Here is a 60,506-nt window from a genome sequence, read left to right on the forward strand (position 1 = left end):
CAGTAGGTTAAAGTAAAATGTCACTTTAATATTGTTTGATCAACGTCGTTTATGAAACACAAAGAATAAGACCCATATCACTCTACTTGTAGATTTATCTTATCCAATAAATGATACGTATTGTTTCTGTGTTGGTAGGTAAAAGGTTGAAATCACAGTAAATGATGTTTGGGATACAGTGACTGTACAATTATTTGAGAATTTCTTCATCTTGTACCTGAAACTTCACATCTTAGTTGAAATGGATTAAAATATGAATCATATTGTTTTGGGGTCTGAATGTCAAAAACCAATGACTCTCATAGTCTTAAAAAAAAACACCTTCATGCAGTCCAGCAAATGTTGCCGACAAAGTGGCGCTCAGAGGGCATAACGAGCATCACTTGTTTATATTGTGTTGTTGATCAGTATATTACACGTATAAGGATGATCTGAATAACAACTTGTCGGAGGGAAAATGATTGACCGCTAACCTAGGAGTATGAAACTTAATAGACAGACCTTTTTAGCTCATCCATTGCGTTATAAATGCTATGGTGGGCTTAAACTGGTACCCTCGCATTGGCATAGCCAAACAGCTTGGTTAAAACAGGGTTACAATAACCCTGAATAGTCAAAGAATTTGTAAGGTTTCAATATGGAAGCGGATTGGGTGACACTTTATATAACCTTATGAATGCCCGGTCACAAAGGGGCAACAATAAATAGAATTCACATGCTAGAATTAAAACAGTTAAAAATCTACGGCAACATTAACGATTTCGTCAAACTTTCTGTGAAAAGTGCAACATTTAAATGTTCTGTTCACATTTTAGTGTAAATTGTTTTAGTATATACAAATAACATCCATCTTCGATCTCTGGTTTTATCAACCGTTTGATACACTTTGTTCAATAGAGTACATTGCTTGTGATATGCCAGGAAACACACCTGTTTACACTCCGGATCTTGGGCACATTTGTTCAAACAGTCATATTTGCTTCCAATAAATCCTAAATAGTCTCTTCTCCAGCCAAGGATGTTCGCCTTGCCGCCTGAAAATGTATCTGAAACAAGCAAAATTCGAAAATTGACATCACCCAACCGAACAACCAAACAGTTCAAGACTTTGATGTTAGCTAACATCTGCAAAAGAATGTATTTAAAAGCAGGGATTGTGGGTATGATTAGGTTACTATATATGTTTTTATGATTGTAAGATTCTGTTATGAGCCCACAAAAGTTTCATACTGAAAACAAAATTGTTTCATAAAGGTGTATTCAGCAAAAACATAGGTACCGCTTAAGAAGGACAAACTAGGAATTGCATAACTAAATAACTATATTTCTGGTGCAATTGATACAATACAAGCGGAATTAAGCAAATATCACTGCACCATTGTTATACACACCGGGACCCTCTTATCGCATTACTATTACGATTACTATTTTGACCCTCTAGTCAACGGCCGAATGCTGCGATCACACTTTCGAATCTCTAAACACACTGGGACCATATAATTAACGATTGTATTGTACGGTCACTGTTTCGAACAGTTATACACACAGGGACCCTCTAATCAACGATCGTATGGTACGATCACACTTTCGAATGGCTAAACACATTGGAACCATAAAATCAACGATCGCATGGTACGATCACACTTTCGAATGGCAAAACACACTGGAACCAAAAAATCAACGATCGCATGGTACGATCACACTTTCGAAGCGCTAAACACCCTGGAACCATAAAATCAACGATCGTATGGTGCGATCACACTGTCGAATGGCTTAACACATTGGGACCATATTATCAACGATCGTATGGTACGATCACGCTTTCGAATAGTTATACACATCTGATCAACGATCGAGTGGTACTTCCACGCTTTTGAATAATTATATAGACTGGAACCCTCCAATTACTGATCGTACGGTACGATCACGCTTTCGAATAGTTATACACATCTGATCAACGATCGAGTGGTACTTCCACGCTTTTGAATAACTATATAGACTGGAACCCTCCAATTACTGATCGTACGGCACGATCGCTCTTTCGAATTGGATAATGGAGCAATATTTTTTATTGTTTTTTTTTTTGGAAATAAATCGTTTCCCTCGTCATATAAGGCAAAGTTAGTTTCAATTTGCAATAAGCGATTTATATTAGAGACTTTAACGTCTTGATTCTTCGACATTTTGCGATATGTTTTATTAAAAGATGTAAGTTTATTTATTTGGAATATATTCTTAAATTTAAGTTGTTTTGTATTCCTATCTCTTGGTTAAATGGTGTTTTATTGTTTACGTTTAATCCTGAACAGGATTGTTTTTCACAGACGACGTCGCATTTATTCAAGTGCAATCACTATTCAGACAAAACTTACACGTGCATTCCGCACAATGTTTTATACATATTTTGTCTATAAGTTGTATATCAATGGCCCTTGAAGATCGACAGACGGGAACTGATAGCTTTTACGCTATCGATTTAACGGGACCATTCATATGATTTTGGAAAATAACTCATAACATAATGTAGTTTAAGAATATCAATGATTCATTCAAAATAAACATGCACGTTCTCGTAGTGAAATTTCTATTGGTAAATATGTGCAGCCATGTGCTTTTTATTTAAGCTGATTTATCGAAAGTCAGTAAAGTCTTTGCAGTTGAAAATCACCTTCACAACTGGAACCACATTTCTGAAATGTTCAATGTTCTCTTAAGCATATAAATAAAAAAAGAGAACTTATATTGGTCGTGTTTGTTAAATCTAAACCAAACTTAATTTTATTTTAAAATGCTTACAGTTGTAAATCTAAAAAGTTAAGAGATTGTTCTGGGCAATATAAAATACAGGCACACGCAAAATGTCCAAACACTGACTAAGATATTGTTTAGTGGCGTAATGTTCAGTCAAAATCACAGATAATTGCAGCGTTTCTTACACGATGTTTATCGTTTGTTTTTTTTCAAATGTATTATCACATCATACCATATTTTACCATATAACAACGAAGCCGTTATCAACGTTGTTAACATGAACACAATTCTGAATAATTGGTCAAAAATATTAAACACAATCAGCTGACTTATAAACCTAATCGGAGCCATAACACCGCGTTCATGCCGGTGCTAAAAGGCATTGACAATATTGGTTATAACATACTGATTATTTTCTTTATATATTGCACTGTACAAAAGCCAACTTCAGACTGAAAACCTAGCCTTTACAAGCATTTAATTTATCTTAGTTGCCTTCTGCTGTTTATCAGATCTCCGATCTGAGTGTCCAGCTGTGAAGTTAAAGAGGTTTTGTGATAGAAATGGACACTACATCTTGTCTTTGAGTTGTTGTTGTTGGTTGCAAATGACAATCATATTATTATTATTTATTGCAATGCCTTTGAATAATAATAAGAGTAATATATACATATCTTTATTGCTTCACAATTTGGATACAACAAAACTGACCATGCATGCGCATTTAAAATATGGATTTAAATATATATGTTATATAACTATTTAAAACCTTATAGGGGAATGGCCCCTACGGTGACACCAGTGCAATAAACAGGAGATACAAAGCAGGGTATCATCATGCCAAACATTCCTTAGACTAGGCCTTTAAGGCAATTTTAGTCATTAAGTGTGTGATTGTACACGGAAAGCTCGCAATGTTATGATTAAACAATTAAATAAGTAGTGGCATAGCCATATACTTTGACGAAAGTTTATAGACGTCACGCTCAAGGTTATGTCTCCATCTTTTTGGTGGGGAGAATAAATAGATAAGGGCCTGATGATTTTGCTTTTCAAACAAGAAAAAAGAACTTTGAGAATCAAGTATCCATACGATCGGTTTTTGACTTTTGTCCGGTTAAGCATATGCAATGAAAGGCGAATTGTTGCATTAAAACTAGCTTGACAATGTTCGCGTACGTGCTTTTTCTATCATATAAGTGTAATGCATGCTGTCTGTCTTCGGAAATAATGATATTACGAACAGGAAAGATGTTTTTGTAGTCATCCTTTCCAATTGTTTAAGTAAACTGTAAGTGTATATGGGTCATTTTTATAGGAGGGCTTAAAACAAGGTCAAAATTGGATAACAAGTTAAGCAAAGAGCCTCATCGACTGGATAAAGAATGATGCTTGTATCGTCAATCTCATTCCAATCGTGTTTAAATGTGTAATATACACCTCTTGCATCATCTTCAATTTGTACGGATTCCGGTTTCCACTTGTCATAAGTTAATGATAGTGCTTTGACACCAAGTCGAATTTTGAAGATCTGAAATGTTACGTTTATTTTAATGTTTTCGTGGATTCTTTGCTTATACAAGTGATTTGAAAGTGTTGATAATTACGAAAAGTACAGCTTTGGCCTTTTTGTAACTGGTAAAGTTGTGTTATATATTATTTCGCTCTGAAAGAATATTTCTCATTTTCTTTAAACTCATCAAAAATGAGAAAAAACAACAAAACAAAACATATCAACAACGGTAACTTAACTATTTTTTGATTGAAGAAGACGTACCTCTCCAACGTCAACAAACTGGCCCTTCGTAAGATCCTCATCACCAGGCTCAAACCCTCCATGTAAGATGATTTTGCCGATGTTCCCGTTAGAACCGTACATGTACAATTTCAACCCCCCATCTGTGCCTGCAAACTTCCACCAACTGACGTCAGCAGTTTTAACAGTTATACGGTAATTTGCTTCTGCAATGGAGATTATCATCACAATAATAAGTAAGAGATGCAAAACTTCTGAAAAACTAAAGATAGACGATAAAAAGTAATGAAGATATTTATCATGAAACAGGCTCTGTGGGACCCATTATAGATCTGAACAAAATAATGTGTAACATTTTCATTTTATTAAGACTAATAATTTACTGAATAATTTTATCAAACATATTGACAAATGTGTTTTACATACAACATATAATTTTTTATAAAATTTGGTGAAAATTACATTAGTAATAACGTAAAACGAGATACCTTTCAAACAGTTGATTTGCTCTGACCAGTGACAATTTCACAAGTAATCTGTCCCATAAAACTGGGTATATTTCCAGCGGAACAGCTTTCACGAGTGACAGTGAATGTTGCGCCGTTTTGGTAAAATACATCATCAACTTTATCAATCGGAGTCCGACATCTCACTGAAAATAGAATATGTTATGTGAACATTTAGTATTCTAAATTCCATTTCACTATAAAAATGTGAATTTGTAGACACACATGTATCTTACGGATAGCTGTTTCCATTGCGAGAAATGTGAACAAATTTTATCAAATAAAGTTTATTTTCAGATTTTATGGAGCATTCCACATGCATTGATATGTTCCATACAATTCAAAATATGATCAATAACACTTTTACAGTTTGACCAGGTTTTTGTCACATACACAATGGAGTTTGATCACTGAAGTTCTCATACAATAATAGAAAATTGACTTATAACTCCATATCAAAGCGTTTTGGGATTTTATGAGAAAAAATTATCTTATTTTATGCGCAGTATAGCGACTTGCGAACAAAGAAGGTCAAAGTGAAAGTGTAAACATGGATCTAAGGAAATGAATGCATCTTTGTTCCCCGGAGAGAGCATACTTGAACAATTAAGGGGTTTAATGATTATTTATCTGTTTCATATCCTTAAAATGGTCTTATTCCGATTCGTGTTTTAGCCCAAACATGAATAAAATAATACATCAGGATGACCCTTCGCAAGAAAGATTTTTAAACTTAACTCTTTAAATCATCAAATGAGTATTTATTAATGCTCTTTAATGAATCAGTTTAAAAAAAAAACTCGTGTAACAGATTTCATATTAAATCACCACTCTCATATTATTCTCTGGATAAAAAATGTCCAGGCTCAGGGTTCCATCAATGAAATCGACGGACAACTTTAGATTGAATCATTTAGAAAAGCTTTGACAACCAAAAATCCATTTAAGATATAACCGCCAAATTCCAATTAAGTAACAATTACAATCGCCAATTTTCCATATATGCATTCTTTCTTTACATAAAGTGAGTGATTTAAAAGCACACGAATGCGCAATGATAAATATAACAGCATTTGCGGGGTATTTTCCGCTGAACGCGAAGAAAGTTTGCATTCTTTTTCGGTATTCCAAACAATAAGTAAGCCCCGTAATGCATACGGCCTGCCGTCTTAAATGCATAGAAAACCAAAAATAAACAGTAACTATTATGTATTGATTCAATTGTTAATAACCATTTAGCTGTAGGCTTTTATTTCTTATACCATTCTTCATCTACATGCTCAGCTTATCCAATGTTTGCCTTAACACCTAGTTCTAATACAGAGTTATCACAAACATGTGTTCATGACAACATTTACATCAACGATTTACAATAAGGCCGTTAACTGTATTTATTTCAACAACTGTTAAATTAGTCATTATTGTGGATGGAAAAAAACTGCATTTTTTTAAGAATACATTCGAAACAAACATTGCATGCTTGAGTTTGTTCCATACGTCATCTCTTTTGAATAAGAAGTCTAAAATGATCACATTTACTCATACAATAGTAACTATATGTTTACAGGCACAACGTTAAATTCACTTTCCAGGAAACGAACAACGTCACAATAATACACAGACATATATACATCAAAATATAAAGCCACTTAACTTTGTTGAACCTAGATGAAAATGATAGGTTTAACATGATGCTGATTAACGCATCAGGACTTGCCTGTTTCGCAATGACTGCCAGAGAATCCGCCCGTACAGCTACACCTGTATGGGGAGGTGCATGTCCCACCGTTTTGACATCCACCGTCACAGAGAGCTGGAACATATACTTAATGTCATCAATGATACTATGTGTCTTTAGGGAAAACGTTCAATGGTCTTAACAGGAGACAAATAACGTCACAATATTACACAGACAGATCAGATATACATCAAAAGATAATCCCCTTTAATTTGTTAAACTATGATAAAAATAAAAGATAAAATCAATGGGCCAAACAGGTGCAGCTGTCCGAAAGGGTTCTCTGCTAGTCGTTGCGAAACAGGTAAGTCCTTATTCGATGATAGGCCTAGGCCTTATCATCGAATAACGACTTACCTGTTTCGCAACGACTACCAGAGAACCCTACATACACACATAACACTTATATTGAATGATCACGAACTTCGAAACATTTACAACAACGTTTGACATCCACCGTCACAAAGAGCTGAAACATATACGTCACGTCACCAACAAACATGAGAAGGAAAAGGTGACGTTTACATTTTTCGAGGCTTAGTGCCTCATTGGCAGACATTCATAGCTATTTTTACATAGTCTATTTTTTTCTTTAAATTAAATTTTAAATATTATTATAAGTTTCGTATGCAATAAATTTTTTTGGTTAAAATTGCTTTTGTTGAGAACATGAATACCTCAACTCAATTTCGCAGACGACGCCACATATCATTCATACAATTTGGAAACTAAAATATTGTAAATGTTCGAAAATATACAAAATTGATTTAAGAAAAAAAGATGCTCATAATTTATTATATTATTAAATATTCTCATATCCGAATGCTAGTACTTTTTTATCAATTGAGTTATATAAACGCTCTCCAATGGGCATTGAGTTATACGATATAGGCATCCGCAGCGTATTTTCCGTTGATCATGAAGAGAGATAGCAATTCATTTTGGTGTTCTAAACAATAGGCCATCACATGGCTGCGCCAGGCCTGTCGTCTGAAATGTCTTGAAGACCAAAAAACCCACAAAGTATAACGTATTGCTACATTTTTAATATCCATCTAGCTGCTGTGAAAAAAGTTAAATTTAGCCTTTCTCTTTGTGCTCCGTAAATACAATGCTTGCTTATTTCTAAAACTGAGTTATCACGAAAATCAAAATGAGATACATATACTCAACGATTTACCATAAGGCCATTTATTGTATTCATTTTATCAATTCACCGTCACAAAGAGCTGAAACATATAGGTGACGTCATCAACGATACTATATGTATAGCAACAAAACGTTCAGTGCACTTTATAGGAGACGAACAACTTCACAGCATAACACAGACAGATAAGTTATACATCAAAGATAATCAACTTTAATTTGTTTAACTATGATATTTATAAAAAAATCAATTAGGCCTGTTAACGCATGAGGACATGCCTGATTCGCAACGACTGCCAGATAATCCATCCTGACAGGTACAATTGTTAGGGGAGGTACATGTTCCATCGTTTTTACATCCACCGTCACATAGAGCTGAAAATGTATGTGACTTCGTCATCGAAATTGAACTTGAGAAGAAAAAATTGACGTTGACATTTTACTAGGTCTCGTGCATGATAAGCGGGGAGATATATCTGTTTTACTTAATTTCAAAACGAAATGTTTAAAATAAATTTTAAACATTGTTAAAGGTTTGTTTTGGTATCACTTGTTAAATACAACGAAAAAATTAGTTAATATGTTTCTTGTCTCGAAGAACGGCAATACGAATAAAAGGAAATTACGAAGCTTAAATCAAACCAAATCATATCAACCATCGTACACAATTGGCAATGTATCATTTATTAAATTTAATGACAACCTAAAAAAAGATACAATCTTTGACAAAATTCATCACAATCAAAATGTATTTTAAGCCTTTGAAAAATGCTAAGTAACTAAGTTTTACATAATTTAGTAGTTTCCCCCACCCACCAGTTCAGTGTATTGAAGTTGAGGGCGAAAGTAGAAAAACGTCATTGACATTCGCACAAACCTATTCAATTATATACAAGATGTTCCTAACATGTCTTACCCACCTACCAATCTACTTTGCATGTAATACATTGCCTCTTACTCGAAAATGAATGCGGAAATACAACCGGAAGTCCCCGCCATCTTGCTGATGCCACTATTAATGCTAAATAACCTATCATTGGTTTCAATAACCTTTCTCTGACCAATGAATAACGTCATACTAAAATCATATTCTTACTCAATTTCAAGTTTATTTTCGTCCCTCTTATCGGGGAGGTCGGAAATAATATAAATAAATGGCAAAAATGTGCTTTATTTTTCGTTTAACCATAAACTACAGTCGCCGGTTTTGTAATCCAAAAAATAATAAGGAGAGGCCCAAGCCCAAAAAAAGTTTGTTTCAATGCATACACGTTGATCATTAAAAATATATGTATTTTTTACAATTGTACAAGTAAAAAACACTGTCTGTCAAAAACAAATTATCTGTATGGGATTAGTTTAAGGCTCATGCTTCTGTTATGCCCCTTTTTACTGCCTATAGATATAAAACAATAAGTATGAAAACAATAATGAAATATCATAACTCATAAAACATTAAATGGATTAAATGTTTAGAAGACCAAAGACAACCTCTAAAAATATAAACTAGTATTGATCTATTAGTAAGTTATTTTGCCGTTTTATAGTTGATAATTACTAAGCTATCACTAATAGCGAAAAGTGATTCATGACAACATTATATCACGTTGACCATAAAGCCCCCAACTGCATTTTATATAACAGTTATTAAATAAGTCATCAGATTTAAATAGAAATCAAACGGATTGTTTAAGTTCCATTGCGAAACTTAACTTTGCATGCTTAAGATTAGTATATATGCCGCCACTGTCCTTTTTCAAAATGTCTTAGAAATATAACATTCAATAATAAAATGGAAACTATTTTACTAGAGACACAACGTTCTATGACAATCACAAAAGATGAACAATGCAACAATATATATTTAAAAAGCCAAAAAAAGTTGTTTAACTAAACAATAAATGACCCATTTTACGCGCGAGGACCTACCTGTTTGGCAACGATTGCCAGAGAATCCATCCGGACAGCTACACTTGTTTGGTGAGGTACATGTTCCACCGTTTTGACATCCATCAGGACAAAGAGCTGGAATATACATCTAAAGCTATGATTTCCTGCTTACGAGGCACGATACATTGTTAAATGTAAACGCTTCTTTTCCTTTCATTGGTTCAACTGAGAACTTTTAATTTAATAATTATAAAAATTGTATAATTTTGTTTTTCATTTTTATCTCTTGATAAACATATGTTTTTTTGTTTTGACCATGAATGCATTAACACAACTCATTTTCGTAGACGACGTCAAATATAAAGAAATATACGAACTAAAAGCATTAGATATGCATTGTAAATGTTTGGAAACATACAAAAGCAGTTGAAAATCAAAACATGTTCATTAGTTATGGTGAAAACGTTCTCATACCCGAATAAAAGTAAACAGGCAATGACCTGATAATAGACGTTTTTAAATTGCCAATCTCTGCATTACTTACGTGTTTCACACTGCTGTCCAGTTGAGAATGAAGAACATTTACACGTCTCATCTCGAATACATGTTCCTCCGTTCTGACACTCACACTTTGCTTGAAACAGAGAGGTGCAAATGTCAAAGAGCCGCTTTGTTAAAAACCCATGAAAAACAACAATCTTCTGGTTTTTTAAATATTATTTATAGTTCTGATATTTGTTTTTTGTATGAATCATGGACCAATTCTTCTAGCAATGTATCTTTAAATGGCTTTGTCTCTCATAACTTTTATCGAAAATTTCAACATAGAAATGCACGTAGATGTAGTGGAGGAATCGTATTGTTTTATAAAGAACACCTGAAAGATGGAATTGAAATAGTAAAAAATCATCATGATACTATTATATTGTTAAGGCTAGACCATACTTTTTTTTTAAAACTGAGGAAGATATTTATTTGTGTGGAGTCTATTTATGGGGTGAAGAATCGCCAGCATACAATAATTTTAATAACGTTGATCTATTTGATACGCTTGAGAATGATATATATATATGTATAGCAATTTAGGCTGTGTAACAATATGTGGCGATTTAAACAGTAGAATTGGCAAAAACATGATTTTATCATACATGATGATGTTAATTTTTCGTTCAACGATACTGATTATGAACCTGACAGTACCCACGTGCGGGCCTCTGTAGACACTGTACATAATAGCCACGGTGTTAAATTATTAGATTTGTGTAAATCCTCATCTATGCACATTGTTAATGGTAGAGTAGGCCAGTCAAATAATTATACAAATTTTTCCTACAATGGATGTTCCGTTATAGATTATTTATTGATGCATGAGCGAAACTTTTCAATGATTAGTGACTTCAATATTTGTGCATTCAATCAATGGAGTGACCACTCTCCCTTGCAATTTAGGCTATTATGTAATTATGTCACTCATGATGATCAAGAAAGATAAGAGATGAAATATAGATGAGTAATGATTATAGAGAACAGTTTCGCACGGGCATTATTGGCTGTTTGCCACGATTTAATTACATTGTTAATAATATTGATAAAACTAGACAATCTGTAAATGACGCTGTTAATGAATTTACGAATGTTATACGTTCTGTTGCTGACCCTTTATTCTCAAAATGTCATAATGTCAATAATAAAGCTTATTTCCATGTGGACACATGTATTAAAAATAACGATTGGTTTGACGCTGAATGTATTGAAGCGCATAACGTGTATTTACAGTCATTACGTTTGTTTAATAGCGATAAATCGCATGAAAATAGATTGATATTAGTTGAACCTAAACGTGTGTATAAAAATATTGTTAGTAAAAAGAAAAATAATGCATACAGATTAAAAATGCAAGAAATAGAACAATTAAAAAAAGTAAGCCTAGAGATTTTTGGAAATATTTTAAACCAAAATCCAAACCAACGGCTGACAGTATACCAAATGAAACATTTAGGGAATATTTTTCAGCATTAGGTAGTAGAGTCTTTGAATGTTTTAACGAAGGGTCTGAATTTTTTTGCAACACGCATGATTTTGATAATGTTGATGTTTCATTTTCCGAATTAGATCAGCCTATAACTGTCAATGAAATACATATTGCTATTAAATCATTGAAGCGTAATAAATCTTCTGGGAGTGACATTCTGATGAATGAATACTTTATAGAGACGTTCGATATTTTGCCTTCGCATGTATGTGATATTTTTAACGGTATTTTAAGCTCAGGATTTTTTCCCGATAAGTGGATGGAAGGTGTTATTATACCATTGCATAAAAAGGGAAATTTAGATGACGTTAATAATTATAGGGGAATTACACTCGTTAGTTGCCTGTCTAAGCTTTTTACAACTGTACTAAATAAACGCATTGATACATTTTGTAATGAACATAACATAATTTCGGACGCTCAGTTCGGATTTCGGAAAGGGCGATCAACTGTAGATGCTATTTTTATTCTTACGTCATTAGTGCAAAAATATTTGAATGACAATAAAAGACTTATGTTGTTTATGTTGATATGATGAAATGTTTTGATTCTATTTATAGAAATGCTTTATGGTTGAAACTGTACAAATGCGGTATTCAAGGAAAACTACTTAGAATAGTACGAGATATGTATCAAAAAGTTAAATCTTGTGTTAAATCATGTTTTACATATTCTGATTACTTCGACTATGCTGTAGGCCTCCGTCAAGGAGAAGTTATGTCCCCTTTACTATTTTCTCTCTTTGTTGAAGACTTAGAATTATTTTTACAAAAAAATGTAGATTCTGGACTTCTTATTGATGATATTGTCCTTATATTGTTGTTATTTACAGATGACATGGCTATCGTAGGAAAATCACCTGAAAAAATACAACAACATTTGAATAGACTTTTAGAATACTGTAATAGCTGGGGTTTATCTGTAAATATACTTAAAACAAAAATTATGGTTTTTCGTAAAAGGGGAGGGCTATTGCCATCAGAACATTGGACCTACAATGGCCAGTCTATTGAAGTTGTGAATGATTTTAATTACTTAGGAACTGTTTTCAACTATACTGGTAATTATGCTTTAAACCAAGAACATTTAACTGGTAAAGCTTTAAAAGCACTAAATGTGTTATTATGTAAATGTAGGGAATATGACCTGCAATTAAAGATTTTATGTCAACTATTTGATGCTTTTGTAGCTCCTGTTCTAAATTATGCTTCGGAAATATGGGGTTATACCAAGTCAAAAGAAATTGAAAGAATTCATTTAAAATTTTGTAAACGTCTATTAAATGCTAGAAAAATACATGTACAGCAAGTGTTTACGGTGAGCTTGGCAGATATCCTCTTTATGTACATAGATTTGTTAGAATTATACAATATTGGCTTAAGGTTGTAAGAAGTGATAATATCATAATGCGCACTGTATATAGGTATGCATTATCAGACTGTGTAATAGGAACGAATAATTGGGTATCAAATGTTAGAAAGCTTTTGAGCAAGTTTGGCTTTGGATATGTATTTGATAATGCCAGTGTACCAAATGAAAATTATTTTTTTGTGTGAGTTAAAAACTAGAATAATTGATTGTTTTAGGCAAGAGTGGTATCGCTCTCTTGATAGTCCAGTCTTGTTTTTGTATAAAGACTTTAAAACCACTTTTGGTTATGAACATTATTTAGACATTTTACCTAAAAGCTTACGCCTATTCTTTTGTAGACTTAGACTTTCTGTTCACCCTTTAAGAATTCAAACGGGTAGATATAACCGTAATCGAATTCAACGTGATGAAAGATATTGTTTATGTTGTAATAGAAGAGATATAGAAGATGAGTTCCATTTTATTTTTATTTGTCCATGTTTTAATCTTATTAGAAAGAAATACATCAAACGTAATTATTATATACGTCCGTCTGTACTAAAATTTATTGAACTGTTAAATTCAACAAATAGACAAGAACATATAAAACTATCTTTATTTGTCAAAGAAGCGTTATGTATAAGACGAACAACTCTTAATATTGAATTATAACCATGATTCATTTTTTTGTTATATTTTTGTTCATCCTCGCCAAATTTGAATATGTCCGTACATCTGTATTCTAATTTACTCATTATTGTATTACCTGTGTTCTCACCATGTGTTCAATTATTATATGTATATGGTTAAGAAGATGATGTACTTTGTACAAGTCTTAATAAATTATCTGTTCTGTTCTGTTCTGATCTGTTAAAGGTTGCAACACGTTAAGTTGTAATTTATTTTAAAATCCAAAATGTTTGACGTTATCCAGTCAACGATGTTTTGTGTATTCTGTTGATTGTTTCTATTTTAGCATAATTGTATTGAATTTTCGGACGTTATACGTTTAAGCTTTAACACCACTTTGACTGGGGAAGGCCTTTGACTTACAACTGTAAATTTAGCAATTGTTAAGATTAAATATGAATATAAAAAACAAAGTATCACTCAAACATTTAGTTTGTGTTTGACATTATCCATTGAACAATGTATTGTGTATTTTTGGAATTGCTTCCCTTTCAAGAAATATGTTTGCGCTTTTGTAACAAGAAAATAAATTTAAGTTGATATTTTTTATATGTTTTTTTTTATTCTGAAAACACACACACACACCAAGAAGCCACAATACATTGATAACTTAAGGCATAAGACAATTAACATTTAGGCCACAAGACAGTAATAATTAAAAAACAACAGACAATTATAATTAGGGCTACAAGACAGTGATAATTGAGGCCACAATGAAGTGATAATTGAAGCCACAGGACAGCGATATTTGAGACCACACGACAATGATAATTGAAACCACAATACAGTGATAATTGAGGCCACAAAACAGTGATAATTGAGACCACAATACTGTGATAATCGAGGACACGAACTAGTGATAATTGAGGCAACAAGACAATGATAATTGAGAACACAAGACATTGATGATTGAAGCCCCGAGACAGTGATAATTGAGGCCAGAAGACAGGTATAATTAAGGACAAAAGACAGTGATAATTGAAGCCTTAAGACCGTTGCAATTGAGGCCACAATATTATGATAATTAAGGCCTCAAAACAGTGATAACTGAGGCAACAAGACAGTGACCGTTGAGGCTAAAACACAGTGATAATTGAGGACACTAAGATAGTATTTTTTGGGCCAAAAGACAGTGATAATTGAAGTCACAAAACAGAAATAATTGAGGCCATTAGACAGTTATAATTGAGACCCTAAAACAGTGATATAAGACGTCACAAGACAGTGAAATTGAGACCAAAAGACCGTGATATCTGAATCCACGAGTCAATTATAATTGAGGTCCTAGGATCGTTATATTTGAGACCATTGGACAATAATACGAGTACATGAGGCCACAGTACAGTGATACTTGAGGCCGAAATACATTAATAAATGAAGCCACAAGACAGTGATTATTGAGGCCACAAGACTGTGAAAATTGAGACCACAAGACAGTGATAATGGAGGCCACAAGACAAAAGGAATTAAGTCCACTATACCACGATTATTGAGGCAACAGTACCGCGATGATTAAGGCCACAAGGCAATGATAATTTTGTTTCTGGTGTGTACCTGATCGACATTCGGGAAACGATCCATTGTTGCCAAGCGACCATGATTCGCCTGATCCGTTTTCTACTACCCAGTTGCCCATGTCGCATTTAAAAATCCGCCATTTTGGTTCGTATGTTTCACCGTTTCCGCCACTTTCACAGTTAAAAACGGCTGATTCTCCGTGATCTATCGCTTCTATTGCAGTGGCACTAATTACCAATCCTTTATACATTACAGTCAACCCGTGTTCAATCGAACCGTTTAATTTACAGTCAACTGCAACATTATAAAAACATATATTATGGGTACAATAACTGTAGTCGTTTATTTAAAAACTGTATATTTCAAACACCTAAGTCATTAGAAGATCATTGAGCTGACTGAAGTGAGGTTTCTCAGATCGATTTTAGGAACTACAGCACTGTGTTATTGTGTATTTACATGATTATTAAGACGAGTAACAAACAAATAAACAAACAAACAAATAATTTACTTGGTTTGCACTGGGCCTGCTTTCCACTGCACACCAAGGCAGGAATCTCTCTGTTACAAGAACAACTGTATCTCTCGTACAAAAGGCTGTCAGCGTATGCGTAACCATGGTTGCACTCAAATGAATGACCACTATCTGTGACCGTGCCATTTGGCAGAATCTTGCACTCATTAGGATTTATATCTTGTGGGTCGGTTGTCACTAATGGATTATATGTTAAATTGAATAATGAGAAAGGGTAAAACAAATAAGTAATAAGTAAGTAATGAAAATCGCATAATACCATGAAATTAAAATTAAAAAAGCATATTTTCAATGTTAAATTGTTTGTTTTCATGAAATACAATACAAACGCATAATAGGCAAACGCATCCGAATGGCTGTACAATTTATTTGTTTGTATTAGCAAAATGCCGTGAATGTGCATTCTAACTTTGATTCGCATGTTTTCAAAAATATCAATTGTGAATACTCCTGTTATATAAGGTTATCTAAATATTTAGACAATCATAAGTGAAGGTACCTGCCGAACAAGAAAGTGTCTCATAGTCAGGAATAACACCGTTTGTGCATGTCAGCTGCAAACGAAGCATTGCTTGTGAAGGGTTGCCATCTTCGTTCGGCTGAAATTTCTCAATATGTTCTTCCAACTCTTCGTCTCCATTTTCACACGTCATTTCCGCAATAATTGCTTTTCCGTGATTTATCTTCAATGTACAATCTTCATATTTCAAATATCATTACTACTATCATTCTCTAATAAACATTCCAACAACAAATCACTCTACCCCAACTTCAATGCAGTACTATTGAGCATTGTCTTTCAACATAGTACTAACAAGCTGTTTCGTGAAACTCTTGTTAATCTGATTATGCATGCATCACCATATAAAGTGAATAAATAAGCAATTATTTTAACCTAAGCTAGTGTTTTCGATTGCATTGTTTCTTACCACCGTTCCTGCCGCCAGTTTCTCACTAGATAAGCTATACAATTGAACGTCATCCGAATGAGGTGCGGTGCAGTTAAGCTTATCTTTAAAAAACAACGTATTCCATATACATGTATTAATGATAAACACTGTCGAGTGACTATTCTTAATATGTTTTAAAATTGTAAGATCAGATATGAGTTATTCTTCTATCGTTATGTTTGTTATTTAAATTAAAATAACTAAAAAACAATGTTGAAAACAACAATCGAAATGTAATACTGAATTCCAAAATCTTATAGCCTACTACCACTTCCGGTATCAAACACTGAAGTATTATTCCCTGAGTTAACCCGACCTTTGTGACGGCGGTTTTCTAGTTGGTGTTGTCGTAAACACATTATACTCTCCATGCCAATCAACGTGCCATTTGTGCAAGTCAATGTTAGTTCCGAGCCGTTGTTAGTTCCATCGTACCGGCCGTATGCATGTGAATTGGAAAGAATGAATCCTTTTTGGCAAGTTATTTTTATCTGAAATATCAAGCATGTTATTAGTGGACTCAGAAATCTTTGAATAAATAGGAAATAATGTAAATGTTAATACATATAGTCATCACAATTGGTTATTATATTATATTAAGTGTGAATATATAATACACATGAATACCGTTTCGCCATGTTTTAATGCGCTTCTAGATTGATTATTTAGTTTCGAAACCTCCGAATTTTCTATTTGTGGGATTTCGCATCCTAGAAAGAAAACAGAAATAAGAGAATTGTTATGCAAAGCAGGCTAATGGCTATCAAAACATATCCTGTTTCATATATCAAAATCAAAATGCAGCTTTTATGTTTTACGATCAACATTTACTATTAACCTTAGCAACATGAAGTAATTTGTTCACTCAGTATTACATTTTCTAAGAATTTACTCACGAATTAACGATACATGTAATGTATTTTCAAATCAAAAATACATTTTTTAGAACTTACTCTCGAAGCAATGATACATTTTTTCAAACTGTCCCCTCAAGCATTTGATATCTGAGTAAGAAGCGTCATTGCTTTCGTCTTTGTCAAAGCCGTTTTCGCAGAAGACAGTCACAATCGTTCCATGCGGAGCCTCTTTGACCAGAACATTTCCGAATTGTAAAAAATGACGACCTTTTTCTTGGTTCAACCGACATGGTTCTTAGTTAAAAAGAGTAAAAGTTATAATTAAGCAGTTCTTACCAAAAAACACACACTTAAAATGGCTATATAGCAAACACTATTTCATTTCAAGCATAGTTGATATCCAATTTCATCAAGAAAAATGAATAGTACTTTGCATAGACTCAATGTTCAGTTAAAATGATGACACTTTAAGTAAAGACTCTTAAAATAAGGAAGGGTAAAACATTTACTGGTATCATGTTGATCAAACTCGTCCTATAGGAATTTATGATAATGAGCGAAAATATTTATACCAAGGACCTATAAACCATAGATTGGAAACTTCAATGTATGTCTTTGACGCGTTAAGAACGCAATATTACTCGAGTTCATATTCGAGTCGTGCCGTCAGCCATCTTGTTTCGGCTCCAGAAATCGTGAATCAATTATCCACTGCATCCTTGTTTCTACTTTTGTAACATAGATTAGTTTGTATCTTATATATATTAAGTTGTGGTATTTGTTTATTCATTTTTTCTCGTTTTTTTTCCCGATATTACTTCGATTTGTCTCTGGCAATCGGAAGGGAATAATTGTAAACTTATATGTATTTTCCAATATCCGAAGGCTCTGTATTTCAAGTTTCCGACATTAATACAATGGTTTATTATGATAATAAATACACGAACCATAATATTACGCCAAAAGTTTGAAATATGATAGAACGAAAGAAGCTGAACGAATGTTCTTCAGAATTAGTTAATTTCGACATGCTACAAGATTTTAGACGAAAGAAAAAAATTCTGGTCGCAAAATTTTCAATATTTTACTAACGTTTCTAGTTTTCCTTAGAGGTGTCATGTTTGTGTTGTGTTATGTCCAATTTGTAATGAATGAATGACACGTGTATTAATTTTGAAGAATATGCAACTAATACATAAACAATTTTATTATCTGTTTTTATAGTTATAATTAAGATATACTCTCAGTCACATTTCTTTTTAGCTAAAAATAGTGTAATGTAAATTTATTAGCAAACACAGTTATATATTCAATTCAATTGAGATTAAACAAGGTTAACTGTGAGCTTTATTATAGAAATCTCCGTTTGATGACCAACCGGCTTTTACATCACTGTATGATGATTAGTTGAGTTCTTTGGCCAATTATTATACCTATTCAAACTTTTCTCATTATTTCTTTTAAATTAAACTTATCGATTATCGGTACGTGATAACATACAATAAACGCAAACACATGAATCACTTATCAAATGTTTAACGTATTGGTGCTGATTATCAACAGAGCTGACGGAAAATATCGGATTTCACCGATTATCGCCAATCGAAAAGAATGGCGTAATTTTCCGATTCTTGCCGTATGCGCGCTGGGTATTGTAGATAAACTAAATATGATACCGATTCAACGAAATCGGGCAGTTTCCAATCCATAGTTTATAGGTCCGTTATAATATATAACAAACTTCTAAATGATCATTAAACACACTTTCAGGACACTTTTCGAAACAAGGTTGGCATATGCTGGTGGTAGGGTTCGCTGACTTGTATGCTGGGCACTCGATCACACATGCATCATTTTCTTTCACAAGGTAAGCTGAAATCACATTTTTAAAGCATTTTGATATCTTAAAGATTTTCAAATAGATTAGATAAAAAGAATGACAGTAATAACGTAAAATATCATTATTGAACCATTTTCCATCGATAACCTCAATACAGTTCTTTTATAGAAAGGTACTTGAGAGGTATACGGTACGTAAATAACGTATTTCTGTTGTTACGTTTTTAATACTATATAACCATATTCATGGGTTTTTATTGCTCTTTACAGATGGTACAGGAAATCATCAACAATAGCACATCAATCTTACGTGGGCAATCTTTTACGCAAAGGGAACCGAAGGCGTAACGTCCGTCCGGGTTATTGACCACTTGATACGTAGATGGGTCGAACATTTTCATCCTTGGACAGTAAGGATGGCAGGAACCCTCGAAGTAGAAATTCTTACACGTCTGTAGGGCATAAATTGTATGTATGTTTTTAAGCATATCATTTCTGTTTTTAATGACTTTTCGATCTATAAAAACAGGGATTAGTTATTGTAGTCAAAATGTTAAATATTATGTTAAATGGAAATTCCTAAACACTCGACCTAGGCTAAGCTGAGTCTAAAGTGAATATGGCAAATATCCTGTCAACAATTTAAGATTATAAACCGTAACTCGCAGCTCTTTGCTGTGACCTTCGTCTCGTATGATACGGGTTCTCCCACAAGCAACTCGAAGTGATATAATACCACGGATCCACCGAACATAATTTTCCTTATGGATTTGATAATTTTGGTTCAATAGCTTACATGCCAATTATCAGTTTCTGTGCTTAAGACCAATACTTTATGTAGTTCATAAAAATACAACGTGAATTTCGTGTTAAAACATAAATTTAGTAAGGAAAGCCATGCGTCTAGTTTGGAGGCTCAAACCAACTGACGTCAGTTATGTAGCGTACCAACTTATCTGACACAGGTTTAAGCCGCACTTTACTTAGAATGAAGGTCTACCAAAATGTTTGAATACATCTTACTAAAAAAAGAATATTAATATCATCTACCATGAAACTTTATTGACCGTCTGTTCCATCTTTTATGTTACTGTAGTATATGAACCTAAACGAGGTGAGAAAATATAAGTGTCCGCCTCTTACTCAGGAGGACGCGAATTAATTCCTAAACAGATTCTTTCCAAAATGGAACCAGTTCTGATTTCTACACAATACCGTTGATTGAATTATAAATCTTTTCTACAGTTGAAACAATCGAGCTAGAATTAATTATCACATTCTATAATATATGATCCCAAGAATAAGATATTAGGTACAAAAGTGCCCACTTACTAGACATTGCTCCCTTCCGGGTCCTACACAACCTCCTGCGCATTCAGGATGACAACATTCATCTTGCTCTTTACCAAAACATCTCCCCTCGCATGAACTGTCACAGACCACCGATATGAAGTTCACTGGACACGACACAAATTAGAAAATACAAAATTGGTAATATAACAAACCTTTTGTTAAAAACAATACATTATATGCTCAACCTAAACGCAAACAACACCCGTCGGAACAAAGACTAAAACAAACTGCAGATGAATGCCAAAGGTCGTCTGTTTTTCAGCAAAAAGAATACTAAAGCCAGAGCTATGGGCTATTGGAGTTCCGTACGTTGATACTACCTACGTTTTTGACACATTCCTGGCGCACTTCCCCAGCAATGACTGTCTCCTGTCTGCCTGTTATAGCACTCCTCCGAACAGTCGGGGCCTGCAATTGCACGAACAAATGTTGCAAATGTAACTTGTGTTCTACTAAGTATCGTTCTTATATTGGTTTCTGTTTGTAAACAGTAGCTTATCTCGATTTCAATAAATTTAATCATTTCGAAATATTTTTTTCGTTTCAAATCCTACAGACCTATTGTGTTTTTAAAGATTTTTCTACTATTGTTTGATATTTGGTAAACAAAAATCAAACGGACGCTGGATGATAGATGAGGTTTTATTGTATGTTGTTTTTAAAGTCAAATCAAGAATGACTAAACTGTGAGCTAAATAAGCTGCAAAACTGTGTAGATCTTGTCAAATTACTGAAATATGAAGATTAGAAAACGGATCCAGTCTATGTCAAGCCTATACAAAATTAAAAAAACAACACATCATTTGTTCACATGAGGCTGAACATTCCTAACATTTTTTACAGCCTTTGGACGATCTCCATCAGCATATTATCATAACATCTGGCCTTCCGCATGTAATCTGCAGTGTAGGATTTATGTAACATAGTGCGATATATTTATTTGTAGGGTATATGTAACACAGGACGTATGTAACACAGTGTAGGATACATGTAACATAGTGTATGATGTAGGTAACACAGTGTACAATGTATGTAGGACAGTGTAAGTTGTTTGTTACCCATGTATGGTATATGTCACCCAGTGTAGGATATATGTAGCACGGTGTATGATATATGTAGCACGATGTATGATATATGTAGCACTGTGTAGGATATATGTAGCACGGTGTATGATATATGTCACCAAGTGTAGAATATATGTGGCACGGTGTATGATATATGTAGCACGGTGTATGATATATGTAAAATGGGGTATGATGAACGTATCACAGTGTGTGATATATGTCACCTAGTGTAGGATATATGTAGCACGGTGTAAGATATACGTAACAAGAGGTAGGATGTACGTATCATAGTGTATGGTATATGTCACCCAGTGTAGGATATATGTAGCACGGTGTATGATATACGTAACAAGAGGTAGGATGCACGTATCACAGTGTATGGTATATGTCACCCAGTGTAGGATATATGTAGCACGGTGTATGACATACGTAACATGGGGTATGATGAACGTATCACAGTGTGTGATATATGTCACCCAGTGTAGGATATATGTAGCACGGTGTATGGTATACGTAACAAGAGGTAGGATGTACGTATCACAGTGTATGGTATATGTCACCCAGTTTAGGATATATGTAGCACGGTGTATGACATACGTTACAAGCGGTAGGATGCACGTATCACAGTGTGTGATATATGTCACCCAGTGTAGGATATATGTAGCACGGTGTATGATATACGTAACAAGGGGTAGGATGTACGTATCACAGTGTGTGATATATGTCACCCAGTGTAGGATATATGTAGCACGGTGTAAGATATACGTAACATGGGGTATGATGAACGTATCACAGTGTATGGTATATGTCACCCAGTGAAGGATATATGTAGCACGGTGTATGATATACGTAACAAGGGGAAGGATGTACGTATCACAGTGTGTGATATATGTCACCCAGTGTAGGATATTTGTAGCACGGTGTAAGATATACGTAACAAGAGGTAGGATGTACGTATCACAGTGTGTGTTATATGTCACCTAGTGTAGGATATATTTAGCACGGTGTAAGGTATACGTAACAAGAGGTAAGATATACGTATCACAGTGTGTGATATATGTCACCCAGTGTAGGCTATTTGTAGCACAGTGTATGATATACGTAACAAGAGGTAGGATGTACGTATCACAGTGTGTGGTATATGTCACCCAGTGTAGTATATTTGTAGCACGGTGTATGATATACGTAACAAGTGGTAGGATGTACTTATCACAGTGTGTGATATATGTCACCCAGTGTAGGATATATGTAGCACGGTTTATGATATACGTAACAAGAGGTAGGATGTACGTATCATAGTGTGTGATAAATGTCACCCATGTATGATATATGTAGCACGGTTTATGATATACGTAACAAGAGGTAGGATGTACGTATCATAGTGTGTGATATATGTCACCCATGTATGATATATGTAGCACGGTTTATGATATACGTAACAAGAGGTAGGATGTACGTATCACAGTGTGTGATATATGTCACCCAGTGTAGGCTATTTGTAGCACAGTGTATGATATACGTAACAAGTGGTAGGATGTACGTATCCCAGTGTATGGTATATGTCACCCAGTGTAGGATATTTGTAGCACGGTGTAAGATATACGTAACAGGAGGTAGGATGTACTTATCCCAGTGTGTGATATATGTCACCCAGTGTAGGATATTTGTAGCACGGTGTAAGATATACGTAACAAGTGGTAGGATGTACGTATCATAGTGTGTGATATATGTCACCCAGTGTAGGATGTATGTAGCACGGTGTAAGATATACGTAACAAGAGGTAGGATGTACGTATCATAGTGTGTGATAAATGTCACCCATGTATGATATATGTAGCACGGTTTATGGTATACGTAACAAGAGGTAGGATGTACGTATCACAGTGTGTGATATATGTCACCCAGTGTAGGATGTATGTAGCACGGTGTAAGATATACGAAACAGGAGGTAGGATGTACGTATCCCAGTGTGTGATATATGTCACCCAGTGTAGGATATTTGTAGCACGGTGTAAGATATACGTAACAAGTGGTAGGATGTACGTATCACAGTGTGTGATATATGTCACCCCGTGTAGGATATATGTAGCACGGTGTATGATATACGTTACAAGAGGTAGGATGTGTACGTATCACAGTGTGTGATATATGTCACCCCGTGTAGAATATATGTGGCACGGTGTATGATATACGTAACAAGTGGTAGGATGTACGCATCACAGTGTGTGATATATGTCACCCAGTGTAGGATATATGTAGCACGGTGTATGATATACGTAACAAGAGGTAGGATGTACGTATCACAGTGTGTGTTATATGTCTCTCAGTGTAGGATATATGTCACTCAGTGTGTGATATAGTTCACATAGAGTTAGATTTGTGTAGCCCATGTAATGCTTGTTATCAGGTACGGGATATATATCGAGAAAATTAAATACACACTATATGCAAATTAAAGCACTCGTTTTGTTTGAAAACGTACTGATATGAACATGAACAACACCGTTACCGAATACTTACAACGCCGCTTGAGTTTGGAAATGAATGCAGTGTTAACAAATGTTCTCGTCAATGAATTAATATCGTCCCAGCGGATTGTATTTTCAAAACACAGCAAGTTGTTATATAGGAAGAGAACCTTTCCCCGACTGATCTCAGTCAAACTGATCAACTGCAGTTCTCGAAGGCCATGTGTATCGTTGAATGGGTCATAATTGTTTGCTACAAACAAACTAAAGTCCTCCCCTTTGTAGTGAAATAATTCAGTGCCCCGTACTATCCGTAATTTCGTAAGATTTAGGTAATTCGAGTAAACGTTGACAATGAACACATATCCGTATACTTCTTCAATGTCTGAAAGAAATCCAAGGTCGTACGGTCCTTTCAGATAGGTTAACTCGAGATTTCCGTGGACGTATGAACAGTTTGTATATCGGTCTTTGTAGCTCTCGTAATGTGCATCAGATGTCCCATGCATATAAAACCCGTCATTTGTGCCGCGGCATACTAAAGCATACACATAAATGAATGTATCATGTAACGGTATATTTGTGCAGTGTTGTACCATATATAAGAAATATAATAATGATGATATATATTACGTTTATTAAGAACGATTAAGTACGTTTCAAAATAAATAAGATTAATTTTGAATGGGTTAACTGACTGAACGAAGGCTGCCACCCTACGTTTAATACCATGTGTATACGTATACTGCTGTCTCTTCATGTTTGGCTGGGTAATATAAACAAGTATTTCGGCATTTATAGCAATTAAAAACTAATGCCACTTAATAGGACGTACTCTTTTTACAGGTGCGTGCTTTCAAATCATAGGTGTAAGATTTGTCGCAGCGGCATTTTCCATGCAAGCAGACTAAGCCGTGGTGACAATCGCTGTTAAAGCTACAGTTAGATCCATATGCACCTAAAAGTATTCAAAATTTACATTTGATCAAAATTACATCTCATTGTGCCACCTACCGTCGTAAAATACTAGTATACAACGACGTAGTCTAGTCATATGCAAAATAAGTCAATCCGAATATGACATTGGGGAACCGATCTGATAGTTGCTGTTACATTGTTTGCCATACTTCACTTTATAAAAGCTGTTTCGTTGGCTTAAAGGACGCGTTAAACTGAGATTTACTTGTATTCATTTCTGGTCTTGTTTATTCAGATAAATTACGCATACACATTGAAACTAAGTCAGCCGCGAGCTGATGTTCTGCGAGAGATATATCATAGTTAAATAATGATATCATACATACAAATGGAGTGTTCTGAAGCTTTGACCCAAATATTTCTTTGCCAATTACGTCGAAAGTTACAAAATAAAAGAATGCAGGAATATTTATTTATCTTGTGTATATGATCATGCTTTGTTGTGTATCGGCAGTACAAAGAACCTAAATTGCTGTTGCAATGGCTCGTGGCTCAATGTTTCGTATTTTTGAATATTACTTTTGCATTTTTGCATTGTCTTATCTTTTTCATTTAAAACATATGTTTATTTAATCAAGTTTTGATGATCATGTGTATATCAAGTTCATATGTAGCATACTTTGTTCTTTTTGCATATTCGGCAGATTGACAAAAGGTTTAATTACCTTTCTTACAAGACGGTACGAACGTCATTTTTCCAAGCTCACATTTTATTGGCCAAGTAGATTCTTCTAGGAAATCATCCTTCTTATTGTCATAAAGAGAATAGCCGGCTTCACATGATACTGACACCTGAATAATTGCATTAAAAAATTTTACATTCCGTTTATCATTTATTCCGTGTAATATTTGTTAAAATATCTCAAACATTATAGTACACGAACAATTGAGGGGTGATATTAATCTGATTGAGGAATAATCAAGCCTGATATAGGTAATAATTCAGCTATTGAAACATTATACTTTTTGTTTCACCGAAAACAACTGTTACTTTTCCACTGTGTATCTATGTATCTAATGCATGATATGTTTTTAAAATGAGTCATGCAACATTCAATGTCATTAAGAAAGGGTACGTACACTTTGTCCGCTTTTGATTATTGCTTTTGAATACTTTACGTTGAATATGTCACTTCGAAGTATACCATTTTCTATGTTCGGAGTATCACAAGGCTCTGAAACAAGTTTCAATGATGATGCGATGCAATTTACATTATCGTTTGCATTTGTATAGAGAGAACGAACAGGATTAACTCATTTTAATGGTGAATCTGTACAGGTTAAAATGTTTTCACAGCCTTTTAGATGTGACTCGAATACGTCAGAAACCGATTCTGTTATCCTTTTACAATAAACCTCTAAGGATTCTATGGTTTTTACATTGTGTAAATAAAAGCAATTGATAACGAATACGATTCAGTGGTTTATTCTAATTTGTTTTAGCTCGATGTTGATGAAAGCTAACAGCTTATAGAATCATGATCGACTCCGTTTAGTGGGTAGAAGCCAGTATTGGTGTCCTTTTGAGAGGCTATGAGAAGGTACCCCTGGTGGGGATTGATCCACAACCTCTTGATTAAGAAACGGACACGAATACCACTAGAGCACTCTCTTCCTTTTTATACGACTTAAGCATATAGCGTTATGGAGCAGCAATTTCTAAGTTGATTTCTAAGCAAATCGCTTATTTCGGCGAATATCAAACGCTTGGAAATATAGTGTTATATAAAATACAAAAGTAGATTACACGCGGTCGATTGAAGACATCCTGAAAGTATAAAAACAATCAATCATTCAGTTCAAATTGCAGATATCTATAAAAAATAATATTTTCTTAGTAAGAATGGTGGCTGGATGGGAAACACCAAATTAAAATGATTAACACGAAAACAAATTTTAATATGCGTATCTACACTTTCTTTCTTTCTTGAAAATTGCTTAAGTTAACTAAACATATTACTGACAAATAAATAAAATGCATGGAAAATATGCAATGTACGTGAAATTTTAGAAACAAATCAAAACCCTTTAACAGTTAAAGGCTGAATCATGGGAAGGCATCCCCTGAGTAGGAAAATGTAAGGGGAACGAATAATTCACGACAACGGGCTTCGGACGGTCAAATAACGACATACAAAACTCCATTAATAAACATGTGGTCATAAACGATAGGCATAATGACCTGTAGCCTATTGTTTAAAACTTTGATAAGTTGTCCATTGATTACCTATTGGCTAGATGACTCTTTCAAACGGTTGAATTGGTTAGTGGTTATCTTTACCAATCAATAAACATTTTGGATAACTTTGACCATACCAAAAATAAATAGCTTTATACAATTGACGGCTATAAGAGGACTGGTATAAGCTGAAGCAACCTCCTACTCAGCCAATCAGGGCATTATTGCAAAATAACAAATAAAACATTGCTGTTTATATTTAAAGCTTTTTGCGATCCGATTATTTTATCTAGCTCTTTATTTTTAGCATGAAAAATGATCAATTTTGAAATATGCCCATCCTGTACAGTGTTCCACTTTTGAACTAAATTATGCTCAACCTAGCGATACTAGTTTAAAATATGCTGATACTTACCTATATAATGTTAGTAGTTTAGCATTATGCTAATCCTGTACAGTGATGCTTATTTCGAATTATGCTAATTCTTGTCTTAACAATGCTACCAGTTGCGAAGTAGGCAATATTCTCATGGAAGAAGTTTGAAAAAAAGTCAACGCCTAGGTTTTACTCACTATAGCAATTTAAGTTGTTCTCCCATTGAAGACTTTGAAGACATTCAACTGTTTCAACCCCATCTTTTTCAATGCTGTAGCCTTCATTGCAACTGCAAGTAGGGTCAATCGCGGGATCAATAAACGAAATAGTTGTGTATGTCATTGCAAAACTTTGAATTCATATAATGCCTAGCTTGTGGTTTCAAATTCTGAACTTTACATGACTGTTATATGTACTCTACCTGACGTTACGTTAATAGTTGTGTTACTAAACCTACATAATATGTGCAAAAGTGTATCTCTCTCTGTCTCCAATGTAGGTCACTTCTCCATTTTCTGCCATAAGTTCAGGGCATTTCGGCACTGAAAGTTCAATCAGTTATTGTAATTGCCAAAACACTTGCTTAACATGCTGGATCTGCTTTTTTTTTTTTTTACCGAATTGTCAGTTAAAGTAGTGCTATTTCGTGCATAAGTCGGCCAATTAACTTTATTGGATAGGAAGTTTTAAGTGGCCTGTTACGTCAGGATTCTGTAAGGTTCTTTACTATCTAAATCTTTGCAATGCCGGACATTAACGGCACAAATGATTTTGCACATGCAGTATAGCTCCAAGTAGCATGCCTCTTTTTAAACGGATCAATCATTTGTAATGTGTAAACTATATCATCATATTAATCGTTATACTTAAATCAATAGCTGACTGGACTGATAGCTCGAAAATAACAAACGGTTTAAAAGTGTTACATGGGGTACTAAGTATTAAACAAGTAAACCGACTGTGGTTCATTCCATTTTTTTTATATAAACTATGTAATGCATATTTTGTCTACATTTGGCAATATTTTTATGGATAAAAATATTTAAATCTCTAATATTTTTTGAATTCATTTATGGTTAGTTTTGATTCTTTACAATAATACTTTTTCAAAAACAGACAGGGACATTTTATGCAATATTTCCATTTAAAACATGTTGATTAAGAAACCGTAAATACGTGTATAGAGACACACCCAGCAGGTATCATATTTAATACACAAATATTATGTGAAACATTTTTGTCTGATGTTGCCCTTTTTCTATGCCGCTAAGTTTGTTTTTAATGTGCATTTAAGCTTGTTAGGAACAGCAGAGCATAGGTTAACTAAGTCTTATGCACAAGTACATCGTCTAATCACCAGCAATTATATTATGTATGTCAAGTGTATGGGCACGATAAGTGAAAACATAAGCAGCCTTATTAGTCGTATTTGTAAGTATTTCAACATCATTACTTATTTAATTCTATAGTTAAATGTCCTAATTTCTTTTTTCTCATACAATTTGAAATATCAAGTCATCAGTGCCTACACATGGTTCAACATGCTTTTGTTTAAAAAAAAAATAGGCTTAAAACGATACTTTTTAATGGCTTTATGTGTAAGTGTAAGATTAACCTTTTTACCATAAAAGTGTTGAGAGCTGTGTTGCGGCTGTAAATATTTACCCTGTACTTCGTCCACGGTAAATTTATTTATTATTTGGATATCTAGTATCATTAAATCTATCAAACTGGTGTTTCATACTGTAAATGTAGTTCGTGCTTTCAAGAGATCTACCGTCGAGAACGTGTCTAATATTCCCAATGAAACATTTCGTTTTGCTTAATACATAATTGTTGCAATTGTAATGCAAGATGAAAAGTACATTTTTACTTTCACTTACATGTCTTGATGCAACGTAGGTCGTTGTCCCATTTTAAGGTAGGAAGGCACTCAGCCACTTGAAAACCACCAAACATGTAACCATCTGCGCATCTACAAGGTTAAATGCGTTAGATAAATTGTAGGATAAAAAACACACCCATACACACACGCACACGCACGCACGCACGCACGCACGCACGCACGCACATACGCCCACACACACACACACACACACACACACACACACACACACACACACACACACACACACATATATATGTAAAGTATATTATTATTTATATTATTATTATTATTATTATTATTATTATTATTATTATTATTATTATTATTATTATTATCATTTATATTATTATTATTATTATCATAAGTAGTAGTAGTAGTAGTAGTAGTAGTAGTAGTAGTAGTAGTAGTAGTAGTAGTAGTAGTAGTAGTAGTAGTTGTTGTTGTAGTAGCAGCAGCAGCAGCAGCAGTAGTAGTAGTAGTAGTAGTAGTAGTAGTAGTAGTAGTAGTAGTAGTAGTAGTAGTAGTAGTAGGAGTAGTAGTAGTAGTAGCAAAGTATTATTTGGGCTTAGTTTGACATCAATTGCCAAACACAAGAAATTACCTAAGAAGTAATAGTATTTGGCTAGAACAAGCACTTACTCCTTGCAGTAAAACAGCGTTGGTTATATTTTAAGCCTTATGCGAAAATATTTTATATGATTTAATATAGACTTACTTCTTAATATATGCCATATGGTATATCTCTCTGTTCCCCATGTAGCCAATTTCTCCGTTTTCTATTTGTATTTCTGGGCATCGTGCTGGAAAAGCCAAATCAAGTTAGAATTACAATTTATACTAGTTTTAACGGACATGTTGTCGAATATAGCGACATCAATTGAAAACTTGAATAAGTAGTTTAATGCGAAACATTACTTGATTAAATGGTTCTTTTTTCGTAAACGAATATTTGTAAACGAAATGGGTACTTTACCTTCAATGTTTGTTTTAACACATTTTTTTTCAAAAACACATAGATTCTTTTCCAGAGCCATATTCCCTGGGGACGCATAACTTTAAAAAGAGTTTTGTTCGTGTTTCGGAATGATCAGGAATATGAATCACGGCATGTAACATGTCAAATAAAATGTGTCAGATGCACGATTGCTGTTACCTCATTGTCAAAGTTGAGGAGAAAGCTGGAATACTATAAAAGTACCTCTTTCCTCAGAATATATGTGGATGTAACATTTTTCAAATTAACTATTATAGAAGATAAACAATTGCGAACTTCAATAGTTTATCAACGTTTATACATTAAGAGTCCGTTTCCTGTTTTATGATCCGAAATAGATTATTCATATGATAAGTGACTTGTTGTTTGCGCAACGTACAGCCCGGTTTTATGCTGTTCTGACTGTTTTTATTGAAATATTGCTAACTTTGATTTAAATCAGAATAGGATGCAATAAAACGTTGTATTGCAACAATAGTAGGTTTGTTTACACCAATATTGAAACCATGGTAAAACAACATTTAAATAGTAAGGCCTCAATGTTCCGTTCAAGTTACAATATACTTATATATTTACACCTCAACTTCCATTCCTTAAATGAACTGCCTTTCGGAAATTGCGGTTATTATCCGGCAAACGCAACAAGTTCGGATATGTGCGGATCGCGAATCACCGCATAAAAAATATACATGAAATCTTGTTATTGTTTGTATTTGTCCCACAAACATTTTAGAAAGTGTTAACTTATGTTAATTTTATTGTTGCCATTAGCGTTTTAATCTTACGTTTAAAAGTAATGCTATTATCAGGGTTATGAAAGCAATTGGGCTGGTCAAAGAACGCAGGGAGTCCTTCCCACTTAAACCAATACGACTGTGTTCATGCGCCGCAACTTTTTTATTCCTTAAAACAATGCAAAGGAAGAAACAAACACACTACACTAAATAACCTTCACTTAAAATTTATTTTGTTGGTGATTCACCGAACAGTTTTGAGTATGTACGCAAAGAGACTTGTTTAAATGTTTAATGTCTGCATTGATGTTTAAAACTTTGTTGAACTTGAATAAGTGAAATCAATGTTTGAAATCACATCGTTAATAATTCAAATATCAAAGCGTAACTAACAACTTGAGGAATATAGCTTTTCCGGTAACATTTTTAAGTATTTATTAAAAAGAGCTCTAAATTGAGCTGTTGAGAATTATTTTTTTTCAATAAAGTAAGCATTTTGAAATCATGTTTAGTTTTAATTTCTGACCGTATTAAAGATGAACGAGTCGCTAGGGAGAAATAATGTTTCATTCAGTATCAATTTTTCATTTAAAATAACTTCTCCACACACATGTTGTGAAACCGTTAATTAACAAGTGTTTTTAATTCAAAAATAATTCAATTTTTGGCAAGTTATACCTACATCAAATTGATTTGTGCCTATTTATAATTGACCCCCTTATTTTTTAAGAATCTGTTTTTCACTCGATACTTTAGAGAGCACCATTTAAGAAACGCGACGATTGCCTGACACGGCCAAAAATATTTAATGATTGATACACCACCACTTTCGTATTAACGTATTTCAAGTAAACTCACAACAAAACATCGCTTGTTGTTTACAGTAGAGTTTTACTTGCAATATGATGAGTTAAATTCACGTATGTATATTATTTTACCTCCTGACCACAGGTAGCTACGCCGTAACGTTTTGCATGAATTTAATACTTATTATCGATTAGTTTTGGGGTCAGAATTTTTTTAACATTTGATATATTTATTTTATTTCTTATGATTTGTATTCATTGTTTATAAACATCTTTTTATCCACATTGCAAGTATTTCTTGAGATAATCATTTCGATTTAAAATATCAAAGTACGCCGTGGTGCCGTGGAACATATATTGTCATTCTATTTTTAGCAAAACTAGTTCACAATTTTGTGTAACATTGTACTTATGGCTTTGTTTGATAAAGTGTTTAATGGATCCACCGCTTAATTTTTTTTAACTCAAGAAAATAGGTACACAACTTCTTGCTTTTTTCCGTAAAGAAGGGTACATTTTATGAAATTGTTTTAGTAAAAATGGCCATTTTCGTCTGTATTCTCCTGACACACGCCCGAACAACAACAGGTAGGTCTTTGACGTCGTCGAAACGTCAGCCTCTCAACTCGTTCTTGATGGTGGGAAAAAGCCAAAAGTCACATGGTGCTAGATCCAAAGAGTACGGGGGATGTTGCATAGTTTTAATATCAAGTACAGCTAAACGACAGACATGTATGTTGGTGCGTTGTCATGGTGAAAATTGCCGACAAGCTGTTAGATAAATTAAATAACAAAAAATAACAGGAAGTTCAAATAACTTTTTCAAAATCAGAAAATGGAGCTCAATTATATTATTATATTATTTAACGTTTGCACCAACGAGGAATAACAAAGAAATGTCCTCCAACAGTATTAATTAATTTATTTAATACACGGTTTGTAATTTTGACCCTTCTACCTATCAATATTAACACCTCAACTTCCATTCCTTAAATGAACTGCCTTTCGGCAAATGCGTTCATCAATCGATGTTTTTGATAAATATATTGCATTTCTGTCAGCAGTTCAGACATTTGTGGCAATGTTTATTGTGCTTGTTATGTGTCTAATTTTACTGGGCGATTTGACAGACGCCAAAAGAGGTGTGCGTTTTTGTACGCGGTCGTGAATTTCCAAATTAGCGCACTGTTGCTAAATAGCGCAATATATTGACGACGCTGTAGATTGAATTTTACAAATTAAAATGCATGCGTAACACGACCGATTTATTGGCACAACAAAGTTCACAAAAACTAGACATCTTTTCCAAAGATAGAAAATCAATATAAATTTTGTAAAGACGTAACCTGTTGTCAATCAAAAGCTTCAAATATATGCGGGAATTCTTAAAACCTATTAAATGACTACACTGAAAATCCAGACTTTAACGTTATCCACATTGAGCTCTAGGAAGTTTGGTAAGTTCTAGACGATAAGATAGTATGTTCCGAGCATTTACACTCACCACAATACACGGCACTAGATTCCCCGCATTTCAATTGAAACATGTATTAACCTCTGGAAAAGAAAACAGAGGCCGTGTTCGTACTCACTGTGTTCCACTCATTTGTCCTACAACGTGAGACGCATTTGAGCGTTTTACAAGTATAACAAAATGTTGTGGCTCCGATGATTGTCGGCCGTTAACAATCATTTTCTCATTCACATATATGCAACAGCAAACATTGCGCAGTACGGTTAAATTCTAGCCTAGACGCCCGTCCTTGGTCGGCCAACGGATGAAGCGGATCTGCTTGTATCTAATCGTATTTCTTTTCAACAACAGATGTCTTATTGTAAGAAGGTTGTGCATGTAATATTAACTTATGCTTATACACTTAAAACATAAACAAACAGAGTTTCAAATGCAAAAATGGTTGAACGTAACCAATATGTTTTCGATAAAACTACTTATTCCGATTAGAAGTACAAACAATGATATGACAATGTAAACATTACAGAGTAAACCAAGTAGAAACAGAAGTTTTTTTATATAACTAAATATTCAACTTTACAACCAACATACACAGATGGAGAGTATAAAATGGTATCAAATGGTCTGGTATTGATTATTTTTTATATATATATGGAAATTTAGTGATCTATTTACTGCCCTGTCTTGTGTCCTGCAACTTGTAACCACATTTGAAGTCATTAAAAACAATCGCGAAATATTAATCTAAGCATGGCGTCATTATTTAATTGGTTAAGTTTATTTATGTGCATGTTTTCAAAAACGGAATCGGATTAGGCGACAATTTATACAACAATATACATGCACGCTCCAGGAGGAGCACGTATTAAATCAAAACCACATAATTAATTAAATACTTGCAATTCTACATTATTATATTAAGGAAACACATAGAGTTGTATTTATTATTTCGCTTGCTCGGCTTATGCCATGATTTAGTAAACCGTTAGGTTATAACAACTTGTGGCGCTGGGGCAACGTAACTTTGAGTGCTTGTAAATATCTCCAGTGAACTTTTACTTAGCAACCATACCATTTATATATCGATAAAAAACAACGACAGAAATACACACAACCAAACATGAAACAAATATCATTTTCTGCGTCTGAGTGAAAATTATTTCCCCTTGTAATTGAATAACCGCCAGGTGGACGTTTATATGCGCGCGTGGTTCATAGGCAGGAGTATTTCGTGCACATATGAATGTAAAGGCATTCAGCACTGGGAAGCCGATACGCTCACATCGATACAATTGATTGTAAAATTCTACAAGCAAGTGTATAAGGTGAACGTTTTCTGTTATTATGCAATTTCGTTATATGAATGATCTTTATGTTCTCATTTGTAAACCTAGCGTTGTAATTGACACTTGTATAACTTGATATAGTACGTGTACTTGAATCATATAAATGATATGTATTTTACACCTAATTGTTTAGGAGCTTACGGATGATGAGGCCCAACATCTAGTGGTACGAGACAAATCCTGAAAATCTGTATGACAAACGGGCAGAGGTTTCTGAGTTTTCCCCATAAGGAGGTTTTTATCTATTGTTTTCCTCGGTCAGTCGACCACGTCTGTAAGCTCCATTTTTGTCAGGCATGTTGATAATAAGACAAAATTTGCTCATGTTGCATGTTTATGCTCTATATGTTTATTGGTTTCCCAAATCGCTTCACTGAGACTTCCAAAATAAAACCATTGAAACGTATTGATTTTGTTGTTTCCTATAGGATATGAGGTTATAGAATGGTATTAAGCGATATGATAAATATCTATCGTTTCAAAAAAATATTGCGAGACATTTAAATTGTAAGTATTAAGCATTGAAAAGTAATTCTTATAATTTGCTATATATTATATTTCAGTTGCAATGTCAGAAAAATCCAGTTTGCTTTCCATTCCCTTTTTTACCCAAAAGTATGTTACTTCAGCTTATCAAGTACTACAGAGAAATTAACAAGCACGTTTTAATGGTTTAACTTAAGGCTTCATACAACCATCTCGCGTTTACATCCTCGCACTGAAGTGCAACCCATTGAAGCACTCAACAAATTGTTGTTTTTCTCGGGAGAACGCCGTCGAAGAATTAGGTCATTTTGAAATTAGATCTTATATTATAATTTATTAGGTAACCAAATATACATTTTGATGATGAAACATGTGTCAGTATGTGTGTTGAAATACTGCTTATGTTTAAGTTTTAGTCTTACTTTAACATAATGTTCATTCATATCACAGGTATTTTAAGGAAGCTTATATTCATTTTAATAGTAGAACAATGGTATTTTAAGGATGCTTATATTCATTTTAATAGTAGTACAATGGTAATTTAAGGATGCTTATATTCATTTTGATAGTAGTACAATGGTATTTTAAGGGTGCTTATATTCATTTTAATAGTAGTACAATGGTAATTTAAGGATGCTTATAATCATTTTAATAGTAGTACAATGGAATTTGAAGGATGCTTATATTCATTTTAATAGTAGTACAATGGTAGTTTAAGGATGCTTATATTCATTTAACAGAAGTACAATGGTAAGGCTTAATCGAAATTTGAAAGATGATACATATTGTCAAGTTGTACTAGTTAAGTTGACTAAATATAACTTAAAGGAGTTAAAATCAAATAATTGGTCTTAATTGGATTAGAACGTTATTGCTAACCGGACTACTTGTAATTAATAAATACCATGATCATTATCATCTGCTCTTGTTGTATCTGCTACTGTTGTATCTGCTCTTGTTGTACCTGCTGATGTTGTATCTACTGATGTTGTATCTGCTTCTACTGATAAACTTGATTCCGCTGTAGGTATAACGTTCTCTTGTTGATCCCTTCTGTCTTGTGATAGTTGACATGTTCTGTTACCTATCGTACCGTTCTTGCATATCAAAGTGAAACTTGCGTCATTGCCCTCCACATTGCTTTGAGGGCTGTATCCTTTATGGCAAGTAACTGTAATCTGTTAAGATAACCTGTCATTTGTTGTAGGCGACTCACACATATGTTAATTTTGGATGCCTGTTGACCACATATTAGTTTGGTATCTTTAAATGTTTTTTTTGTGTTTATAACAAGAACATATAATACTTTTACCGAAAATTGTATCAAATACCTCGGTTGAAATAAAGAGCAAAATTATGCAAACTGTTATAACTTTATGAATGATGTACTTTCAGTCATTTATTTTACATCCCAGTATAGAATGGAAACAAATACATTTTTTAGATGATACTAAAATTTTATAAGGTCACCAGACATCCACATTCATAAATATATCTAATGGAGCTTTCAAAGAAAAGTATGTGTCGACCGGTTATCTCAATCAATAATTGCAGTCATAATTGTTAGTTATGATAAATGCAACAAGTTTTGATACGGTCAATGTTACGCCTTTGTGCCAATTATAATAACTTAACATGTGTCACACAAGGAACTAAACAGTAGAAAATCATTCATGATCATATTGTTAATTTACGTTTTCTCCGTCCTTCAGCTTATCCGTGTTCGCACCATTTGAGCGTTTGATGTTCGCATTTAAAATATCTGGGATAGCACATCCTGAAAGTTGTTATACAACGCAAACAGTAAATGAAAATATGAATGGAAATATAATAATACCACTTAATCCAGGTAGTAGAAATGTTAAAAATAAAACAATAATAGTCCATCTTAAGTATTTTCAGGTGGAAAACAACCCTTTAAACAAAAAGTACTTTCATCAGAACCGTATCAACAACATATGAAAACAATATTTTCTTTTAGAGAATAACAAAGATGTTATATGTAACTCTGCAAATCGATCCTTTGACTTTCACTCCCTTTACTTAATGAGTAAAAGCTATAAAAGTTGGTAAATTTTGAATGATCATCTGGCTGATAAAATACAGAGAAAAAGACACGAAAACAGAACATTTCTAGAGACTTACTCTCTACGCAATGGTACATTTTGTTGAACCGCCCTTTCAGGCACTGTATTTCTGAATTAGAATCCTCAGCGTTTCCCATTTGATCAAAGTTTCTATCGCAAACGACGTTCACTGTCTCTTCATGCGCGACCTCACCATCTAACTCATTTTCTAATAGGAAAAACCGACGACCACTTTCCTTATTAAATCTACATGGCTCTGAAGGTAAATACAAACATGATAAAACATATTGGCGACCATTACCAGTCTAATTTTCAGCTTTTACATTACGCCTTGTAGGCAAAACATTTAAATATAGGAAAAAGAGCATTGATTTAAAACGATATCATTCTAATGCGTGCACCCAAATGATACCATTTTGGCATATAAGATATTTGCCGCACAAACGATTTCAAATACAAATGAAAATACGCATGGTATTGGTAATACAAGTCAAGTGGTCAATAATTAAAACAAGGTGAGGCACACTGATCTGTCATAGTTACACTAAACCGAGAACACAAAAAACAACAAGAATATATTTGGGTCGACATGCATTAAACAATTTATTAAGTCATTATGATTCAATTGAAGAACGCTATTGTGCAGTCGAGATAAAGATAGAGATTTCAAGTATGAAGCAATATGATATTTTCAACATTAAAAAAATCCAATTCGGTAATAAAGGTGGCTTAGAGGTGACATACCTGGTAAGTGTTCTTATTTTTCTCGTTAAAACAACTTACGTATATCTTTTAAACGATTTAGTAACTCGTTAAAACGGCTTTATAACTCAATATAACTGCATACACTCGTTTTATAATATTTTTTATGTTTGTTACTTTGGAAACGATTATAGTAATTGGAGTTAACTGATTCAGAAATCATTAGAACCAACGGATCACATGTGAACTTTGATGCTCATCTTTTTGAAGAAAATCGCCATTCTTCCTCTTTCGTATCAATGTAATGGGAGTAGAAAAGGTGTCCCCATCCATAGAAAATAGTTGAACAATATAGTTATAACGGAACCATTTTTAAGTATTCTCGTGATTCTAAACGCCAAAATTCAGTGCAAATACGAAAAGTTTTAACCAGCGAAAAGTGACATGTTGATAGTCACGCATCAAACTTTATTTCTGATTTCGAGATGAAAGCAAATGCCATTTCGGGGAAACAAAAACTAGCATGTACGCTCGAGCGTACTGGAGAATGCCCATGCACGCCTGTGAACGTCTAGACATCAAGAGCATGTACAGTACCTGGTTCACATATCGGGAATGATCCTCTTGGCTTCCAGACACCATTCCGGCATGTTTTGACATCGGAGGACACTGTTATACTAGTTCCGTTTTCACATACGACACTGACCTGTTTTATAAAAAACCCATGACATTTATGACTGTTAAAAGGGCGTTATCAATAAAACAGACGGACGTTTTTTTCATTACATCCTATTTCGGGGTCACATGAGTGTACATTTTTAATTGACATTGGTGAGGAAGTAATTGTTTGTTCATTTTCACGAACTCTTAGGAACCCGAGTCATAAATATGTGAATTGTGACTTTCTGATGATCCCAACATCAATTTGGTAGCATTTGAAAGAGTTTTGTATACAGAAAAATAACATGTTTAATAAACAAAAATAACAAATAAGAATTATTAACTTTTAAACATTAAAAGATATCACATTTGGTTCAAATTCCATTAGAAATAAGTGGCATATTTACAAACTAAAATATGTGATGTATTGGCGTTTTCTTACATTTTAATAATCAGCAAGCAAGTACGTTCCATATGGTATAAAACTTGTATTGAGCTACCTGGTTTAACAATTAACGTTAACGTTAATGGGGCTATCAAAAATAAAACTAGCTTATTTGTGGGTCGGATTCATATAGAACCGTCAATACTTATGGCAATTCCCTATACTCGTACATATCATACAATACATCCACGGATACATCCCACAAACATTGTCGTCATGAACTATTTCAGCGATAATGACTATGACTTGTCCAGACCAATGGGCATGTTTTTCTCTCAGTACTTAATATTTTCTGTTGTTTTGATAATATGATCTTTATAATCGAGGATAAGTTGTGTTTTACATTTGTAATGCTATTAAAAAGAATGAAGATTGAAGGTTTGTGCATATTCAACATAAAATCCATTATGGATGAACAAAACGTATCTATATTTTAGTCTGTCTGTATTTTAATATGTTTATTTTATGTATTACAACATTGTTTGAAATATTAGTAACAATATATCTTTTCAGTAAGGTTTCAATCACCTTAAAAAATGAACGGATATTAATGCACTGTACTGTATAATCGCTGGTGTATTTCTACAACATACCTTGTCCTTATGTAAGACAGTTCTGACTGCGATAAATGCTTTTCCGTTGACATAATATGAGGCGTATGGATAGTCTGGAAGTGAACAGTTCAACGCTGAAAAGGGGATTGTATCGAAAATAAAGAAATTTCAAATGATTTTGTTTTAATGAATATCGGTGAATTTATTATATTTTTTGTCTGCTTTTTAAACATGTTGGTGGTTTATTAATAATAATACGTGCCAAAAAATTAAATTTGCAATTGGAAGCAAAATGTTTAATTATGCGCTGACTTTGTTTTAATGAAAATGATGAAATTCAATATAATGGCTGAGTTGAGTGCGGTTACTTTTAAATAAATGCTTTTTAAAAAGTCCAGACACATATTCAATACTCCATTAACCATTATTACCGATTGCGATTTCTTTTATCAAATTGGTATTTATGTCAAGCGCGTTTTCACCAACCAATGTTAGTTAAAATGCCACAACGTCGTGAGGAGCTGTGCAATCTATCTGGTAATTAAACTTGGTCCTCATATAATGTCCTTGGATATTGATACATAGTAATATGGTTAACCTGGTTAACGTTTCATAACACATGTGCTCTAGTTTGTTATCAAACGAATTCGCATGTTCACTACTAAATTTATGCCATGTTATCAAGATTTCATCAAGAAAAAATATGATTAAATTTCATGAATATTAGACCGAATATAATGTCTTTAGTGTTTTCCAAAGATCTTCTTAAAAATTGCCACAGTCACCTACCCTTTGACCCCACGTTAACACTTTCACAAACGGTGGATTTTTCATCATGGGGAACATAATGATAAAGTTTGAACATTATCTGATTAATACCTACAAATATATGGTCCTTAACATAATATAAAATTAACGGACGGACGAACAGAAGGACGGACGGACAAGGCTAAAACAATTTTCCCGTCCCGAAACAGCAGCTACACAAACGTTGTGAAGTATATGTGATGCAATAATGTTTAAGTACAATAACTTCAATATTAGTGCTACTTGAATGCGGTCGTTTAAGTGGAAAACTTGGGCACCAGGACACGCATGACTTTTACAGGAAAGCGTCTTGCCTACACTCTTTACTGTCAGCAATCAATTGTCATACAATATTTAAAAATGAGACGAAACATTTTTACAAATGAGAAATATTGACACAAGAACGCCATGCTGGTCCTAGATCGCTCACCTGTAAAACGGTCTAAACTGTTGAATTTTCCATCAAGTAATATTTCAAAAGATGTTATAAAATAAAACAGAGATAAGTCATGTTTTGTTTTTCCATCATATAACCTTGAATAGGGGTGATGTACTTGTATTCAATATTTAGAACTTACATTTCAGTTGTTTTTTTTAAATCTCAGTAAATGCTGTTAATAAAAACCACCAATATTCATAAGTTTATGAAGATGCACTGCTAAAGCAAACTTCTAACTTTCATAGAGAGGTGCCTCGCCTTGTGGTACCATTCCCGTAAACAGGAGTAGAGTGGTGATGATTTAAGTACAATAAGATTTAACATTGCCAAACCTCTGAAGACGTTATACCTTCTTAGGTTATTTGGAGGCGTTACAATGGATTGAACTAAAATTTCACCAAACCTCGTATAATTATAAAAATACACACTAGGTCTCATGTTTCCATATGTCCAACAAAAAATAAATCCCTTACCTTGTTCAGTTTTGGTTAAAAAAACACTCATGACAAATAGTGTTAAAACGCGCACAAATAACATTTCCATCACTTACAAGTTCACCAAAAGCATTTGGCTATTTTAGGGTTAACTATGACTTTATAGATACTTCCACTTTGTAGGCCGACCAAGAAAAATATTTGGTTCAGACGTTCGATAACATAGATCTAAAATGATATAAACATAACGAGTGGACGACAAGGGCATAGTTTGTTAAAATAAAGTGTATCTTAAACATCTGGGTTAATCATCGTGATGCTTGTTTAATCTTGATTATTTAATGATTAGGTACTGTGGTTTGCAATTTGACTAGCAAGCTGACAAGTTGATGGCACACCTAGCTAATACTCAAGCACCGCCCACATAGTTACAGTTCTTTTCTTACATATACGCTCCGAGTTGTCTTTTTATGCGCTGTTTGAAGAATTACTTCACTAAATTTGGAAGTTATTGCTTTTTTTCGAAATTATTCAAAAATTATGAAACTACAACTAAAATATAATACATATGTTCAAACACATCATATTTTTGTAAGTAGTTGATGTTTGTTAGTATTTTTTTATTGTTTTAAATGTTAAGTGCATCTAATCATGCAAGGAAGACAAGTCTGTTCTGCACAATTTAAGTTTTATACATCCTGTAGGTTACACGGATATTTAGTTCCCCCATTTTGGTTATCGCTCCAAAACATGAATCTCATTACCTTCCAAATCCTATTTCAATGTAATTTTCATGACCATTAAAGTTCCAACATGTCTTCCCCAGCTTAATTTCTGACCAGCGTATGATTAGGGATAAAGCGATAATCGATAAATGTCAAAAGCCGATCGTTTACGATTTAAGTCGGCGAAAACCGATCGCTTATCACAATTAGATGCAGCTTGTAATATTTTTATACCACTTAAATTTGAATATTTTCACAAAATCTTTACTTTGTAAAATGATCGAATGGCTTGACAGAATATTTCAGATGATCAATTATGGTTAAAAAGACTGATTTTTCAAACCCGATGAAATAATTTTGGAATGGAAAATGTTACTTTGCAATACAGTTTATACTTACGGTGGTAATTCAAATATAAGCCATTGATTTTAAGTGATTGGTCACTTAGATAATAACATCTCCATTTTCTCACAAATGAGTCAAAATGCATCCAACGCTTGCAACAACGCCCGTCTCCTACGTTACAAATATTTATGTGGCAAGCAGTAAAGTCTCGGAAATATACCAAATTTAGAATCGTAATTTCAAATCAACAACAACAACAACAACAATACCAACAACAAAACAACAATAAGAACAACAACTAATGGGAGTTTAGCTTGCAGAATGGTCAGTACATTTTTGTTAGTTTAGCTTGTTGAATGGTCAATGTATAACCGGAAGTTAAGCTTAGAAAGGTCAGCGATTAGGAAGTTAGGCTTCTGGAACGGTCAGTATTAATATTCAAAATGTTTATACAATTAAATGAAAGAAAAACAACTTATGTATATTAGATTGCTTTTGCCTATCGAATTATTTACATGAAGAGTCGGTTTCCGATTCTAGTATTTCGAAGTGGTTTTGTGATATGGTAAGTGCGTTACTTCAAATTGTGTCACAAATGGCCCAGCTATATGCCGTTACGAACTTATTTATAAATAAAATGTTTTCAATATCGCCTAGTAGCAAATTTTGATTTTAGATGCTGTCCATTCCATTCGTATAAATCTGTATAAGTCATTACAGAAATAAGAAGAACAACATTTTAACAGTTGGGCTTAAATGTTCCGTTCATGTAACGAATTAATGATAACCATGCAAACAAAGAAACAAACGACATGTACAATAGCCTTCACTTGAGATTCAGGTTGTTGATGATTCATTTCGAGTGTGTACTTGAGCCTCGTTCACATACTTTATGTCGGCGACCAAGATGAACTCTCACTCTCAACTAATTGATGTACCACAATTGATAGAATCGTTTAAATTTACCAAAAAGATGAATAAATATCGAATTTCTGTTACAAAATAAATACTTTAGGATCTACCAGTCATTGTGTAATCTGTGCTTTTTCAGCTATTAAATATACGGTTACAATACTCTTATCAGTAATTAATATTTTCCATAAATGCATAATTTAGTTATTAGTGAAAGGTTTATCACTCATAACTTATGTTTGTTAAACAGGTGTATGTGTTGATTTTAAATACGAGTGTTCCTTTAAACATTGTTGAAATTTAGTGATCATACCCTCTGTATGTAAACTAACTCAATAACGTTTCTAACGATTTTCGAAAAACATAGCACTTTCTTCCATATGCTTTTGAATAATTATTAGACAAAAAGCTCTTATGTAGAAATAATGAACATATTTTATCCTTTAAAAATAACCACATCGTTCTCATTTCACACAAAATCAACGAAACATGTGCTGTTTTTATGTCTGACCGTTTAAAACAGATACAGAAAGAAATGAACTCTTGTTTCGTATTCAAAATAATTTCTCCACACATGTTGTAAAACCGTGTAAAACAAGTGTTTTCTAAATATGAAGGGATATCAATTAGTATGAAGTTGTTGTAATTTTAAATGTTGTCGTTAAGTGGATAATCTTATGGAAGGGCTTATCCATTAGTATATCTAAGATCTGTCGCGTGTTGTCATATAAAACACAATTTTATTCAACGAGTACAGTAAATATGTGAGTCAGCGAGCCTATGATGACAAGTGTTAGATTTTTTTATCACATGCTTTGCCAGTAAAGACGTAATTGTTTCACCTGCTCAAGCGAAAAGCCGAATATCACCATGTCTTGCCATTTCCCGCGCTAAATGCATTGCAGAAATGTACTACCCGGAAACCAAAGATACATCCGATTGTTTTAATTCTGTTAATAAGTTTAATGCATACATGATTATCCAGAAAGAACTATACTTTTAAAGAAATCTACTGCTTTTAAATCGTGAAATCATTTCTGATAAGTTGACGTCATTATGTGGTAAATGTCCATGACGTCACATTATGTTTTAACACATTAAGATCCGAACGCCTTCAATATTTTTACGAAATAAAGACCAAAAACCACGCTTTCCTCTTAAGATTTGAATGAAAAATGTACTAGTATATTCAAATGAATAGAGAATATTAGTTAATTTCAGAGTAATATCGTATTGTATTTCACGACCCATAAAAAGTTATTAACGTTAAACGCATCTCAACGAATACCCGTTCAAGCATTTCAACTGTAGTGTTGTGACCCTCAGATTTTTCTTAAGACTTATACGAGTAATATTTGTAAAAAAAATAATCGGCCGGTGCGTTTTAAGAATAACGCTAATAGCCTATGGCTGGATCGTACCAACACTGACTATTCTTTATCGCCACAACCCCTTCGGATAAAAATAACTGTCGAGTTTTCTTTATCATATCAACTCAATTTATTGGTCTTATTGGGAATTAGAGGTCAACGGCCTAAAATACCTTGCATACACTATATATACAGAGGAAGTCGTGTCACGGGAAGGATAAATGCAGGCATATCATATAATACATTTACCTTAATTACTTCCCTTTACCTATTCAAGTTTCATGAAATATGATATACATAAAATGTTTATATGTGCACTGTTTCGGAAATGCTTGCTTTTAAAAGCGTATTGATGGATTTTCAACATGTTCCACTAATTTATTCATTATAGTATAAATATACTGTCAATTACCATTCTTTAAAGCATTATGCTTCAGCAAACATTGGTGTATATAGTAGTTCAACCAATTAAAATCTGGCATTAGTTCCAAACCGCGCCATATCGAAGGTCATACAAATTGTACTCCCTCGCCTAGTGATTGGAAACAACGACAGCTGTTGTGTGTATATATTGTATGTACCTTATGCCAGCCACATCAAAGACGGATATAGGGCCCGGATTTTTTGCTTGTATTTATCTATTCTATTCAAAAACAGTTGTCCTATTGTGAGAGGGAAGTAAGGTTAATATTAACACATCTAACCTATGGCATTTTAATTCACTTTATGTGTGATGGAACACGGGGCAAGTCTTAAAGCAACCAGACCTTTCATGGTAATCACTAAAATAGCTCCTTTCTGTCATATTCAAATCGAACTCGAAATGTTTTAGATAAATGGGACGGGACGGGAGGGGACGGGACGGGACGGGACAGGTTGTAGATGTAAATATTGTAATCCAACCCAAATAAATGCAAAAAAATCAAATCATGATGAGCACACCGTACGTCAGATAAGACTACATGTAGTAGGGATTTTAACAGGTTATTTAAAACTTAATGCTTACCCAACCGTAAATGGTATATGTTATTTCCGGTTACTCATATCGAGTAACCGATGTTATCAACAAATGAAATGTTAGTTGTAGTAACCGAAGGTCAACGTAGGGTCAATTCGCATGAGTTGTTTATTGCTCTTCTAAATTTCTATTGGTCAAGTAAATTCTCGCTTTACAAGTATTAATCCTTTGTGGTAAAGCTTTCTTTCGAATCAAGCCATCGTCAATACAAGAAAAAAGTTGTGGAATTAATTGCATCGTCATTTAAAAAGAATGATAATTTATATTACAATTAATTGATATAAATTATATTGCTTCGTCAAAATTAAGTTTATAAGTGATATGTCAGTATCAGCAAAATATTTATCGGCTTTACATTATTATTGGTGTTGATATGTCTAGTCATGATCGATATTTGCTCAGCTGTTTTTGACAGAGCGCACGTGGTCACCGGTATAACACGTAACTATACCTTGGTTTGTTATTGTAAAGCTGTATCTAAAACAGAATGGTAATGATAGCTGCCGCATAATTATCTGAGCTGAGAGGAAATCGGGTTTTTGTTTTCAATACTTGACTTCAATATGCATCTTTTCAGCTCAGGGGAAATTAAAATTTAGTGGTTCCGGTCTTGTCATAAAATAAATATAAACTATAAGAACTGTAAGTGATATAAGCTGTGGTTAAAATGGATTTACTCGCTAACGGTTAATCATGCTGTCATTTCCTTGTTTACTTTTCTTTTTCCATTTATTGACATGTCTGAGACGGATCTTCGCGAAATCATATACGAGCTGCGGACTGCCAAGCGCGCCATGTTCGAGACGGCCACGCCGGTAACAGGAACACATTCCACGTGCATACAGGTGAACACCATGAACGCACCGCCAGCCAGCCACGTGGCTCAGCCGTCAGGAGCACCGACAAGCGCCGCGACATTTAGTGCCACATCATACAGCGACGCGCTACCCAAGAGGTATTCGGACGTGCAGGCCGCCCAGAGACAGAGCCCGGAGTTTACTACGCCCTTGAAGAATCAGGCACATTGTGAGCAAGGTAAAACCCCCATAGTTAGCGTACCTTTAGAGCAGGATGCAACCATGTATATGCCGCCAAGCATACACAGCCATTTGGGAGACTCATTGTCGGCTTCCATTTAATCTAAGATTATTTCTGGTAGCTATGTCGATTTTGCTCAATTAATAGATCAAGAAAAACCCGTAAGCGCTCATGATGATGTGAAACAATTATCAATGGGCCCGAGCGGCCAAACCAAATACATCCAAAATATCAAACATTGAACAATTAACCGACGCCTGTTTTGTTTATAGCTCTTTATTCTTAGCTGCTCACCCTAATAAAACCCAAGGGTTGCTGAAATACGGGCGAGATATAAGACATAATATTACTGCCCTTTTGAACGATCTTCTAGTTGAGACAATAACAAAATACCACTGCTCCAATGACACCACCAATACCATGTCCTTATACGGAAATATATTTATTGTTTAATTGTAATAGGTTATAAACATGAATTTACCAAAAACGGTTTGTGGATTTGAGGGGTCGTCAAACATTTTAGTTGGTAAATGCATAATAATAATTTTATTTACATATCATTTTTGCAGCTAGAGGCTACTGATACCGTCCACTATGCCACCCTGAATAGTGATGAGTCATGTGATATTTTGACGGGAAAGCTACACGATCAAGATCGTGTACACGAGATAACCTCAGATATGTACTGTTTGTGTCTTTATAGCTATCTCTATGGTATGATATCTTGTTAACCAGTTCAGGCATATTGCCCAAGGTTGAATAGTGCGAAAAGACATATTTGAAGTTAAAACGTCTATATCTGTATCACACACGATATAAGAGAATATTGTTTTATTCGTTCTGCCATGAATGTCATGTTTGTTTATCATTGTTATTAAATTGATTTCTATGTATAAGATTTGAAGCCATTTGTGATAAAAGAAAGACAAGCATCTGTTCGGCGATGTACCTTTTTAAAATGAATTCGGTTAAAAAACGTGTTCATAAAAGAGAAATAATAATAATTATCATAGACACATGTTTGCTATGATTTTTTTTATTACGAATCCCTGCAGTGTTTCATACTTTGCACGTCTAACATAAGGTTCGGTATATGACTTTATTGCTTAAATATGCGAAAGCATTGTATTCATAGTCTAGAACAGAATGTTCTTCTCGCACACACACACACACACACACGCACGCACGCACGTACGCACGCACACGTGCGTGAACCGTACCCACGCACGCGTGTGCCAACACACGCACACTCACACACGCACGCACACACAAGCACGAACGCATACACGCTTGTGTCTCTATGTCTTATAATAAAAGATTACGTTGAAAATTGGTTTAAGTCAATATGTTGTGAGTTAAAATATTTAAAGATTTGATTAAAAATGTCTATAAATCTCCTTTTAAAGACATTCTTAAATATATTTTTTGTCACCAACGTTTTGAAATATTACTATATATCTAAAGCCTAACATAAATAACATGTTCTTAACAGTTGTAACGTCAAACTACATTTCTAATACTAAGAACTATGAAACATTGTTTACAATATTTAGTATAGGGAGGACGAACCAATTTGCAAAAACATTTTATACTAAAAGAAAAAATATAATATATGCACAATGCCAATCTTCGACACAATCGAAGAACCGTACATGATTCATTGTTTTCATTTGTAAAATCTAACCTTACAAAATCACCGGAAAAGAATTCAATTCATAACCCCAGATCTAGAACTTTTAGAACCTAACAATCCTCGATAATCATACCTAGTTTTATATATATAGTATGTATGCAATGTGCTGTTTGTGGAGTTTTGTGCTGTTCTTCCGTGTTTCTTGAATAAAAATTTCGTCAATGATTATCTGGCCAGCATATGATTTGACTCATGTTTTGACTTATTTGCCTTTTCTTTCATCCATTCAAAATTGTCAGTAAAACCAGGTGTTTGGCATTCAATTTTATGCATTCGTAGATTTCGATAAAATGTTAAGAGGAATGCGTTTTGGTTAACCTGGTGAATTTTTAGCCATAGTGAAAGCATTATACTTAAAGTATCTTTTTCCATCGCCCACCTTGAGCTAAAAGCCATATTTTGTTCTTGATTAATTATTTTATCTTAGTTGTTGTGTCACATATATCTTGCTGCTCCACAAACTATTATAACTAAATATAATTGTTTTGTATAATGATCAATTACACACCAGTTATCAAGCCGCCATTAACTATTATATTGGTGCCCACATGCTATAGTATTGAATTTTCACATGCTTTTACTTAAATGTAAACTGTGGAATAATAGTGAATATTAGGTTGGGATAAGTTGAGTTGAGAACACCAAATCAATGTATTCTATAAGAAAACTGCACCAAATTGCATCTAGGCAGCTTTGCTTTTGCATCTTCCCCAGGGCCCATATTCACAAATTGATTTAGCCAGACTTTGAGCTCTCATAAAAATGAAATATGCCCTTCAGTTAAACTTAAATGGTAAATAAAAAAATCGGATTAAATTTAAAAAAGATCGAAGCTTTCACTGTTTTAACCGGCCTATACTTCATAAAAGTGTATAAATAAGTCATATGCTTCATTATTTGAAGGTTAAACTAATATTGGAATGCACTTTACGATAAAATAATCATAAATAAGAATAAGGTGGTTGAAAACACACGTTTATTCCTCTTATTCTTCAATAGCATGGCAATAGCTCAAAGACAATCCAGTCGACCCAGTTTCACTTTTGGCTATACATATAAAAAAAAATATGCTGTGCAGTATCCTGAACGTTTGTCATATATAATCATTTTACACTTGGGGTGTTCAAGAACTTGTATCTGACAATCTGTTTTATCTTTGGCATTTCTTTCTTGTAAAACTCTCTATTCGGTCCGAAGGGTGATTTATAAACGGCTTTGAGCAGTGTCATAGAAAGGAAAGTACTTTATTGGTATCAACTGTATAACAAATACGACTGAATGCTCAGTCATTATGCATTTTCCAAGCACATTCTCGTTGTGAAAAAACATCAATTGATAGTGTTGTGCAAGCATGTGCTTGTTTAAATATATTTATTAACAATTAGTCAATCCGTTGATGTTGAAAATAAAATTGATAACTGGCAAACTCCCCTAAAACGTCCAAATTCCTATACGTGTATAAGCTTCGGAAAGGATCTTCTAGTTTACGTCCTTTTTTAATCTGAAACTTACATTTGTTAAAAATAAATCCTTTAGAAATGAATATGATCCATATAAAGTAGAGGGACACGAGCAAATGCCCAAAAATGACTAAGCTATTGTTTCGTGGCGTAATGTTTACAGGGACATAAAATTTGGGCTATTAACTGAATTGTCGAGATAACTAATTATGTTAAGCATTGTGCTATATGTTTCCAACGTTGTTAAAGTTAAAGTTAAAACCTTGACTGCTCCGTAATTTATTATGCATAAACTTACGATTTGCAGTAATTCGACAACTATTTCAGATGTCCTCGCATATCACAATATGTTCACATATCATAACCTTTTTATCTTATCTCCGGGATTATTTTCTAACATCGATGTTTGTTACATACGCGTACTCATTCTTTAACAAGTGCTTATTGTGCTCCATTGTCACCTCAAGCCATTGGTAATCGAGTTCGAAATAAGGATTGATAAATAGGCGTGAAATACGATTTTTTTTTTTGGAATAGCGGTTTCGGATTAGAAATTTAGTTAAATATAGAAGGAATAAAATCGGAGCCGCAATTTATTTCGACATAGCCATCATTTCGGATAAACTATGTTTGGAATAAATTTATAACCATACATTCAATATCAATTTACAAATCATTTTCTAAACGTTCCGTTCAAATCCATTTAAACAATTAAAAAAGATTAACAATGGTTCTCCTAAGACCATTGACTTACTTTAAAAGCAGACATAGTTAATGTTCTATGAATCAATGTAACATTAGGACGGAAGTAAGCCAATTTCTAATTCAACATAATGTTTTTTTATCGTTATAAATTATATTTTCTTACTGCAGGTATCGGACTTAACTAAAAGTATAACACACTTATTTTCTTTACTTATATTAAGATCGATCAAACGCCATCCTTGATTCACGCTTTCTGCTCATTCCGTTTTATTTATTAATGAGAACAGCAACAATATCCGACGAAAACAACATATCATTATCTTTATTGTATGTGTTTTTGTAACTTATTGGCAAAATGTCCGAAGGACTATAACAAAATAAACTCAATGTTAGGCGGACTGATTCCAGTGAATCAAAACGGACCTACACGTGGCAGATAAACGCGATACGTCAGATGAGGATCGCCTCAATATTTAAGCTATTTTTACTCAAGTCAAGTAAAGTCAACACATTTATTTACTCAAGTTAATGCACAACATGAAAACATTGAGGTAATTGATAAAGGCAATACAATTCAGAGGCTCAAATTGTGTATTCAAAGACATAACATACATTCAAGTGTATCAAATAATTAAAGACCAGATAATCCCGTTTAACAGAATAAATATTGCACATGGATCATTGGATTCAAACAGAGTTATAGTTTACAAATTATTAAATGGGTTAAGTACAATGGGAGAGTCAACTAATGTATGCAAAAATGTCTTAGATGAATAAGAATAGTAATGTTTTAACGAATTTATTTAAGAATATCACATACCATTTTTTCACATTTTCAAACTTTCCTTTTTATTATTAGTGTTTACCAACTGTTCAAGTTTATATATGTTTGGTTGTCTGTTAAAATATGGTTTTATATACTGCTTACACACGTTATCAAAAATATAACACTCGAATAAAAAAATGAAATTCATCCCCTAGTTTGTTACATGTTTGGCATTTCCTTTCATTGATTGGTATTCTATTCCAATTGCCCGTTTCTATTGGTAGTCTGTGTCTTCTTGTTCTAAACTTGTTAAGTGTATATAATAATGATTTTGGTGTTGAATGAAGATACTCTTCATAGCAAAATGACGTTTTGAAGATTTTATAAAATTAGCTGTTGCTAGCATTTTCAATAAGGGAATACCACGATGTTAAGAATAAATCTTTTAGCTTGCGCTTAACCGCAATTTTAAGCCAGTTGTTCATAAACATAGCTGTATATCTCAATAAGATCCAATTCTCAAAGAGCATATCGTACAGTTTCAAGTTTGATTCAATGCAAAGACTTTAGAACACGATGGAATACACAATTTTGCGGAAGAAGAATCTTATACAATTAAGTAAACAAAGAAGTTGCTCTTAAACGCAGAAATTATTCAATATTTTATTTAATCAAATCTCAATCTCGGATTATTTTACCACTTAACACCATATATTATCTAACATCCTATATGTTTGAGCTCTTTTCAAAAGCTGATTCTCATAGACTTGGTCGACTAAAAACTTTGGTAAAAATTCAAGAGAAATAAATATACTGCTAAATGTAATTGAGTACAACTAATTGAGTTAGAGCAATAACTCAAATGTATAATTCTTTTGCTCTAGAACGAGTTCTCTTTGAAATATTCAATCAAAATCTTCTTTTAGAATATCCGCTTTTAAAAAGGGGCAAAAATAAAATTTTCTAAGACTAGGAGTGAGTGAGTGAGAAACACATTGAAACTGTATGTGTCAGAAACACATCGAAGCTGTATGTGTCAGAAAAACATTGAAGCTGTATGAGTGAAAAACACAAGGAAGCTGTATAAGTGAGATACACAAGGAAGCTGTATGAGTGAGAAACACAAGGAAGCCGTATAAGTGAGAAACACAAGGAAGCTGTATGAGTGAGAAACACAAGGAAGCCGTATAAGTGAAAAACACATTGAAACTGTATGTGTCAGAAACACATTGAAGCTGTATGTGTCAGAAACACATTGAAGCTGTATGAGTGAGAAACACAAGGAAGCTGTATAAGTGAGATAAACAAGGAAGCTGTATGAGTGAGAAACACAAGGAAGCCGTATAAGTGAGAAACACAAGGAAGCTGTATGAGTGAGAAACACAAGGAAGCCGTATAAGTGAGAAACACATTGAAGCTGTATGAGTGAGAAACACAAGGAAGCTGTATGAGTGAGAAACACAAGGAAGCTGTATTAGTGAGAAACACATTGAAGCTGTATGAGTGAGAAACACAAGGAAGCTGTATGAGTGAGAAACACAAGGAAGCCGTATAAGTGAGAAACACAAGGAAGCTGTATGTGTGAGAAACACATTGAAGCTGTATGAGTGAGAAAGACAAGGAAGCTGTATAAGTAAGACACACAAGGAAGCTGTATGAGTGAGACACACAAGGAAGCTGTATGAGTGAGACACACAAGGAAGCTGTATAAGTGAGACACACAAGGAAGCTGTATGAGTGAGAAACACAAGGAAGCTGTATAAGTGAGAAACACATTGAAGCTGTATGAGTGAGAAACACAAGGAAGCTGTATGAGTTAGAAACACATTGAAACTGTATAATTGAGAAACACATTGAATCTGTATAAGTGAGACACACAAGGAAGCTGTATAAGTGTGAAACACAAGGAAGCTGTATGAGTGAGAAACACATGGAAGCTGTATGTGTGAGAAACACATTGAAGCTGCATGAGTGAGAAACACAAGGAAGCCGTAGAAGTGAGACACACAAGGAAGCTGTATGAGTGAGACACACAAGGAAGCTGTATGAGTGAGAAACACATTGAAGCTGTATGAATGAGAAACACATTGAAGCTGTATGAGTGAGGAACACAAGGAAGCTCTATAAGTGAGACACACAAGGAAGCTGTATGAGTGAGAAACACAAGGAAGCTGTTTGAGTGAGAAACACAAGGAAGCTGTATGAGTGAGAAACACAAGAAAGCTGTTTGTGTGAGAAACACAAGGAAGCTGTTTGAGTATGAAACACAAGGAAGCTGTATGAGTGAGAAACACAAGGAAGCTGTATTAGTGAGAAACATATTGAAGCTGTATGAGTGAGAAACACAAGGAAACTGTTTGAGTGAGAAACACAAGGAAGCTGTATGAGTGAGAAACACAAGGAAGCTGTATGAGTGAGAAACACAAGGAAGCTGTATGAGTGAGAAACACAAGGAAACTGTTTGAGTGAGAAACACAAGGAAGCTGTATGAGTGAGAAACACAAGGAAGCTGTATGAGTGAGAAACACAAGGAAGCTGTATGAGTGAGAAACACAAGGAAACTGTTTGAGTGAGAAACACAAGGAAGCAGTATGAGTGCGAAACACAAGGAAGTTGTATGAGTGAGAAACACATTGAAGCTGTATGAATGAGAAAGACAAGAAAGCTGTTTGAGTGAGAAACACAAGGAAGCTGTTTGAGTATGAAACACAAGGAAGCTGTATGAGTGAGAAACACAAGGAAGCTGTATGAGTGAGAAACACAAGGAAGCTGTATGAGTGAGAAACACAAGGAAACTGTTTGAGTGAGAAACACAAGGAATCTGTATGAGTGAGAAACACAAGGAAGCTGTATGAGTGAGAAACACAAGGAAGCTGTATGAGTGAGAAACCCACGGAGGCTACATATGAGTGAGAAACACAAGGAAGCTGTATGAGTGAGAAACACAAGGAAGCTGTATGAGTGAGAAACACAAGGAAACTGTTTGAGTGAGAAACACAAGGCAGCTGTATGAGTGAGACACACAAGGAAGCTGTATGAGTGAGAAACCCACGGAGGCTACATATGAGTGAGAAACAAAAGGAAGCTGTTTGAGTGAGAAACATATTGAAGCTGTATGAGTGGGGCACACCTTGAAGCTGTATTAGTGAGAAACACAAGGAAGCTGTATGAGTGAGAAACCCACGAAGGCTACATATGAGTGAGAAACAAAAGGAAGCTGTTTGAGTGAGAAACATATTGAAGCTGTATGAGTGGGGCACACCTTGAAGCTGTATTAGTGAGAAACACAAGGAAGCTGTATGAGTGAGAAACACAAGGAATCTGTATGAGTGAGAAACACAAGGAAGTTGTATAACATACAGCGAGAAACACAGGGAAGCTGTATAAGCGAGAAACACAAATAAATCTGTATAATTGAGAAACACAAAGCTGTATGAGTTTTTTAAATAAAAGATGCACTCTTACTCCCATATACATCGTTCCACAATTAATAGAATTATTTTTATTTTCTGAAAAAGATGAGGAGATATCGAAAACAATGGTTCTTGTAAAGAATACTGTGTTTAATTTGAAAGAAAGGTGCAGAGAACCGGGTATTATAACCGTACGAGTCGAAAGAACCTTTAAATCTTTTAACACTCACCAGATATTATAATTTTGTTTTCAGCTACTAGTATAACATACATGATAACAATATTGTTATCAGTAATTAATATTTTCAATATAGGTTTATCACTCAAAATGTATGTCGTTATATGTATGTTTATGTCATGATTTGAAATGCTAGTGACGCTTTAACAATGAATAATAACGTAAGGGAGAATACTCCACCTTCGTGGGATGTCGAATACAATGTAATTAAGACTGAGATAAGCCCCTTTGAACTCGTTTTTTCGCTGTTTATGCCTAAATGAGTACAATAAAATATTCCAGCGGACATCTAAATAGCCAGTTATTTCTTTGGTTCGATGAAAGTTAGTAATTATGCTAAATTAATGGTCAATAACTACCATTTGTCTTAAAGCTGCATTCTCACAAGTTTTGACAACTTTTTTTTTACTTTTTTATCTTGGAACTAGCCAAATTTGCGAAAATCCATGGAAACGAGTTATAGAAGATTGCTGACAAAAATAAGATCCCAGGTTTTTATATTTAAGTTCAAAAATGATGTTTTATGCATTTTTCTTAGTAACAGTTTAAGCCATAAAACATTAATGTTCATTTGGAAATATGAAAAACTACGATCTGATTTTTGTCAGCAGTCTTATATCATTGGTTTGAAGATGTTTACGCAAAACGTTGCTCTTTCCAAGACATAAAATACAAAAAAGTTGTAAAATCGGAAAATCGGTGAGAGTGCAGCTTTATTAGCGGACAGTCAGTTATATGACTTCAATATTCTCTTTAATTACTAAGCAGCTACTTCAAAACAAGCAAGGAACAAGAGATGTACAAAACCTTTCTTGTCGTTTAATCTGATGACGTATTGTTTTTCAACTTCCCGACATATTGAGTAAAACGCATATGGGACAAAACATATCTAATTTATACGTAAATGATGTAAAAAAATAGTTCATGCTTTTCAATGAAATATGGAGTTTTATCACTAAAATAACAACAGAAATAAGGAGTGAAAATATCACATTTCAGAACTACTTTTAAAATCCATTGTAGTTAATTCCTCTTGATAAAAACAGAACACTTCACTTCGAACAAGAAAATGCTGGCAAATAAAATATTTAAAATTTAAAGAAATTTACATACGTTTAAATCAAGATTTATTTGGAAATTAACAACTTACAGCTTATTAGAAAAAAAAACGTTTTTCAAACCTTCTTTATCTTGAAGCTGAATGTTCGAACATTTGCTTTCATACCAAACAAATTACAGACGAAACAACTGAACGAACATAAAAAGAATGTTATTTCTCCCACCTCAGATAAGTAGATCCCATAATTTAACCATGCTAGAAATTCTTATCTTGCCCACGGGCGAAGATAAAATTCCCGTATGGAACTCCTTTTCAATGGTCGCATTGTAATTACCTCCCTTGTTGAAGACTGTCGTCTGTAGCATCATGGAAACCTTGTTTTATGGCAATATTTAGAACACTAATTAATAATTTCCCGCTTCAAATGTTACCATAAAACACGCGCCTATCAAGAAATAATGCTTCGATCTCCTTAGAACTATTTGACTATTAATATAATCTGGATCACTGCGCGCATATCCATGACAACCACGAATTAGCGCATATCCATACGCAATTATTTTCACTAAGCACAAAAGAGTTCCAGCAAAAAAATACATTTTTACTTAATTTTGTTTAACTGAGGTGGGAGAAAAAGCATCTACCATAGCCGCTCGTGTAAGATAGGTTCATCCCGACCCTCGCGCAGGGTGTTTTGCGGAAACTCGGTAAACCTCGTTTCCGCAAAACACCCTACGCTCGGTCGGAATGAACCTATCTTTCACTCTCGGCCATGGAAGATACTTATAATCATCGTTAAAGTGTATTTTGAACTGTCTGTCGAAGCCATGCCTAATACGAATTTCCCTGAAAATATATAATGTACAACTCAACTCAATATTCTTTTATTATATCAAAGTTTACATTTAAGTAAAAGCATGTGAAAACGCAATATATATATATATATGTTAACACAGGTATAAAGAGGTGGGTTTAATGGCGACTCCACGTAAGGTATGGAGTTTAACGTAAGGTATGGAGTTTACCATTATCCAAAACAAATATAATTAGTAAGGGGAATGTGGTTAGTTTAAATAGTATTATTATTATGACAAAACAAATTCATTTATTTGAATTAGGATACAATATAATCGAAACAGTAATGAAATAACAAATGAAAAACTATTAAATACATGATCAGATTCGTTTAAAGTGATTAACTAAGATTTTAACAAAAACTGCTGTTTTCCTTAAGGTATCTGGGTTCTTACTGGGTAGTTTAGCCTTGTCTTTAGGCCACACACGTTGAATGAACCAATATTTAAATCTAAAGCATCATAACAGAGGTCTTTCGACAAATTATTATTTCTGTTTTCAGGATGCTGTATACTACGAGAATCACTTTTCATCGATTCATTATGGAAATTAATCGAACGATTGGAGTTCCAGGGATGTGATTTGTCCGTGGATTCGCGGAATTCCGAACTCGAGATCGGGGGAGCCATTGGGGTTCGAACCGGAAGTGATAATTGGTGCCCCACTTTTGAGACCCGTCTCCGTGGTGTTGGATGAGTACGACGTGGTCACCTTGCTCCCCTGTGTGTTCATGGCTGGATGAACATTAAGGAGATAGCCAGGGGCTGTAAGGACAGGACCCACGCCGTCGCGAGGCATTGCACGTTCAGTAGTACCTCCTTGTGGGTCAAGGTCGATATCGCATCCTGATTCGTCGCCTGAATTGCTGTCCACATCGGATGTCACTTGTCGTGAAGACTCCATCGGCGGTTTAGGGGTTGGAAGGTACGCATACGATGTCACCAACCTGACTTGTCGCTACACAGACTCGTTCTTGAGGGCGAACAGACGCTCACCGTCACGAGCAACATTCCTCGATCCACGAAGAATATCGTACCAGCCAGGACATAAATCACGCACGACATCTCCATTGACCTTAAGAGCGGCAGGAAAAAGCAATTGGACATTTCTAGCACCACATATTTTCTGTGCGTCCCTAAAATTCGGCCAATGCTGCTGCCTGGCAGTGCGAATTTCAAGCGGGTAGTCCCGCATGACACTGTAGGGGGAGCCCTTGAGTTTCCCAACGTTGCTCATAATGAAATTGACATCACAGAGGTCTGAGAATGTTACAAGCACACCTTTTGGGCGAGATTCCGGGCCACCACGCCGGCGACCGATTCTGTTCGCCTGCACTATTCCCATTTTAGAAACGTCCTCAAACAATCGTTCACTAAGGAAATTACGGATGGTGTCAACACAGTTCTCGGCCCCGTTATGGTCCGCAATGCGATTGAAAATTAAGTTCCCTTTCAACATCCTGGCCTCGTTATCAATACTTTTGTACTCCAAAAGGCGAAGGCGGCTCTCAATGGCATCGGTGGTAGCGTTTGAATGAAACAAACATTGCTCAATATTATCCAGTTTATTGTGAATTGGACTTGTGTAAGTAATGAGATCAAATAAACAGTCGAGTTTGTTGTCCAACGACATACAAGTACACGCGGTGGTGCCGTTTCGACGAATATAGACGGGGGGCCACGTCCGCCATGATGACCACGCTGGCCATCATACTGGCCGATATCCGTACACATGTCCGGACATGATGAAACACTTGTCCCTCTACGTTTGCGCTTCATTTCATTTTGCCACAAAGGAGAAAACCTGTTAGAAGTGCTGGCCATTGTGTAATAAATCCACACACAAAAAAGACCACTAGAATAATCCTGTTGTACACTAAATAATAAATAATTTGCTTACAGCAAAAAGCACGTGCCCGCCATACACATGTATAATGTTTTTACTCAAGCGTTAAGTTTGCCGCTTAACTGTTCACAGTATTTGCTTCCATGAATATAAACATTCGGAACTCCTCGGCCATTTTATTAAAAACAACCTCGAATTTATATGGACGGTTCGCAATGTCAGAAATCGGGTCTTTTAAGTCCGCAGCAAGAAGATCGCATAGTAATTTAGTAGTAGAAGATTCTTTGGAATCTTAATTATGTTTGCAATAATACACTTCATTGACAATCAATTTAAACTTAGATAAACAATTACAAGCTTAAACACAACATTTAATTAATGATATAATTCAAAGTTTACGAACTACTTTTACTGATGTACCGGCATACATCCAAGGTTGTTTTCGATAAAAATGGCCGAGGAGTTCCGAATGGAATATACAAATAACATTCTGGCTCCAATTTCTCGAAATTTCTTGAGTCCCTAATAACAGGATTAAGCTAAGCTTACTATTTGTGTTTTCGAATAATTTGCAGAATATTTACTTTTTTAAAGAGTTTTTATACTCAAGATAGGAGAAATGTTTATGATAATCACAATTAACCATTTTTGATTTATAAAAAAGCACACAATCAAGTATGTATTTTGACTTATTGAAACAAGCTTCTTAAGCCTCTTAAGCTTAAGAAGTTTCGAGAAATTTGGGCCTGGTTTGTCCCACTCATGTCATCATACCATCTCGCTGACCTTGTGGTAAAGGCGCCCTCATACGGAGCGGGAGGTCGTGGGTTCGATCCCTAGCCGCCTCATACCAAAAGACGTTATAAGTTGGTACAAGCAGCTCCCTTGCCTGCAACTCGGCATATAAAGGGTAGTGCTTGGAAAAGTGGTGTACTCAGTACAAGTGCAAGTACAAGTACGTATGTGCTTGTGTGGTTTTCCATTTGACGCATGTATTTTGTCGGGAATGCACAAGATTCCGTGCTGTGAAATATACGAAGGTTAAGTATCATGCTTTATTCCCTTGAATCTCAACAATTAAATGTTCAAAGAATATGGTTATGGTGATAATTAAAAAAATCCAACTTCAACACAAATCATTTAAGGAATGAATTGCGGGGTTAATATCATTATTGGGGAATGAACACAATTGGGGTGGTCAAAGTGTGTGGACTTTTTAGTTTGTATTATT

General features: G+C 34.2%; 1 protein-coding gene across 8 annotated transcripts; it reads right to left on the reverse strand.

The window, feature by feature from the left end:
- Positions 1–643: 643 nt before the first annotated feature.
- LOC128222984 (sushi, von Willebrand factor type A, EGF and pentraxin domain-containing protein 1-like) lies at positions 644–41,997 on the reverse strand. 8 transcript variants are annotated; one of them, XM_052932199.1, is made up of 33 exons: positions 41,872–41,997; positions 40,192–40,286; positions 39,091–39,199; positions 37,850–38,047; positions 37,399–37,481; positions 36,609–36,882; positions 30,580–30,664; positions 29,860–29,951; positions 28,434–28,518; positions 28,174–28,265; positions 26,502–26,596; positions 26,087–26,213; positions 25,279–25,401; positions 24,496–24,981; positions 21,236–21,319; positions 20,891–21,015; positions 19,869–20,010; positions 19,484–19,591; positions 17,816–18,013; positions 17,490–17,572; positions 17,179–17,353; positions 16,842–16,924; positions 16,412–16,595; positions 15,889–16,089; positions 15,414–15,671; positions 10,332–10,421; positions 9,827–9,922; positions 8,177–8,272; positions 6,731–6,826; positions 4,996–5,159; positions 4,529–4,713; positions 4,192–4,282; positions 644–1,046 (listed from the first exon to the last, which is right to left on the reverse strand). In XM_052932199.1, exons 1-30 carry the CDS (start codon positions 41,939–41,941, stop codon positions 4,999–5,001), a joined length of 4,194 nt encoding a protein of 1,397 aa, XP_052788159.1. In that variant the 5' UTR covers positions 41,942–41,997; the 3' UTR covers positions 644–1,046; positions 4,192–4,282; positions 4,529–4,713; positions 4,996–4,998. The 8 variants fall into 8 exon arrangements, with proteins under 8 accessions (XP_052788159.1, XP_052788160.1, XP_052788161.1 ...); XM_052932200.1 differs by having other exon boundaries at positions 4,504–4,713; XM_052932201.1 differs by lacking the exon at positions 4,192–4,282 and having other exon boundaries at positions 36,669–36,882.
- Positions 41,998–60,506: the final 18,509 nt, after the last annotated feature.

Source organism: Mya arenaria, chromosome 17 (assembly GCF_026914265.1).
Source record: "Mya arenaria isolate MELC-2E11 chromosome 17, ASM2691426v1".
NCBI lineage: Eukaryota > Metazoa > Mollusca > Bivalvia > Myida > Myidae > Mya > Mya arenaria.

Bases quoted from the DNA above. Each gene is read 5' to 3' on its own strand.
- LOC128222984 (XM_052932197.1), bottom strand. From the start codon at position 41,941: ATGGAAATGTTATTTGTGCGCGTTTTAACACTATTTGTCATGAGTGTT. The intron at 28,519-29,859 runs GTAAGTGAAAGT...TTGAACTTTCAG, and splicing joins CCTACGTTGCATCAAGACAT to TGCCGAAATGCCCTGAACTT. The intron at 21,016-21,235 runs GTAGGTAGTATC...TGTCGTGTCCAG, and splicing joins GCCAGGAATGTGTCAAAAAC to TGAACTTCATATCGGTGGTC.